Source organism: Cyanistes caeruleus, chromosome 4 (genome assembly GCF_971803275.1).
Source record: "Cyanistes caeruleus chromosome 4, bCyaCae1.hap1.1, whole genome shotgun sequence".
NCBI lineage: Eukaryota > Metazoa > Chordata > Aves > Passeriformes > Paridae > Cyanistes > Cyanistes caeruleus.
The window spans coordinates 5,306,418-5,378,506 of record NC_141704.1 but is presented as its reverse complement, the minus strand read 5'-3'; the positions used below and the strand labels follow the sequence as shown (position 1 = coordinate 5,378,506).

At 37.5% G+C, this 72,089-nt stretch overlaps 1 long non-coding RNA gene across 1 annotated transcript; it reads left to right on the top strand.

The window, feature by feature from the left end:
- Nucleotides 1–55,909: 55,909 nt before the first annotated feature.
- On the top strand, nt 55,910–59,240 carry LOC147653399 (uncharacterized). The gene is made up of 2 exons (XR_015285889.1): nt 55,910–55,974; nt 56,615–59,240. It is a non-coding gene; the product is annotated as an uncharacterized LOC147653399 (long non-coding RNA).
- The last annotated feature ends 12,849 nt before the right edge of the window (nt 59,241–72,089 follow it).

The window sequence follows — 72,089 nt, the reverse complement described above, 5'->3', positions numbered from 1 at the left end:
TGGGTGAGTTTTTGCAAACCCTCTGACTTTTGTTCTTTTTTAACTTGAGCATATCTGAATTCTTGATATTACCTTCCCCCTAAGGGTGGGATACCACAGACAGACCCAGGTCACAGTCCTGGATTGTTCTCTGTCTGCTCTGTACAGCAACCCCATCAACTTTCTTGTTTGGCATTAGAAATGCCTTCAACAAGCCTGTTCTGGGCAGGCTAACACCAGGACTAACACATTTCCAGCAAAAATCCAGGATGGGTGTGAGTTTCCTCCTTAGGCACAATGAAACAGAAGGCAAAGATTCGTCTGCCTCATGGTAAGGAGGGAGTAGATGGTTGTTATTGGAATGATCAGATTTAACACACAACCAAGCACAAATAATCACCCATCTCCTGAAGGATATGAGTCCTGAAACAGAGGGGATATAGAGCATGGAAGGAGGCACATCATGACAATATTATTTATTTTATTTTTTTTTTTAATCTCACAGGAGCAGCAGTTTCAAAGCCTGACTATGCTGGAGGAACAATTTTGCCAGGACTAAAGCATAATGGTGAGAACATAAGGACAGCCATACAGAGGCAGAAGGACCATATAGCCCCCTGAATCCTGTCTCTGACAACATCACAGAGCACATATTTAGGGAGCCAAGATATAATGACCCATCCATGGAAATTTCAGATCAGGAATTTTTGGGGGAAAGAGGGTATTTTTGTAGTCAACAGATTCCATGGATTTTATTCTATGGATTTATAGGTTAGTATCCAAACTTGTGCATATTCATTTACCATCTCCAGTGCCCAGAAACACAGATTTCACAGATTTTCTCAAAAACCTCTCATACACTGTGTAAGGGAGGACCTGTTTCTATTCTGTTATTTTTACAGGGTAGATTTCTATCATACCACTTTCAGTCTTTATTTTTTTTCAAAATTCAGTCTTTTTTAATATTTTTTTTTTCAGTGTTAAAAGTTCTAAGTGCATTTAGCTGTTCCTTATACAGAAACAATATCACATCTTTGATTCAACCTTTGTAAATTTTTTCAGGTCCCATTTTACTTCTGGTATGTCTTAGGAGACTTGTGGAGAGAGAATTGTGCTTGTCAAGGTACAGGCATATGATAGTTTAGGAAGAATAACAAAATTGTCTACATTGTCTTCTACATTTTTGTAATAATTTCCCGAAATGCCTTTTCTTTTTAACCTCTCCAAAACACTGATCAGATGTTTTCATCTAAGTATTGATTATAAGCTCAGAATCTGAATTCTGTGGGTACAAATCAGTTTATCATTGTATGTGTAAAGTTCACTGTTTTGTCTCTCTAGTGCATTTCTTTGTGTTTAACAAGACTTAATTTATTTTTCATTCTTCATTTATACCTGGTTATTCTGTAGTTTCCCATCACCCTGATTGACCTGAAGATCCTGAGTAACCAACCACCTCCACTGTCACTTGCAGATTTATCAAGAACACATCTGTTGAATAGAGTCAGTCCCAGTGTAGCCTGGGTGAGACATTTCTGATTATTTTCTTACTTATTCTGAAAGAATAAATCATGAGAAACAATGCTGTCTGTCAAGCAGCTCTTCATATTTCCTACAAACAAATTGGGATAGATTTTGTTTTGTAAACTCTGTGACACCCTTGGAAAGTTCGATTGACGTTTGAAGGTCCAAACAATTTCTTTTGCTATTAAATGATTTAGATTTCTTTTGAGGTAGCCAGACAATGGTGACTAAACTGCTTTTCCAAAATGACTTCTAAAGTACATACAGAGCAGTCACTCTAGCATGGAAGGGACAATAATCTGAGAACAATATTACCTGCTTCATGTCTGTGTCTGGCCATTTTTTGGCAAAGATAACAGAAACAACACAATTAAGAGGTAATTAGCCCAGGAGTACGGTCATTGCCATAAAGGTGTCTGGGAAGCTGGGAATCTGAGAAAGGTCAAGGTAGTCTCTAGAAATGGATATATAATTTTCCTGTTTAGATCACAAGCTCTTCTGGGCTCACAGAAGGTCAAGTACAATGACCTCTTTGAGGGCCTTGGAGAGCTAAAGTGAAAAAAATTCAAACACATTGAATGATAAATATAATGACAAAGGTGATCCCCAGAGAGGAATCTGAGCTAGGTGAGGAGGATATTTTCTTTCAGGGGCCATGAATTTAGTGTAGACATAATAGACTGAGTTTCAGGAGCCCATAATCATGTAATAATGTAAAGGAGTATTTGATTATGAATTTTAAGGTTTGGCCTTGTTTAAAAACAGCAGGAGTCCTTATCCCTTGAGCATAATTCATAGGTATATAGTTACATTTACTCCTAAACTGTTAGTTTATTAGGTTAATTTGACAGCAGAAGATAAGAAATTTCTGTTGTTTTATATTCCAAGTTTGGCATCTTGGTTCTGGGTGCTGAGCTTGGCTTTGTCCTATCCTATGACAGTGTGTAGAAGCAGCGTGAGCACCAACCTCTGGAAATATCCGTGTTCAGCTTGTGGGAAGAGGGGCAGTTAACCACAGAGAGAACATCTCAATGCACACAGACAGCTCTATCCCCCAGACCTTCCTGGAGCTCCTCAAACTGGGAATCTTCTGTTTGCTGCTCCCTGGGATCAGTGGTGTGAGAAGTGGTTTGGAAGCAGTGACCTGGCCCAGTGGTGGCATTGCCTTCCCACATCAGCCCTCGCCCTCAGTGGATTCAGTGTGGAAAAAAAGGCTGCTGGAAGCTGTGTCTCCTTCAAAACTCTACACCTGCAACGAAGACAAGCAGCTCTGCACCATGCTAATAGCAGCAACCTCAGGGAGCAGTTATGCTCTCATTTCAAACACTTGAAAGAGGAACAAAAAAGCTATGAAGTTGCTGTTGAAGTACAATTAAGATGGTGTTTTTCAAGTGCAGTGTAACCTTAAACTGGAGAAGCAAGAGAGTTAAAATGGGAGCACTTATAAAGCAGTAAAAGCTCCTCTGCATGAGGCACTCTGCATGCACAAAATTATAGGATTAGAAACCTTTCAACCAATCCAGTTCCTCTGCAGACAGAGCTTTGTAAAGGACTTTTAAAATGTTTTTCTGTGAAAAAGGAGAATGTGTGTAAGTGGCCAGAAGGGTTGTTTGGCTCAAGGAAGCAGAAATCCAGACCACTGCCTTTTGAAGCTTTACTTGAACTTGTTTAAACTTACATAAAAATCATTGAAGCTGGCTCCAGCATATACTGAATTTTTTCTTAGACCAGATAAATCTTGGGAACTGCTTACAAGCAATTTATATCTCCATTCCATTTGTTGCCACCAGAAAAAAACTGGGAAAAAAAGTCTCTTCTGGTGAAAAGGTCAATTCCAAAACAGAAACCTCATGTGTTCCCACTTTCAAACCCTGGGCTCCTATGAGGGAAACCAGTCCTCAGTGAAGCTTTTAGGATCATGTTTTAAATTCCTGTACTGTGCTGGGGGAGGAATACATTTCTATGCAGATATAAACTACAATGGAGTTTGACTTTAAGAGAGGGTTTGGGAGCATAGCATATTTGAGTCCAAACCTGAAAAGTCCAGGTTATTTTTGGTGAATTATTTAAGAAATATAAAGCTCTTCCCATAGCTTTAATTAATTACATTAAAGAGAACTGTCTATTATTTTTCATTAGCTAATAAGGAATCCTTAAATGACTATCTTTATTTGAAATAACTAAATTTTAGGCAATTTTAGTTAGGTCAGATTACAGATTATTTCCCCCTGGAAATAATACATGACATTTTATGAATATATTTCATATCTAAATTTTAAAAAAAAAAACTATTCTCATTCTATTATTTTAAGATGATGTACATTGAAAATATTGTAAATTTTTTGTTGGCTTTTGTATTCCTGCAACAAATCACAAATGCAAATACCAAGCAGAATTAAAATGCATAAGTGGTTTGGGCCAATTACTAGATGGATTTAAGAAAACTGTTAGTAACACTGTAAAGAAATCAGTATTTCTTACATATAACCATTTTCCTTTCTGAGGTGTTCTCAGACCAGTAATGTGTAAGGAACACATGAAATAATATGTATTGAATCTGAACATTTTAAAATTTACAGAATCATGCACAAGTTTTGTCTAATGTAACCTGTGATACAGCAGTGTAAGTTTTAAATAAATACTAGAGTGATATAAATATTCCAGGTGGTTTGAAAAATGTTCATTGTTTAAGTATCAAAACTATCAATTTCTAACTGAAAGTACAGCAATGTCACATTTGATAGAATTATGGTTAATTAAGAAGTAACCGTGAAAAACACTTTGCCAAAATGGTATGAATTCATGCATTTGTGACTATAGATGTGAAGCTGTAAATAATCTACATAACAAGAGATAAAATGCAGGAATCTAATAAATCTTGTGAAGTGTATTCAGTGGGGAATCATCATCGTGTTTGAGAATATGGTGCTGTGTTCTGCATGTTGACATTGAAAAATTAAACTGCTGGAGCCACTGTAGAATCCAGGAGGAAGATCTGGAAAAGGAGACTCTTTTTATCTCGTGAGCTACAGGAATGGCAAGTGATTTCATGACAGTATTTCTGTGTGATCAGAAAAGAAAAGGGTGGGCAGCATTAGACTAGGAAACTCAAAACACAACAACAAAAATTAACCAGTCAAATATATTATTGCATTTTAGAGCTCTGTGTTCAGATATTGCAACTTTCTTTGCAGATGCTATAATTTACAGCAATTCAATTTACTATCCTTAGTATGGAAGTAAACTGGTGAAATGTGATATGTGGTATAAAGATATCAGAACAAATTATCCAGTAGAATCATAGAATCAGAGAATATGCTGAGCTGGAAGGGAATCATCAGAATCACAGAGTCTGATGCCTGGACACCTAAGAATCACTCAATGTGCCTGAGAGATTGTCCAAAAGGTTCTTGAGCTCTGTCAGGCTTGGTGTTGTGACCACTTCCCTGGGGAGCCAGTTCCCACTCATTCAGACATGATAAATCCATGAATGAATTGTGTTTCTAATGGCTGATTAAAGCCATATTCAATGTGCAATCCAGACTTGAACAGCAGAGGAAACCCTGCAGAGATTCTCAGTGTGATACACATGTTTCTCTGAGACTTGAAGAGTCAAACATTTCCACCCAGGCTTCTTCATGTTTGTGGAGGAGTTTGTGAGGATGGATACTGTAGAGAAAAAAAAACAAAAACAAACAAACACAAAAAACACAAAAAAAACCCCAAACTGTAAATTAAAGTCATCAGTGATGTTGGATCTCAAAAGCTCAAAAGCTTCCAGAGAGTTTCTTAGATCACCTCTCATTTATTTTGCTGTTCTCAACATCCCCCACAAAGCTTGAATTCTGGAAGTGCTGAGATTTTTGAAGCTGGCCTCAAAAGTGAGACTTTGGTTTTGGGGCCAGAGGAAATCCACAAAAGTCTGTCAGGTCAGAAAACATGGAGGTTAGATAGGTTGACATGTTATTTGGACAGGAAACATCTTGCAGTAAGGAGCTCCTGGTTGCTTTATATTTTCGGAGTTGTCATCAGAATCAAAACAGCTTGAAGCAGCACTTATGACTCATTTTTAGTGTGGAACAAAGCCATAAGTTAAGCACCACATGCTATGAGTGTAACACAGAACAGGCCCCTGAACTACACAGAAAAGTTTTACCCAGTTTTCAAGTGTCAATCTAGTTTTCCTTGTGCCTAAGGCTCTGTGACATCTTGACATCGGTAATCAGGTTCATTTCAACCTTTACCAACCATTCCAAGCTGTCACTCTTCAGCTTCTCCACTTACTATTCCACTACTACAGATTTAATCTGCAGTTTTCCATGCACTAAATTTAAGACCCAGCAGTTTTCATGTATTATTCACTTCCACTTGCTATACTTGTTAAACAGTGTATGTTCATTTGAGTTAATAAATCACCGTTCACTGTCCTCTTTGCGTTTCCCAGAACAGAGTTATTACTCAATCTACCTCTACTGACTGTGGCTTCAGAGCTTCCACACATTTCTCTGTATTCATGAACCTATTTATCATGCACCTGTCTTAAATATTAGCAAAGTAAGCTTGCTGGAAAGGCTTAAGCTGTAATCTGTTGGAGATGTATGTGAAGGCATAAGTATATCTGACTCAAAAACCAGGTGAAATCGCTACCTATTTGTTGTGTGACACCCACCCCACTTTGGATAATCTAGAAGTTATTAATATGCTCATCAAAGAGGAACAGAAAGTAAATTGTTTTTCTTGTGTGCCTCTTACAGATAAAGAAGGGACCAAAGTCTGAAGAGCTTATTAGTGTTGAATATCTGTTTTTGCCCTCATGTCCTCAGGAACACATTGCTGGGGTTGGTGACTGGGGTTTTGCCCTCTCTGTGCCTCTGAAGGGATGTGCTTGACTCCTTCAATCCCACCTAGCATGGCATGGGGCTGGTGTGGGAAGGTCAGTCAGGTGCAACTGAGCTTCAGCCAGCAAAAAGCTGCGAGTTCTGTAACCAAAGCTGAGCTGCTGGCACCGGAGTGAACAAATCCAGTCCACCAGAGTTTTGCTGTGTGATTCCCTTCTTCAGGTCTGACCCTCATGACTATTTCCCATGCCAAGTATTTTCCTTTTGTCTCTATTAAAACATGTTAGGTCCTGCTGAAACCACTTTGTTGCATCACACAGTTTATTCAGCATAATGTGGCTTTTTAAAATTTAGTAATATAATCACCCTTGTGTCAGTAAAAATACATGTCTCACATGAATCTTTGCAGAAAGGCTTTGGACACCATTTATGAATTCATCATTCACGAATGTTTCTTCATTATTCTAATCAAACTGAGGCTTTGAAAAACCAAAGAACTAATCAGAAAGTTTCAATTCCTTCTTTAGAAAACAAATGATTTGATTTTTTTAATAATATTATTACCTTGGACTTTTATAATATTTTATCAAAGTTGAACACTGGCTTTTGACAGATTTAAAGAGTGACAATTCAGTTGATTGACAATTCAAAGAGTTGACCTTTCATTTCTAAAAATCTGTTTCATTACTATGACAAAACCCCCTGAACAGAGCCCTTTTAAGCAACAGGAAGAAAATAACTCTTCTAATTCTCAGTTTGAAAGGGAATACAGTCAACTATATGGACAGTGACACTAATATGAAAACATATTTTCTAGCACAGCTTGTTGGAATGATCAAATTATTTAGGTCCAGTTCATCAAAGTACCTTGTGTGCACACCCTGGATTAGAGACATTCAGATAACTAAATTCTCTGAGAAACAGGCAAGCATTCTCTCAGAGGGAGAAATTCATAATAATTACCTTTGTCTAAGGAAGGACATCATGTGGAAAACTTTTGGGACTATATTCCAAACCTTTTGGACCTCTGGGATTTGGTTCCTTCAGGAACTATGAAGTCAGGTAGTTTTTCTAAGGCAGCTCTCAGAGTCCACATTTTACATCTTTGAGGTGGGGATAATACAATATTGCCCTCCTTCAAAATGGCATCATGATATAAATTGTCAGACTGTGAGATCTGTGCCACTCCTGAGGTATTTGGGACCTAAGCCAGATATGCAGCCTCATTGACTTCCAAACTAATAATGATAAAAGCAGAAACACATTTTGGATTAATGTGATGCAGAGCACTGGAGGAATCCTGCCCTGTCCTGGTACTGCCCTGTCAGAGTTTGGAGCATTTGAATGTGTGCAGTCCATCAGTCTTGGGGGTGATCTGGTAACTATTAACATTAGCTAGTGATAAGAAAATGTCATATTTTTATTCTACTATATAATTCAGCAAGATTTCAGAAATTAGAAATGGAATTTTCCCACTTTAAAAAATCAATATAAGCCTTCTGCTTTGAAGAACACGACTTCAGGAATATCCAGCATTAACATGCCAGTACTTTGTGCATTAGTGAACAAGAAACGTATATTTTTTCTTTTCTTTTTTGTATTTTCACCCTTCCAAAACTTGCAAAGAGGTAAAACTATGCAGAGTAGATATTAACTTATGACTTTATATCTGCTAATGCATAAATAGGTAACTACAGGAAAAGGAGGCCTAATTACCTATTTTCACCATCTAAAATAAATCTAAAATAAAGACACAGGTTTTAGGTTTCCTGTAGCTACTGGAATAGGTGGGCACCTTCAGAGAATAGTCTATCTAATCCTAAAATATATATTCAAAGTAACTGGGACAGTCACATCATCCTTACAGAGATAAAATAGGGCAGACAAGTCCCACCTGAGGAGGTTACACAGAAATAAGTTGTGTCTACAGATATAAACCCAAAATAAAGAACTGTGACACTCTAAAGGTGTCATCAGCCAGAAATTTCTACTATTAAAAGACATTATTTCCTCTTTCTGAGGACTGATGATAAATGCTGACCAAAGACTGAAGAAAACTCCCCTTTTATCTTTTAATATTAGCTTTGTTAATCAAGAACAGGAGGAGCAAGACCCCACCACCAATATGTGTTCAATGCAAATCCTGTGTGTTCACACTCCAAGCCTAAGGAACCACACTCAGCTGCAGAACCAAACAGCTCTGTCTCAATTCTAGCACAAAACTGACAACAAGATGTTGGTGTTTATTTGCAATGGATTGACAAAGCTGTAAGAGAAATTCTGGTTTTCACATTTTTGCTACAAAACTACATATATGTATATGTATATGGATATGTAATTTATTCAACTACAGGTAGCTTGAATCTACTCTTTGATCAACCTTGGTTATTTTCAACTTTCAGTTGGAATCCTGCAAGTAAAATTTAAGCAGAACCTAAATGAATTCTTTAGGGAATAGTGAACCTGGTGTGTCCAAGCATGGGCGGGTTCTGAACTGTCCAAACCAGACTTGTCAATGGAAATAAAAGAGAAAGGGGAAAAAAAGGAACGTGCCATGTGTAAGAACTCAGCAGAACCAGTTTTTCAAGACCTACCAGCACTGTTGGCATTTGCAATGAAGCTCCCTGCTATGTTCTGGAACATTTCTAACTGAGTGGTGACAGAATTTGACATCTGTGCCTATTTATTATCTGCAGTTTGTGCTCAACTTCAGTCCTTGTAGCAAGGTGACATTTTGGAACCAGTGTTTCCATTAACTCAAATATTTCTTATTTCTGAAGTAGCCATATCTATTTTAATAGAGATATTTAATGGCACAGCACCCTCCTCAGTAAAAATGACAGTGACAGAGTAAAATCTTTTCTGCACTATATAACTGAGAAAAAGAAGACAAGAATAGGCCATAAAAGCAGGATTCATGGGAAGCTTTATCTAGTTTATCACCAAAGAAGGTGGCAGGAGTGAGCCATCATATGTTTCTAAAAAAATATTTTAAAACAGGGATAAAATAGCAGTTATTGGTAAAAACAGGTAAGCCTTTCAGCCTTGCTAAATATTAATCCATAAATATTAATATTTAACAAAACAAAGTATGATGAAGAGTTCCTTCAAAGTAAGAAAAAAGGGATCTCTTTGCTTTTTTAACCAATCATTATTCTTTATAATATAAGCAAAAAATACAGATTTTGTTGAGACCCTAGCTGACTGAATTGTAATGTTTCATTTTTTAGAGAATAAAAGAAATTATGCCTCAGTGTTAGGAAAAAAAATCCCAATCCAGCAGAACACACACAATTTTTGGCTGAATTTCTGAAAACTGCACTACAACTACAGCTTGTAGGTGAATATTCTACTAACTCATAAACTTTGTTTAAAGTTGGTTGTTTGACTGGGGCTTCCATGGTTTGTTTTACACTTCCCTATGTGAATTCTCCTGTGTCTAATTAGAAGTTATATTGCTGTTTTCTTCTCACCAGTTGGTGCTCCTTTGTCAGTCACTGACTTCCCTATGTCAGATCTTCATTACCTAGTGACCACCATCCCAGCTTTAAATTTATCTGAAATGGGCCAAAAAAATTAAAAATAGCCAGGGTGGAGTGGGGGGAAGAAAGACAGATAGAAAAAGACAGAGTTTTGCATAAATACTGAGCACAGTTCTCTTTCCCTTCAGAGTCCAAGTGAGTTATGTGTTTGTGAGAAAGATTTAGAGCATTGATGCTGAGCAGTGACCAGCTCCCTTATTTACCTGGAGATCCTAGAAGCCTGAATATCTTATAGAGATAACAGGCAGAAGTAGGATGGCACTAAACAGAAATTCAGGGAATTTACATAAATTATCCTGAATAAGCAGGAAAAATACTATCCCTTCTGTACTCATTCTTCCTCATATATGACACTCACTGTCACAAAGGTTTCAAACCTCATCCTCTGTACATCTTGCAGCTGCTTCATCAAGTAAAACAAGAGTCTTAAACTACAGTGTGTATAGTACACAGTCATAATTAATTTAGTTATTAACATCCAACATTTACAGAATTTCAAGGAGTGTTACTTCAAAACAAACCCAGTGTCTGATGCAGTAGGTAGCACAGTCACCATCCTGGAGGAGATCGATCTTTAATTGGAGGTTGAAGTGTGCATTTATTTATAAGTTAATCTAGAAACAGTAAAGCTAGCATTGCCTCATTTCCCACTGTATTTTTTACCATAAGTAAAACCAAATATAATAGGCAAGACCTCTGTGGTAACATGAACTGTAAGGTTTTAAACCCAGCACTTCTGCAAATTTACCTTTAAAAATGAAGAAGACTGATGAAAAGGTATCAGGTAGAAAAGAGAATCTGGCTGATGTAGATCAGACAAATGTGATTTGATGCATTGAATCAATATGCATTTATATCAGGAGATTTTTTTTTAAAATAATTTTTGCTTTTCTTGGCTTGTGATTTTAATCTTTTCTTAGTCTGTAATTTATTAGATTAAGCAAGGGAAGCAGTACTTCTTCCAAGGGATCAAAAAACAATTATTCAGAAATGCCCAGTGAAAACTGTCAGTTAAAAATCAGGTACTGATTATCTAAAGAAAAACTCACTATGCAGGGTACCTATACCTTGCATACAAATTGTGAATGAGCCCTCAGACTTGTGAAAAAATCTTGACAGACAATTGCTCATTAAAATCTGATAATTGTGATCAGGGTTCTTTGACTCCCTCTAACTGGTAACAACAGAACTAAAATAATCTGTGCTTTTGGCATTCTGTCTGTCTAATGCATCTCATAAGAATTAGAAAGCAGTATCTAGAAAGAAAACCCTGCTTTATTAGTTATAGGATTTAAAAGACATCAATTAACTTCTTTACTCCCCCCCTTCTTTCCTATAAAAGACAAGGCAATTTGTTTCCTTGATGTGTGAGCCATCATCAAATCTAAATTCACAGCAAGAAGACTTCTGAGATAGCCCAAACTTATCATAAGGTTAATGAACCGTTGCACCAGTCCGATCTAAGCCATTTGTCAATGAATAAAATTGCTCATCTGCTATTGTGCAACACAATTTGTAATAAAACTGCCAAAATAAGAACTTATTTATGTTTCTCTTTAGCACAGATTGCTCCTTCAGATTGTAAAATGTGTGTATAATAGGTTGATAATGTAAGGAGGGTTTATTATTTTTCAGTGGAGGCCATATATTCTGTGTGAGCCAGGTTTTGATTTTTGGAACATAGGTGTTTTGTGAGAGCAGACTCGGACCTGCCATATGAAGAATAATTTCTAATGTGAGGTCTATCAAGACAGTTTAATACAGGATTGTGTATGGATTATTCTACCCAGAACCTCTCAGGGAAAATCAGGGCTGAAAAAATAAGCGTAGCAGGTCACTAGCAGCATGTTATCATGTTAGTCTGATATTTTTTCTTTTATTTAGTTAGCTATTATACACCATAATCACAAATTAAGCTGGGTGCAATGTATCAAGGTCTGAAGGTGCTATACTTGGAACAGGAAAGGAAAACTGCTGATAAATAAGCAGAGAGAAGAGAGGAGCAGTGAAATAAAATGGGTGATGCTCTCTGTTATGCAGGGAGAAATGATACAGCAGCCCAGCCATTGATGCTGAGGGATTATGTGTGAGCAAACAGCCTGGGAAACAAGTGGTTCAGAAACTGAGCAAAGATAATTTCATCCACAGGAATTGCTGCCCCCTTCAGTCACAGGTGAACGAGTCCTGGAGGTTTGGACAGGGGATAGAAGCAAACCAAAGAATTTGTCTTAGACTTTTGGGTCAATAAAGGTGAAAAATGAGGAAATGAAGTGTAAGACACTTGCTGTGGAGTTCACTTTCAGATTAGCTCGCCTGAAGTTGGAGAAAACCTCAGGAAATTCTGCAAAATCTTTCCTGTCTCCTACAGAATATTGTTTCAAACAGAACAGCACCCAGAGGGCTGCTTAATTCTCCCCAAGTGACCAGAACTGCAACATGAGAGCCCCATTAGATGCTGAGTGTGTGGTGTGAGCAGGGCAGTCAGTGTGTCTATGGAACTCCAAGGTTAAATTATATTTCCTCACAATGTCCATACAATAACTATCCATAAAAAGGTTATTCTGTATTATTTTTGTCTATCTCTGAGGTGAAAAACCCAGTGAAGAAGGAACAGAAGATCTTTAACAGATTAGAAATAGCATTGTACTGTTCAAATAAAGACCATTATGTTTAAGACAGTGTTTCTACTTACTGTCTACACACAATTGTTTGTTTCTATGGCTCACCATGAAATGTTCAGTCATGGGTGTAATTTTTAGCACAATATGGGATGTAGAAACTTCCCAAAAAAAAGAGTTATCATTTAGGCTTACAACATTCCCTTGTACTCAAACTTCTTGCTTAAAGCTTTTGCTTAAAATATCACTTTTCAGTTCTCAAAATTATCAGTGATTTTTTTTCAATTTAAGATAAGTTAAATGCATTGGGTACTTCTGCTCCTAAAACCTACAATAACCTCATGGTTCTTGTGACAACCAAGGAAACAAAAATTGAATATTGACACAATGTTTCTTTGTTCTCCTCCAACAATTTTTACATTCTTTCATAGCATCCCAAATACAATTTTGATTTATTTATTTCCTCTGGCCTCAAAATAAGTTAGTTACAAAAATAGGATACATCACCTAAAACTTCTTCAAAGATGTTTCTGACTGTGTATTTGCCAGAGGAGACAAAAAAAAATTACAAAATTAAAGCTGCAGAGACAGTAAAATATAAAGAAATATTGTTCAGCACAAACAAAGAAATTGATCTGTAAAAAAATTAGAAAGAACTTATGTGTTAAATTCTGACTGCTTATAGCACAGATATATGAAGTTTTAAAAATCTGTTCTTTATTGAAACATAGCATAACTTCTGGAAGAACATATCTATTATTGTTAAGCATGGAGAATCTCTAGAAACTGATATCAAATTATTGTGTTAATCACCTTCACTATTAAAAAAAAATACTCATTTTCATCTTGACACTTCAACATGTGTCATTAGACTCTGTAGTATCTGATTTTAAGAAGAATCTCTCAACAAAGCATTACTTGTGCTTACTTGTCCTTAATGACTGGGATCAAATTTATCCTTTGAAAATCTTATTTATAACAGAAAGATGGTGATCAGCTGGCATCTCTCACAGAAAGACTTGCAAAGAAAATTGGATAGCATAAGGAAGTATTTTTTGTTCTGAGGAACAGAACTGTGCTTAAAATAGTTAAGGATAGGATCTTTTAAAGCAGTCTCCAGGAGTTACCCAGCCAATTCAGATGTGGGGCTCACTTTCAAACCTCTTTGAAAATCTCAGAGTTAATTATCAGTGCTTGTAAAACTCTTTGAACCTTCAAGATATTTAAAAAGAAAAAAAAGAATAAAAAAAAGGATAAGTGCCATGAAAGTTTGTATTAAACACAGCTTGTAAATTATATAAATCACACTTAAAAACTTAAAATCCTTGAATAGATTGATCATGTTCTGGGAGTTTTCCCTGTAGGACACATATAAACACATTTAGTTACAAATCTTGGCTGCATAACATTGTCTTACTGAGCAGATCACTGAGAACTACAAATTTCATAAGAGAGACCCTGACCTGACCCTGGGGTAAACATCTGAGTTTTTTCCCCTCACTTTCAGCATTGTGTTTAAAACACACTAATTATATGATGAATTTAAGTTTTTTTCTGGTAAAGCTAAAAAATGATTGTACTTAGAGGTAATTTAGGTACTAATAATTCATGATCTACCTAATACAAGAGTGAGGAGAAAAGGACTGTCCCACATTACTCCTCTTCCTGAAGGCACAGGTACCACAGGTAACTGATGATGGGCATCTCTCTTAGGATCTACAAGAGAGGGGGTTGTTCTCTTTCTCCAGGCAACAAATGATAGAAGAGGACACAGTCTCAAGCTGTGCTGGGGGAATATAGATTGGAAATTACAAAAAAAAAAATGTTACAGAAAGAGTGATAAGTACTGGAATGGTCTGCCTAGGGGAGGTGGTGGAGTCACCATCCCTCGGTGTGTTTAAAAAAAGATTGGAAGTGGCACTTGGTGCCATGGTTTAATTGAGGTGTAGGGCATGGGTTGGACTTGATGGTCTTGAAGGTCTCTTCCAACCCAGTGATTCTGTGATTCTGTGAGTCTAACAAATACCATATAGATCTAAAACTCACATAATCAGGACAAAAAAAGAAAGGAGTATACAGAAATAGATTATTTCAAAGTCTTGTTGTCCTATAGCTTAGTTTAAAAAAATTTGACTTGAAAATATAACATAAGTGAGCAATTTCCTAGTCTTTTTCTGACACCTTGCTTGCTATTGTTTTGGTATTGTTTTGAAGGTGTTGGGATGCTTAAACAGCATTAGCTTTTTGGCTTTGTCAGTGCTGCAAGGATGCTAACGTTGTCATTTGTGTGGAATGCCATAAAAATCACCACAGATAAACCAGAGTACAGATAAGTAAAAATATCTTTATAATCAATATTACAAAACCAGTAAAAGGCTTTAAAGAGTCCAGTTATATTACATAAATTCTAGCTATAGTAGGAAAGCCACCATGTTCTCAAAACTTCATTTTCAAGTAGACCATGTATACAAAGTGAGAAGGAGAGAGGCACAGGAAGATGGTTTCAAAGGAGGTATCAGGCCAAAGCAATCCCTCTTCACATCCTGTCCAAGACCTCAATCAGTATCACTCCTCTGGAACTATCTTTGCTTTGAATCAAAATACAGAACAAAATTCTAGCTGTAAAAAGTGAAAAGAAGAAAAGAATCTTTCACTTCAGAGGTGCTCTCTTTGAAGGCAAACTTACCTGATTTAAACATCTTTTCTGTTTTCTTCATAAACCAGACGGGGTTAAGAAAAACTAACCTATTTGGGACATAAAGCAGGAACAGACTTTTGATCATCACTTAAATTAAAGCATAGTATTTAGCAAATAATGTCTCTTTCCTATGCAAAGGCAACATTTAGCTAATATCTTTTAACACCATTTAAAATATTATCTTTCATAAACCTGTAGAGCTCTTGTGTTGAATTCCAACCCGAGGGCTTCTAACACAGCAATCACTCTTTATTTTACACATGCTCCCCTCAATATTCTCATGGTGCAATTTCCATACTGCCTGCAGTTATATTCTAGAAACCACACCACAGATTTTTATGTCTGGGAGCTAAAAGGCTCTTGGATGGTGGCTCATTCTTGCATGTGTATCTACACTATGCAGGTAGTGAACGAGCCATTTGAGTTTCTGTGGTTTGTCATTTGTAGCAGTTCTGGCGTCTGGATTTAAAAGACTCAGGATTACAAAGGTTTGCAGTAGGATGTTAATTGGAAAGTATCTTCACTTTAGTACTAAATATATGGAATACTAATGGTAAAGTGAGACTTTTCTCCAGGGACAGCTTGCTGCTAAAAATGTATTAAGATGCCACGGCTAAGCATTTCCTAGAAAGGTATTATTTTTGCTAATTGCATAATTGTAGTTCTTTGTGGCTCAGCTTGTGGATGTTCAAATTTTCCATGAATTCACATATGTAGTATGAGACAGCCCCTGACCTGCCTTTCCTGCAGAAATTTCAATTTAAATACATGTGGCCCAAGACCAGTGTGTCCTTGTGGCCTGTGGGAAATGGAAAAATAGAAACTTCTAGAGATGCTGAAGGGTTCAATCTGCAGCCTTGGAAGGAGCTTGGATTAATGGCAATGATAAAGGTACACAAACATTAAGTAGAAGAATAAGAAACTTATGTTCCTATAGTTGTAAGTAATAATATGTCTTAAGTAAGAAATTATATTAGGTAAAATGGTGTGAGGTTTGAGCTGTAATAATGTGACTTATAGAGTAGGTTAAGGATCTAGAAACTGTAATAGAGGTGTGTGTGGGTACATGACCTGTCAGCTTACTGGCTGAAAGACAGATGTAGTGTGGCAAAATTAAGCAAAGGTAATGGGTTATTAAGTTGAAACAAGTTTTGTGTTCACTGTCTATTGGACCAAAATGTTATATATTGCTGAGTGAAGAAGAAACCTGTGACTACTTAAGCTATGGCTGACTTGATGCTTCTCTCCAAATCTCATGCCTTCGAGACTGATATCTTATCTGGCTTACTTAAGCAATAAATCATAAAGAGCACTGTGGTCCCAGCCCTCATTTTTCCTCTCCACAGTGGCCAAGGCCATTGGGATTCTGGGGTGCATTGGAAAAGGAACTGCCAGCAGGTGAAGGGAGGTGATCCTGAGCCTGGTGGTGACACAGCCCTGGTGAGGTGTGCAGTCCTGGGCACCTCAGGACAAGAGAGACATGGAGCTCCTGGAGAGGGCTCAGTGTAAGGAAGCACAGATGGTGAAGGGAGGAAAGTCTGAGGGAGCTGAGCCTGCCCAGTAAAAGAGGACTGAGAGGGGACCTCATCAGGGTCTGTCAGTGTCTGCAAGGAGGTGTCAGAGGATGGACCAGGCTCTGCTCAGCAGGGCCAAGGATTAGGCCAGGAAGCAACAATCAGAAACTGATGCCCAGGAAGTTCCACTTGAACACAAGGAAAAAATTTACTCTGTGTGTGACTGAGTACTGGAAGAGATTGTCCAGAGAGGGTGTGGAGATATTCCAGAACTGTCTGAACACAATCCTTGTGCTTTTGGGACAAACCTACATGAGCAAGGAGGTTGGGCCAGGTTCCTTTCACATTAATCCATTCTGTGATTCTGTGATAGTGAATCCTGCAAGCTACCTACCATAAGTGTACTACCTGAATTATTTTATTCCTGAATTTTATGTACTTAATTGCAGACAATTATTAAAATGATGACAATTAGTTGAAGGATTTTACTTCTCCAATCCCTTATTGGTCCTAAAATTGGGTGGTACCATAATGAAAGATAGTTTGTCCTTCCTGTTACTTAAATTCGGAGAAATGTTTGACTTGAAGAAAAATTGTCAGTGTTCTGGTTATGAATGAAGTCCTTCTCAAGCAAACAGTGCCCATATCACCAATACATATTCTTATCTTTTTAATTTATGTTTGTTAGTGTAGTTTTCTCTGGGCATCTATCTAGCTGTACATGTAGTGTTCTTTCAGAACTTTGTGTCACTACTAGGGCACAATTAAGTGTAAATTGGATGAATTGATACATCATAATAATAATCCATGATAAATTAAACAGAGACAACAACAAAAAAAGGCAATAATGTGCTTACATTAGAATAAGATTCACTTATTGTATTTACAAATAAGCAACCAGCCCTCTCTTAAACCTTAGTTACTCCCCCCGTTACAAGAAATTCTTGGAGTTTTACCACACAGTGGCAAATCGTTTATGGGCTCTAACTCCATTCCATTCACACAACAGGGGAGAAATTCTGGCTCTGCAGCAGTGAGGGAAGAGGATGTGGGAATTTCAGCACCCTGCAGTCCAGAGTAATTTTGCTGACTTCATTGTGGCAATATTTCACACAGTAATGTTTGCAAATGAAGGCACGTTTTTTGAGTGATGCTGGAAAATGAGGCAACTAAAGTGTTTTAAATCACTCTGGTAAAAATTCTTGGTGTTGAAAATAAGTGTTTCCTTTAAAAATGCATCATCAGAACGTAGTTATCAGAGGAAGTAGCTATAAAGTTACAGAGTAGAAAATATTCCAGTAGAAACAGTAATTAGAAATTATAATACCTAGATTATTAATGGATAAATTATTATCTAAGCTAGATATCTTTGAATATACTGATGATTTAATAGTGTAAGACACAGAGGTGTTATTATTTTTTTCCCCCCAAAAAATTATTATCTATAAATAGAATCAGATCAGTTAATTGAATGGTAACTGAGGAACTTTGTGTATTTCTGGGTCAGCTTGGCCACTGTTACATTTAGCTCAGTTATATTTTGTGGATTGCTTGTCTAACTTAAGTGAAGCTTGTGAAAGAAAGGGAACAGAAATGTTCATAGATGTCTGAGTTATTTCCCCACTTTGTAAATACTTTGTGGCCAGATCATCCTGTTTTGAAAACCTTTGATAATTTCAACCTGGAAAGTATTTTGCACAAGCTGAGTTTTCATGATGTTCCACAAGACCAAATGACACTTTACTCTGTGATATGTTGCACTGGCCAAGACTTGATTTATTTATCTTTTCTTTATAACTATCAGTGCCAAGTGGCTTTGACATATATGATTGCTTCTTACAACATGGGCAAGTATTTCTTGAAGAGAGAATAAATATAACCAGATTAATACTGCAACATTTGTGCCTGTTGTGTTGAAATAGCAAAAAAACAGCCTGAGCAGAGCCTGTCTGGTTTTCTGTTGCAGTTACAGGACTACAGATGTTAATTTATTAACTTGGAAGTCAGTTCTCAACCATTTCCAGATTTCTCCTGAAGGAACTGGCAGGCAATATTGGACACTGGTGGAACAAAACCAAAAGTGGTGGTGAGAGCAGTAAAATAATGTAATTTGTGACCTGCCTAATGAATTAGATAGAAAAGGTTTGTGCAGCCCAATATCTTTGTGTCTATTCATGCATTTCCTTCACGCTTAAGAGTCTCTGCTAGCAGTCAGGTAGCCACCACTAAAATAAGGTCAGCAGATAGTGAATATCTCAACTTTCTCCATGGCCCAGGGAAGCAGATCTCCTATTTCCTTCTGAAGAGAAACCATATTTTCTCTAGTCTTCCTTTTATCACCACCACACCTAAAGAAGTTTTTCTTTTTTACCCTTGACATCCCTGGTAAGATTTAATCTTATAGAGACTTTAGCATTCCTAACCTGATCCCTCATTGCCTGGACAATTTTGAGTTTTGACAGAAAGCCATAGTAGTTTAAAATGCAAGTGGTTCATTTGTGAACATCTAACAGATATTTTGTATAGGCAAAATCTAATTCTTAGTGGCCTTTGAGTTTTATACAGCTCTCCTGATTATTTCTTATGAAACTAACTTCAGAGATGTGGAGATTTCATGCTGAGATGTAAAAAGAATAGCCACTGATTAAGGGTATACTGCAAACAATATCTTTGCCTTATTGGTATTTTATTGCTTACCTGTGTTTATAGAGATTTTTCTGCTTTTCTTTTGAAGTAGTTTGCAAAAGGTCCTACTGTATTGCTCGTTGAGTTAATGGGCTTGCTTAATCATCATGGTTTGGAGAACAACAAAGGAAACTGCATGTGTCCCAATTTATACTGCAAACGGAACAAATGTCTTCTGTAAGTATAAAAGGATCATTTCTTTAAAGAATAAAGCCCTTTGAAACCAATTAATAGTTGACCTACATAGTAATGCGCATATCTCCATGTTTTCTCTCTTTATTTTTGTGGAAGTCGTTTTTCAGGAGCAGAAAAAGAGTAAATAAGTATGTGTGATCATCCACTTCTACAACAAAGATTTTGAGGTTAAATATTCAAACATTTTTTGCACCATTTCTATAAAATTAAGTGCATTTTATCTTTTTAACCTGCTACAACAGTAGCCGCAGAAAACAGGCTGCAAGGAATCTTTCCCTACCTAACAGTTTCCTTGGTGTCTTTGTGCAGTGTACAATGGCCAGTGAGAACATGAAAACACACAGACTGATCCTTTCATTCTAAAGATCCAAATCCTCCAAACATTTGTCTAGCTGGAAGCATTTTCAGTCTGTGATTCTTCAGCACACAGGCAGGGGAGTTATATGGAGGCTCATGGGGAGCAGCACTGCGCCTGCACAACATTTTGTTTGTAGCAACATCCTTATATCATTACCATCCTTGCTTATAACTCCTGATGTGTGTCATTACTATTCTTGCTTACAATTCCTGATGTGAGAAAAGAAACTTGGAAATATGAATTATGGATTTAATAAAAGCATAGTATGTATACTGGGAGAGAAGCAGTGTGTTAAAGGGATAGCAGCTGTGCTGGCTGGTTTAGTGGCTGCAAAATCAAGGAAACCAGCAAAAGAAGGGCCTAACATTTTATTGTAAATGGACCATGAAAGAACAGTAAATGGTGAGATTTTGGCCAACAGGTGTGCTCTGTATGGCTGCTTAAAAGAAAGCTCTCTCAGTCTACTTCAAAATATTTGTGTTGATCTCACCTTGTAAACAACTGCATCTCCTGAGCAGTACTGTACTCATTCTAGAGAAGTCTAATGCTAATCTCTTCCTGAAGTTTGGTTGTTTTTTGTTATTTTTGTTGGTTTTTTTAATTATAAAAATAAATATGTGCTAAAATGTTGAAACATTTTGTTTAAAATGTTGAGGCTTTAGCACTCACACGACAAGGAAAGTAGGTTGATGAAGAAAAATATCTGTATTCTTAACACAGAGACTAAAAGTCTCAAGCATAATGAGGAAAAATAAAGACTGAACCAAATGTCACTCCTCAAAACACTACAGAGGAGAAAGGGTACAGAATGATAGTGGCACATTCCCTTGTTGGTCAGGAATAGAGACTGGAAACTGAAAGCAAAATTCTAAACATCAGAGTCATGAAGTTCTGTAGCATTTGTCCAATATGAAAAGGGGAGGACAGCACTTTAATTGTTTTCAAAGCTGAGGTTATTGCATTTACAGATGAGATTACATACTTGAAAAACTGGCAGGTAACTGAGCCCAGTGATCTAGTCCTATATACCAATGAGGAAAAAAAAAAACAAAATAAGTGCTTCTGTTTTCCAGCAACAATCCTTTGATCCAAAATTTATCCCCCTCTGCCTGTTGTACTCTGATTGGGTCTGATGGATGTTTTTGGTACTAAATCCCATCACCATTTTCACAGTATTTTTGTACTGCTTTCAAGCACCTGCTAAAAGAGTAACTCAAAAATAAACCTGTTGAGCAGACTAGAGATGTACAGATGAATGGAATTAAGAAGGAACCACCATTCAGAAGGGGAAGGAAATTTATGCATTGGCATTGTAGGCTGAACAACCAAATCATTATTTGCAGCATTGTATGTACAGATATGAAAAATGATATGGCCCTTGTACAAGAAAATCCCTAAGTATTTAAATGGAACTCTGCAAATCCATACTCTTTGTTCTGCCCACTTGTAGACAGGTGACTACCCACAACATAAACCAGTGCTTTCTTCTCAGCTTTCCTCTTGTCCTCCTGATAACATGCTTTGTTCAGTAAATGGAGCCATATTTTACAATTAGGCTGCAGACTTCCCTCTGTTTCAAAGGGATGCAGCACTGCCAGCTTTGTATTTGCATTATATCTCCTTCAAACACAATTTTTGGATCACAGCACCCTGAGCTTATTTTCACTTTGAACCATTGTCTCCCCATTTCCCCTTCCTAATATTATCTGTAAATTATTCTTTTGATATTTTGTGCTATATGAAACCATTACTCACTGTCAATGATCTCTACCTGACTCAACTGCGTTGTCAGACATTTACTGCTCCGTCTCTATATGACTGTCTTCTACACTGGATTATTATTAAAATTAAATGATAGTATTTTCTACTGATATATCAACTATAGGATGCCTACATATGACTTCATCTGTATCAGCTGCAGAGGTAAAATGTAATAATTATTTCACAAAATACAGCAATGCTTTTTAATCGTTCAGGGAATCTGTTTTCAACCTGCAGACTGTGTGATGCTTTTGAGACCCTCAGGAAAGTTTACTGAGAAAAACTAACTCATTTTCTAGGCTGATATTCCCTACACAGATATTTGTATATCGACAGTGATGTTTTCTCAAAGGTCCATAAAAGGATCCATCACCACCAGTTTAACATGAAAAGTGAAAAAAAAGACTCATCAAGCAGTAAGTGAAGGAAAGTGCTTACATAGGCAATGGAAATTAAATAAAATTTCAGTGAATACTCTGCAAGGAAGCAATAAAAGGATCTCTGAAGGCTGAACTGTTCTAAAAATTCCAGTTAAATTTCTTCCAGAAGCCTGTGCCACCAGTAGTGTACTTCATAATACCTTCCTTTGCCAGCAAGAATTCCTGTGTGCCAAGACAAAGTCATTTTGGGTTACCTCCCTAAACTTTCTTCCAAAAACAAGGATTAGCTAGAAGGTTTTTTTAAAAGACAACAAACAGAAGTTTTTACACTCTTGTCCTGTGCAATAGATGGTTTATAATTAAAGTTTGTGCCACATAAACAATTGAAACCTTTGTGTAAATCATTAACTGTTGCAAGTTAATACTGCAAACTTCTGCCTCCTTCTAAAGTAAGATGTTAACCCATGTCACATACTCTCCACTCTTCCATGCTGAGGTGGTTAAAGGAAAGTAGGGATGTGACAAGATAGACACAGAGATTCTTCATCCAAGAGAGTTCAGGACACAGAACTTGTGATACTTGTTTAAGACTCATCATTCCAGATGGAAGGATCACAACACAATGTTTACTTGATTTTTGGAAATATGACCTCCTTTATACAGCTTCTCATTTCCCTTCTCTTAGCAAACCTGGGAAGACATGAAAGTGTGTCTTTCCAGCAGCACGTGACACAAAACCTCTACAGAGCCAAGGTTCAAACTATTAGTGCTCTTGTAACTTGGCCTTCTTCAAAATCACTCAGGGGAAGAGCTGCTGCTGAGTACATCAAATCTGGTTCATTTCAATAAAAACCACCAAGGCCTTCAAGTGCAGATGGGATATTTTGATGCATGTTTCCTTAAAAATGTGAGGGACTTTAAAATCTCAGAGGGAAAAATCAGCATCATGTGTTGTGGCCGTTGCTATGGTAACTATGCTTTTTGCTTTTATTCAATAATGTGTGAACCATCTCTTAAGCCTGTGCAGCAACATGACCTACTGAAGACTAAATTACTAGGGTTCTACATACTTATACACACTTTCTTTTTCCTCGCGTTTTGTCCAAGAATAAATGGATTTTAGCATAAAAGTAAAGATTCTGACCAGTTGAATTCTTTGTACTACTTGCTGTGCCTCTCACTTTTCAGTTCATAAAAATAAGAGTGAGGCATTTATGGAAAAGTAAGGGCATCTTCACCAATCCAAATTGTTCGTTGTTTTTTTGGTTTTTTTTTTAATAAGTAGGGAAAACTTGATTTAGCAAAATTCCCTTGCATTCAGTTGTATTTTTCTTCAAGATTTAAAAAATTATTCAGGCTGAAGCACTGCAAGATGCATAATGACATTTTCTCAAATGCTGACTAGCAAACAATTTTTTTATTACTCTATTATTTGTCTCACGGTAACACCGGTAATATCCACTTGATATTGGCTCTGTTGACGACTGGGCACACACAGAGAAAAGAAGAGCTTGTAGAAAAACCATGCATTGCATAACATGGAAACTTTTTTCATCTGCTGATCTTTCAGAAGCTAGAGGAAGGGAGGAGAATGGCAGTGCAGTAACTGAGATACAGGTGCTCACATAAAAACCTAAATCTTTTTTCTGTTTTCTATGTAAAAGGATAAGCAGCTCAAGTTTTATCAGCGAGGACTTTCCAGGGATTCCAAGAACTTTGTTTCTATTTCTCCAGAGAATTTTTGAGAGGACAAATGAGTACAGATGGGTAATCAAATCTCTGTCTGGGGGAGGAATTAAGCAGGAAGCAGCTTCTGATGCTGATATGGTTAGTGAGATACGTTTGAATCTCAAATTCCTGTAATATGTATTTTCATCCTAGAGCTAGCAAAAAAAAAAAGAGCCCACTCAGAGGGGCTTTTCATTTTCTGCCTGCAAACCATTCCTAGAGCTTTACCTTCTCTCACTCTTCTGAAACATTTGATGTACATCTGTTGAGTTCCTGCAGTCAAGCCAGGACTACAGCCAATTATTCCATATAGACCACCATAACACAGAATTTTGGTTTACTGAACATTATTTATGACAATATCATCAAGAGCTCTGTTGATCAAAAGTGTTCTAAAATTCAAATCCTCCATATTTCAGAACCTGCTAACCTCAGACATCAGTGTTCCAGTTGTCTGTTATATTCCTAAATAGTTTTAAGGGTCTTGTTGAAAGTTGCTTCTAAAAGAAAACATGCAGAAATTGTGTGCTGAAGGAAGAGAAGACATTCACTTTAGAAGAAAGAACAGAATCATCTTGGTTACCTGCAGATTTCCCAACTAGAAAATCATAGCCCTTCAAAAGCAATTTTAACATGCATGTATGTACAAGGTACTGTCATAATAATTTATCTTAGTGCATTTCCTTCTCTTTAATCAGTTGCATTGTGTTCTGCATGAAAGAAAATACATTTTTCCTTACTGTTTTCCAATATTCCTTGATTTAAGGCCGTCATTGCTTCTGCTCCCTGTGATTTGAATTCAGACACAGTGTTGGAAGCAGCAGGGTCCTGTAGCTGGTTTGGGCAGGAGACACAGTCAAGAATGAAGGTGTAAAATGTAAAGTTGTGTCCCAGTGGTTTGCCTACCTCGGTGCAACAGCTTATAAGATGATTTGTTAGAGGCAAAATGTTTTACATAAACTATTTCCCCTCCTCAGAACACCATTAGAGTTTCCCTTCTCTCTATTTTCCACATGCCACTTTCACCACGGCAGAATCTGAGCACCTTCCCATAGTGCACGAGAGAATATGAGCAACATCTGTCGCAGGTGGTTTGCTCTTTATCTCATCTTCTCCCCAGAGAGAGCTCTGTGTGTAGTGGATAGGAATATAAATAATAGATTATTCCTCACTTAGGCAAACCAGGGGAGAAAAAAAAAGGTTTTATAGAGACTGAAATTTGTTTTGCTGTTTTTCCTAAGTGAATTGTTAAAAAGAAAGTCAGTGGCATACGAAACTTTCTATTCAGCTTCAGGTTAAACATTTTGAAGAACAGACAAAAGAAATGGGAAATGAAAACTTAGATCTATAAAACTTTGTGGAGAAGGTGCTGGCAAAGCAAAAAGCTGTTCATGTTAAGCAACTTAATGATTATAATAGCCCAGAACATGACATACTCAAGTCACTGCACATCTGGTTCCAGATGATGCTCACCCACTGATTCACTGTTCAGCAATCCTAATGGGAGGAAGTGAAAGGTCTTCTCCTTGGAGTTTATGGCATTTTCTTATCCCTTTTCTTGTGATTTTCCAAGGAATGGCTCTTTTGCTTTCCATCCAAAATTCTGAGTAATGCATTAAAAATTTCAAGATGACAAAAATCACAGTTACCCTGTGCATATTTTATGTTGTTCCAGATTTCATATTTAGAAGGAATTATTATGGTTTCAGATAGAATCCTGTTTATCTCCTAGCCCTAGCTTTTGACTTATTCTTCATGGGCTCTTGCATTATTGTCATTTTTTTTAAAAGTATTTGCTTACTAGTAAATAGCACTTTATACTATTTTTCAAGTTGTATTGTTACATTATAGTTATTATTATTTCCCAGGCTCTAAATCAAAGAATCTCCTCACAGGGTGAATTCTTCCTAGAAGGGATTTTAATGCCAGAGAGGATTAGAAAGATATAATTACCACACCTTGGTATTCCCGTAAGCTGCACTGATTTACACCTCTAGCCAGGTGACACTCTGAAGTGCAGGAAATCACTTCTTACTGTCAAAACAAAGGAGCTCTCTGGGCAGTGGAGGTAATGAAACCTTTTTTTCTGATGAACTGCCCTGTGCCTTTTTCTTTATTCCTTCTTTGACTCCAACCCCAACATCTCCAGCTCTTCCCTGCATCCCTTGGATATTTCCATGAGCAGCAGGCCAAAATCAATGTGAGAGGAAGGCTAAGGCTGGTTGGGAGTTCTTCATGTGCTCATTGCTGTGGCCAAACAGAATTCTTGCCAGCTGAGCCCTTTCTGTTTTTCCTTACTAATTTCATCCTAGGTCTTCTACTTGATTGCTGAGAGTCACACAAATTTAATTCTCTTTTAAATAACGGCGTCCCTGACAAATTTTGGTTGAAAGCAACCAGTGTGCTCAAAGCTTGTTGGGGGGAGGCAATCTAACAGCCAGATAAATTCAAATGAATTGTTTATTCTTGCATTGGAAAGTGGTCTATAAAGGGAAATTATTTCAGCTAAACCACTTCCAAGCTAAGCTACGCTTAAAAATAAAATCAGGTTGGCAGTTGCATGTTTGTGGCACTGGAGGTTATAATTTTTGGGGTCCCATTTTTGAAACATTAATATCACTTGAGCACTGCAAAAAAAAACTTCATTAAACTCAGCTTTCATTCTATCTAGTTTAAAATGACAGGTATGAAAGACACTGCCTTGATATAGTCAACAAAAAACCAAACATCATCACAATGTGCTTCCTTGTATTGATGTTCAGTTTTCAGTTCTTCTGTTAAAAAAATTAGAAAAGAGTGAAAAAGTAAAAAGAGAGGAGAAAAAAAAAGCAGAAGCTATATCAATATATCTATCCGTAATTGTCCTTCAAATTAAACCAAGTCAAATTCTGGCAACTAGATGAATATAGAATTTGTCTTGAATTGGAAAGCAAACCTATATCACTGTAAATATACTTTTCTTCTGAAAGAATGCCATTTTCCCCTTTCCAATGTGAATTTAATGGATCTGTGTCACTCCAGGCTGGTCCCTCAGCCATAAATCTCTCAGGTCATATTTGATTTCTCTTCTCTATTTTTCAGTTCTGTATTTTTCTGCAATTTAATAGTAAAATGTTTTCTGTTGTTGCTAAGAAGAAAGATATTTATTTACCAGGAAAAAAGTCTGTTATCACTGTGTTGCAATCATTAGTAGTGCATAGACTCTTGCTCCTCTGACTAGGATGTCTGAAAAGACAAAGGGTGATGTAAGATGCATCCTGACCATCTCAATCAAAATATATTTTGATCTCCCTTCTCTGTCCCTGTCACTCTTTTAGGGTCCACACCTGGAGTGCCTCAGAAAAATGGGGAGCTGATTTTATTACTTTTTCTAATTTATTCCCTATGATTATTACATATTTTTCATTGTAGAGAGACTGTTACTCTAAAACAATAATGTTATGGAAAAAAATTTGACAAGGCAGAATTTTCCTAAAATATTTTTAACATTTTTAGTAGCCAGTGTATTCCCCCCATAGAGACCTTGTTATTACACACTAAGCTCTAGGATGTAGAAACAGGGATTATATCTACTCTGGAGAACAGATATGTTTCTGTTGTTAATAAATCTCATTAGAAAATACAGAACTCCCTAAATCTTTGTGGATCCAGCACTGGGATATGGCCCTGGCTGCTCTCGGATCAACACCTTTGAACTGCTGTGCTAAACCAAATATAAATGACAGTTCCACGCTCACAAATACAAGGAGTCTCAAGTGTACCTTTTTTTCCCTGCCATTTACACTCTGATTACAGAAAAACATAATTTCCAGTGTTAACATCAAATATCCTCAAGCAGTATAAATCTTAATTAGGGTGTGCTAGGAGTAGTACTAACAAACACACGAGGCACTTTACAAGGACCAAGAGTGTCCCAATGTACACGTAAAGAATTTCAGCAATTCCTTTCCCGTGGTTAACAAGACTTAAATCTGCTTAATGGTGAGTAATCTCTAGGAAGCTATATAAAGTGGGTAATTATTCAGAGCTCTTCTTTTAACAGTGTTTTTCCTGAAAACATTCACACCAGATCCAGCTTCTGGTGAACTAATGATCTAAGAGTGACACTCGTCATTTAAAATTATTCATAGAACAACTTAGGCTGAAGTTGTGAGTCTGGATGATCCTGGATGCTGGGAAGTCAGGTGCAGAGATGCTTCAGAACTGCTCAGCAGAAATCCATCACTGGCTCATTTATGCGGGAGAAAGCTTTAAAGGAAAGGCACTTGAAATGTTTTAATCAGAGTTTGTGTTTCTGCAGGCAGAGAAAGCAGATAAAACAGCACTGGAAATGAGAGTTTCCCCTCCTCATCTTGACAGTAAAAGTGGCTGAAACATCACTTGGCTCAACTAAACTTCCTCGAGCCCATCAGCTAGAAATAAATGATAAAACAAGAGTTTCAAATTCCCTTCTAATTGCTTTACATTTCTTATGGTTTGGGGAGGCAATATTTGCATATTCTGGATTTGCAGTCAGTAGGACAAGAAAGTGACAGCAGAAGGCCAAACAGTCAAAACAGTATATACAAATATATATATTTTAAGTTTATAATTTATTATTATTATTACTATTTTTACTATTATTATTATAATTACTCTTATTACTATTATTACTATTGCTATTTAAGTTTTACATTTATCTAGAGAAGTAGTGAGCAGCAATATTTTTGTCTACAGTTAACTTCTTTGGGTCAATAGTGTCTGGTTGCAAAGAATGACGAATTCTGTTTTATTTTAAATAATTTCTGTGCAGACAAATGGATGTGGATTTATCATCACAAAAGATTTGTTCTGAGTGTTTTTCAGAACCTTGAAAAGAACTAAAGATCATAAGGACATTCATAAGAGTTCATAAGAATTTTTAGCCATTTTAACCTTTACTGGCAGCAGACAGAACACTCTTCTCTGCTCCAAAGCTTTTCAGCACCTCACTTAAAATAATAAATTATCCTCTTCTGCTCTGGGGTTGCCCAGCCCAATACAGGGATAAATTGCTCCCTACAACCTGGGGACATTTCTTTTGTTTCTTTGGCCTAATCCACTGCCAATCCTGTCATTATTATTCACTGAAGAAAATGTCACAGCTAATGTACTGTAAGACCATGATTTTAATTCAAAATCACTGTATGGACACTTCTTCTTTACTATAGGCTATATATCCATACACATAAAGTCTTTATCCATACATATAATAAAAATGAGTTCACTGAAGCTGCTTGGGTACTTACAGAAGAATCTCTCTCCAGGATGAAGTACTCAGAAATATGTTAAATTCTCCCAAATTCCCCTCAAGCACAGCAATGTATCCCTGCCACATGGACTGCCATGGTGGGACTCCAAGAGCAAAAACAGTTTTGCAGAGGCAAAGATTTGGTATCAAGATGTCTAGACTGTGTTCATCTAATGCAAACTAAATTTTATAATTTTTTTAAAAAATTTCTAACTGTTTTAATGAATCAGCATCACTACATCATTATCAGCAGACAGTCAAAATCAACAGTGGCTTATACTTCAGGAAATTTTGAGATTTTGGCAATAAAATTTATGAAAACAAATGGGAGAAAGCTTCCAAAATGTTTCTTTCAGATTTTATCCATCCCTATTTGTAATTTGGAACTCGATAAGCCAAAATTAGGTTTCTATATTAAAAATCTCAACTAAGCAGAGAGATTTAAGGAAGATCCTTAATTTTTTTCCCCTTGTTCTCAGCTCCCACCAGCCTGAGGAGTGAGTTGCCTACTTAGCAATTTTCAGGGTCAAGTGCTAAGATGAGAAGGTTTCCATGTTGTGAGCAAGTTTAATGCACTTAATCGTGTGCTTTGGGTGCAGCTATCCCGTCCTGCCCACGAGAGAAACGAGAGCCTGCAGAAATCTCTGTCTTTAGCGCTTCCTGCAGCGGCTCCCAGGCTAATCCTTAATGGTTTGTAATTTAATACCTGCTCTGCCAGGGGATTTGCTGGCCATTACAGCAGCTCTTTGCTTGGTTACCTTGTGGCTCAGCCCGAGCTTTGCGCAGCTTGGCAGCTCCGTCCCTGCCCGGGAGAGAACCAAGCTCTGCCTGGTCAGGCCTGAGGTAACTCAATAAGGGAGTGAAACAGTCTGGTGCACCAGGCTGGATAACCATATGGCTGGGTTTGTATCTCAGCGAGGGCAATCACAATTTCCTCTGTATCCTTTCCACCAGAAGATATAATAAATTGGCTTGGGATTGCTCACCTTGAGAGAGCGATCCAAGCTCTCACTTTGTGAGGGAGTGCAAAACTAAGCAAAACTGCAGCTCTGTTTCATTACCAGCATTTTGCTCAGCTCTAATATTAAAACATTTCCTTCCTGCTTTTATCTTTCAGTTGTCACCTTCCCTAGCAAGGCACCATCACCATTTTCTTTCATCAGGGCTTTAGAAACAGTGCCAATTTGTTTCCACCTCCTCTCTGTACAGCTGTGATCTTTAATCCCTGGTATCAATCTCTTTTTTTCTGTGGTTCCTGCCTCACTCTGTAACCCTTGAAACCTTGGAGCAAATGAGTCTATTTTTGTCTCTGGAGATTTGATGGCAGATAACACAGTTATTAGAGACATCTTTTTCTTGCTCTGATAATGATGATCTGCCTTCAGTAATTTTTCCATGCCTAAACTGCCAGTGTGGCTGGAGGGACACTGACATGTTTTTCCTGGGTGTGTAAATTGCTGCTTTCTCCTTCTCCCCCCCAACCCCTTTTTTCTTTTTTTTTTTTTCTCCTTCTTCTTTCTGATATATTTATTTATTTCAATTTTTGTTTCATCCAATCTCCTGGTATGACTTACCCATTCATGTGTAATTTATAGCTGTCAACATTTACACTAGGCTGCTCAAATTTATTGCTGACCACTGATACGGCTATAATTTCATTTTGGTCAAATACCTTAAGCTCTCCCACGTTCCCACAGTCTATTTCTTATGCCAGTGCCCCAGGAAAGAAATCCCCACTGCAGTATTTGTGCAGCTTTCCTGGATTGTGGCACAGAGACAGAGAATGCATTTGGACACACTGGGAATGACCTATTATCCTTTTCTCTCTTGCAGGATCACAGCTGAGTATGAGCTGAGGAAAGAGAAGGTGTCTCAGGTAATGACAATCCCAAAATTTATAATGCCAGAGGATGAAAGCCACATTTGCAAAACCTGGCAGGCAACTGGTGCAATCTGAAGGACATGAGGTATGTGATGTGATGTATGGAATGCATGTGACCCATGAGATCCAAGTGGAAAGCTTCATTTAATGTTTGAACTGCAGCACCATGAATTATCTTCAGCTTCTGAGGCTGAGCTTTGGCTTACACTCTCTTGCCCACTGATGACAAAGGGTTTTTTTATGAAAAGATACAAAAAATCCAAAAAATAATAGTTCTTCTGTGATGTAGTTTTCAATACCAGGCTACCAAAAATCTGCCATGTTTCTAATCAAATTGGCCTCTTAAATATTTTTTTCAGAACTCTGCTTGGTTTTGTTTGTTTTTAATTTTTTTTCTGTACATTTTCACAATCTTTTGTAAATCTAGATGTGCTTGGCTAAAAAGAAAAACAACTCTGCAGAAACACTTATTTTTTGAAAAACATGTTCTCAGTTTTCACCCCAAATATGGTTTAATAGAAGCTCACTTTGCTTTGAAAAAGTCACATTGATTAGGATCATATCCTTTAATACATTTTATTTGTAGTGTGTAAAATTAGCACTCACTGGAACAAGAACTTAGTCAAACAGTAAATGGTAAATGAAGGAACTGAGTTTGGTTGAAAAAGGAAACTTCCATCAGTCAAAAATTATGCTTAAGAATATATAAGACATTGGAAGAACCCAGAGAAACACATTCCTGGAGAAAAGGCTCAGTCAGTGCTAACATCTGAAAACTCTGGCCTGGAACAGTCCTTCAGTTCCAGAGACAGAAACAGGTGTCTCATACATTTCACTCTTTCTAAGAGAGCTAAAGAAGACACAGCATCCTAATATTTTCATGGTGAAGTCACTAAAAAAAAAATATCCTCTAATGATGTACCTTTTGTTTTTTAATGCCTTTTCTCAGAAGCCAAACTTCGGATCTTTTAAATTTTTCTTTCCTAACTCTCTAAGTCAGAGAATTTTTTTTTTTCTCTTTTGCTTACATCCAATAACTCTTTCAACAATGATTCTTCACTCAAAGTTTGGCTGGGAGTGGAATTTTAATTTCCTAATCAGCTGAAGTGAGCTGTGATGTTCAGACTTCATTTTAGTCATCTCAGGAATTCAGTGGGTTAAGAACATTTGTGTCTCAGTGGGATGCACAGCTCCTGACTCACATTTTGTAGCACCACAGTTGGATTACTGCCACTTTATGTTTGCAGCCTTCATTGACCACGCATTGTGTAAATCCCTGGTTTGCACAAAATTCAGCACCTAGAATGGCCACTTTTCACATGGATGTGGAGGATGCTGCACAGGCTTTCTGTCAAATGTATAATTATTTTTACAGTGCTTGTATACTCTTCACATCTTGTTTTCATCTCCACTTACCTCCCTGAACAGCTGATCAGTCACTGTCCTGGTAATTGGGACTTATACTTGCCCTTTCTTAAAGATTTGATTCTTTTTTTAAAATAGGCTGCTTCCCATAAGAGCTATGAGAAACTTAATATTTTTAGAATTTTTTGTGTGGTTTATTTTGGATGCCTTGTCTTGACTTCTCTAGCAGAATTTCTGTTTAATTGTAATGTAGTTTAAGTGTATAATGCCATGTGTTGCTTCTGCATGAAGTGTGCTATATAAATGTAAATCAGCTAATTAATTCATAACAACAAGTATTATAGCAACACATTGACTGTCATGCTCTGCAGTTTTCCAGTTGAACACTGTGTATATGCTTTGTTAGTAGAGGAATTGCAAGCAGGAGGGTTAATAATTTTAAATCTAAGTAGTTTTGGCTGTTTTTACAGCCAACACAATTGTCTGTCTGGAGCCTCTACAGATAAAGAGGCCAAAGTTTCTACTCTCACCCCTGGTTCATTGAATCATATAAAGGTTTGGGTTAAAAGGGACCTAAAAGATAATCTCTTTGCAACCTCTGTGCCAGGGCAGGGACAAAGTTGAGGGCATTCTGTGTAAATGTGGGAGAAATAGCCTGTTTGGATGCTTTCAAACATCACCTGTTTACAAAATGTGGAAAACAGTCCTTTTTCTTCTCTGAAAGGTACCCAGAGACACCTATGGATAAATTGACTTTTGTAAGTTGAAATACTGAACATGATCTAAATTCTCAATAAATCACTCTGAGTTCAGCTTTGTCATTCTTTGCAACAGAATGTTACGAAAACCGGCAAAATTACACTAAAATTACTCCTCTATGTCTCAGCTGTTTCTAAATAGAGTTGATCTGCAAGATCTACAATTCTCTGGAGTTGCAGCAGGCTTTATGTAAGCCAGGATCTGACAGATACAAAACATGCTCCCTTCCAAGACAAGGCTGTGTGTTGATAACTACCAGCGTGGATTTCCAATTTTCCCCTTGCTCAGGAATGCAAAAGTTTTATTTAAAAATATTTAATTTTAAGTTACTCACTTTAAAGGCAAAAGTTTCCTTGAGTGCTTGCAATTCCTTTCATATGCACCCAGTGCACCATGAAATCCATGGGAATGTGTGTCACTGTGTTTGCACTAAGGATCAGAGAATCAGAATGGTTTGGGTTGGAAGGGAACTTAAAGCTCATTCAGTTCCAATCCCTGCCATGGGCAGGGACACCTTCCACTGTCCCAAGGTGCTCCAAGCCCCATCCAACCTGGCCTTGGACACTTCCAGGGATGGAGCAGCCACAGCTTCTCTGGGCAATTTATGCCAGGGCCTCCACATCCTCACAGTGAAGAATTTCTTCCTCATATCCCATCTAAACCTACTCTTTTTAGTTTGAAGCCATTTCCCCTTGTCTTGTCATCACGTACTCTTGCAAAATGTCTCTCTCCATCTTTCCTGTCAGCTCCCTTCAGGCCATGGAAGGCTGCAATGAGGTCACCCCAAACCTTCTCCTTTCCAGGCTGAACAATCCCAATTCTCTCAGCCTTTCCTCACAGCAGGGGTGCTCCAGCCCTTTGATCATCTTGGTGGCCTCCTCTGGATCCTCTCTAACAGGTATCTGTCCTTCCTGTGCTGGGGACCCCCAGGACCCCAGGTGGGATCTCATCAGAGCATTATTGAGGGTATAAATCTGACTGTTCTGAGAAGTGCTTCACAGCAGGAGTTTTGTCACTGTCAGAACAGTTCCCTAAAGAGAATTTCAAGTGAGAAACAATTTCTCTTAAACTTCTCAATGGAGAGTGTTGGTTTGTTCTGGAAAAAGAAACAGAGGACAACTGGATACATTAAAACCTTGAAGATACTCAGGTTTTAGAGTGTACATGAAAAAAAAAATGCAGACACTTTACACAAGATAAAACCTCAAAAATATTGTTCTTTTAGAAAGAGTGGGTGGAAATATTAGCACTAATTTTTATACACAACATCAGGTTGTCTGATACAAATATTTTGCTCAAACATTTTGTCCAGTGTAGGGACAACTACAGCTTCACGTAGCAATTTCTCAAGGTTTCCTCTCTCTGTTTGACATCTCTGAGCAAGTAGGCAAAGGCTGAGACCAGAAACTCCCTTCCTGAGGACAATGAGTACAACCTGAGAGCAGACACATCCTTCCTCTCTGAAGCTGAATGCTGGCAGCTGAGTGATGCAGGCTGGCCCTTGCACAGCTGCCGAGTCAGATTTGTCCTGTAGCAGCTCCTCACAAACAGCTCTGAGCAGCTGCAGTGGATTAAGGCACAAGAGGGACACCGGGATCTAGATGAAAACATTTGAGAGACTAAAGCAACATTTTCAATTGGAGTTGTTTCTGTCATTTTTCCTCTCTTTCACCAATAAAATACGTCTTAAACTGAGCATTGGTGCTTGCAGTTCTTGTTAAGTAATATCAGGAATGACACATAATGCCCCTACCCCTGGTTTATTCTCCACCAGTACTCAGAAACTCATCAGAAAAAATCCCTCCACTTCCTTTATGCTATCAAAGCTTTCCTCAATTTATCAAAGTTATTAATAACCACTCTCCAGTGTAACTTCAAAATAAGTGACTTTTTAATATGATTATGCTTTCAAGGTCTAACAGTTGATTAAATATTTCTTGTATGTGCAAATGTGCTTATGTATTCACACACATAAATCCACATGCATGTTATACAGAGAACATACACAGCTATACATATTTTTGTGCCTCACTGTTTCCATGCACCTTTATGAACCAAAAGCCAATGCTTCCTTCTTAGACAGAGACACTTAATGCAGCTAGGAGGGAAGAAAAGGAAGGATCCTAAAAGGTTCAGTTATGGAGAAAATTTCTAAGAGAAAGATTAAAAAAGACTCCAGAATATAATTTTGAAGTAGCTGTGTAATTATGCAAACCATCATATTTCTTTATACTCTTTTGTTACTCAGTTAAATTAAATATATGAAGGGTGAAAAAAAAAACCCAAAAAACAAACTAAAACAAGTTTACATTGTATAAAGGCAGTTACACACTTCAGATTGCTAAAAATGTTATCTTAATTATCCACATATCATTCTCAGAAGAAAATCATTAGCGTTTTCTTTATGAGAACTGCCAATGCCAAAAATACTTAATTCCAGAAAACTGGATTTAAAGAAAAATATTCACAATAACTTGTATTTAAGTCATGAATAGCTTGCTTTGGATTTGTTGTTCTTAAGCACCTGCAAATTAAATTATCCTGAGATAGGAGGACCTTGCTCACAACATCTGTGAATCTCTGGAAAAAGATTGACCCCTTTGGCCCATTATTAGTGATGAAACCATATGCTTAGGACAGGACTTAATTTGGAGGAAGAAAACAGCAATCTATATCCTCAAATTGAGGAGTTATCCTTTCACAAAAGTTACGAGGAGATAAGAAAAAATAGCTGCACCTAATCACAGAACTTGGTATTAAATATTGAAATGAACAGACAAAGGAAAAGCTTTTTAATCAGTACACTAGATGAATGATGAGCCTGGAAAACGTGTCTTGGACAAGGGCAAATAATGCTAAAATTAGGAAATCACAATATGATGATAGACATAAAAGTTTAAATGAGCCAAATGAATCTCCTCTTTGTGAATTCTTAATCTTTAAATATAAGAAATTTCGTGTTAAAATGAGATTTGGCTACAGGACGAACATAGATATTTTTACAGCTCTATCACTTGCAATTTGGCTTAAGGTGTAATATCTGACTCTTCCTTGTGTTCAAAAGATAGTGGAAATATTCCTCTCCACTTGTCTGCTCTATTTATTTCTCCATTGAAAATCTTTCTTAACTCTTTTCTTATCCAAGGTAGATAAGAAAAATCTCCTCCTGTATGTTTCTGGCACACCAGAATCCCAGTTTCCAGAAGTAACTTCTCAGTATTTCTACAATAAACCTGGATGCAATAAGATACTTGGTCTTAAATGATTCAGAGATTAATAAACAAGAACAACAAAAATAAGCCTGAGGCTGTGATGCTTTTGGCCTCCTCTACTAAGTGAGATCAAGCTCAGAGATCACCCCATCCCTTGTATTAAAGCCAGTGTTTGTTTTTGGAACAAATACTGAGTGAAGAGTTTGGGTGTGAAATTCAAACCACTTATTTTCCAAGCTGCTCTTATGGAATGTGACCTTCTACAGGGTCAGATGAGGCAGGAGGGATGTGAAAAAATGAGAGGATCACAACAATAACCAAAAAGCTCATCAAAGTACAGGATCACAGCCCCAGAGCAGGCAAAGAGCTCAGGATTCAGTTTAACAGATGTGTTGTTATTAACAGTGGGAATGGTGTCTAGAAATTGTAATGAATGATGGAAAACATGCAAACCTATAAAAGGTCTGCGAGCTGCCTCTTGAGAAGGCAGATTTAGCTCATAAAATAATAGACTGAGGTGTGTCCTATTCATCAGCTGCCTGCAAGGAAGGCTCTGCTGGTCTCTGATTCCTTTTTACAGCCTCGTGTCACTTCAGACAGGGCTATCAAAAGTTGCCTACGATTTGGAGTAGTTCCATGGTGCTGCATAAAGTCTGAAACAACTAAGATCTTCTTTCAGCTGTGGTGGGCACTCCAAACCAAAATATGACCTTCCAAAACTTTGTTTCTGACCTGTCTTTTAGGGGCCCACCACATCTTGATTTCCACCACAGTTCTAAGGCTTAGCTGAACTTTCAAAACATTGTCCTAGTGATAAGTATGCATGATAGTAATGAGAAATATATTTTCTCCAGATTTTAATTTAAAAAAAATAAAAAGTCTATGTAAAAAATGATGATAACATAGTTTGTGGTACAAGGACATGGTGATCAGTGGCAGGTAATACTTGATTTACTCATTCATGGGGAAAAATAACAACGTAACATACACTGTATGAAATTAAGATAGGATCCTAAACAATTTTATCCTTTAATATTTCTAGCTTTCCCGTGTGTGTGTGTCATAGAAAACATGTGTTATTTACCCAATGGACCAGAGCATTTTCTCTGAAAAAGATGAGCTTGTAATGGAAATGCTGACACAACCTCAACTATAACAGCATGAACAAAGACACTTTAATAACATTTTTATTGCTGTAACATCTTTTAAAAATGAAACACCTGGGACTTGTGCTTAAAAAAAATAAAAACAAGAGCAGAATTGTAAGTTCTACTCTCTTCACATGATGGGAAATTAACACCACAATTCAAAGACAGGAATGTTAAATTACCCTACCAACATTTATCATCCAAAGAAAAAATAATTAATAGATATATTCATGTATTTCCGTGGAAATATATTGCTATATGAGGTAACATTTAGAAATTTCTAACTTTTCAAGAGTTGTTATACCTTCACAGATATAGAAGTCACTGTGACAACGGAAGAGTTTACAGTACAATTTGACTTGGAGATTACAAAACAAGAGTGATGAGGATTTTGTGACACACTAAGGATGATATCCAGAGACATGTTGCTATATAAGATACATCTTGAGAATGTTGTGCTAATATTAAAGTTATGAGAAGTTAGTAACATTTTTATAAGGACCGTGTTGTGCTGTGTGTGAAGAATGTTTCTAAGAACTGGTTCAAGCACTGCTTGGATCTCCCTCCTGGAAAATTTCCACTTTTGGGATTATTGAGGGAAAAGATGAAGAAAACAGAATCAGGTGTCAGAAGGTCAGAAGGAGATTGAAGGATTATATTTTGCAGTACTACTGTACCTAGGGAGTTGCACTTCTGAACGAATTATCACAGCATTGTTGAGAGGAGCAAAATTGAACAAGTCATGTTAAATAATACTTCACTCAGAAGTTCAACAAACATCCAAGCTCAAGTCTCCAAGCTCCAACATAAATGCTGTCAGGGCCCACCTAAGAGGTTCTGTGAGTCTTGGACTTTATTTTGAGGTTTATTATAACCTCCCTCTGATGCTGACATCATCTGAAAGATGAGGGATTGTACAAAGAGCAGCCAAACTGTTGTGGTTTTTAAAGATCTCAGATCGATAAACTCAGTGAGGGGCTCAGGAAGTTTGGGGTTGTTCAGACTGGAGAAGAGAAGGCTCTGGAACAGCCTTTGATACTAGAAGAGAGCTACAGAGGGACTTTTGACAAGGTCATTAGTGACAGGACAAGGGAGAATGGTTTTAAACTGAATGGGAGAGTAGGTTTAGATCAGATATTAAGAAGAAATTCCTGACTGTGAAGGTGCTGAGGTCCTGGAATGGGTTGGCCAGAGAAGCTCTGGATGCCCCATCCCTGGAAGTGTTCAAGGCCAGACTGTGTGTGTCTCTGAGCAACCTGGGATAGTGGAAGATGTCCCTGCCCACAGCAGGAGGGCTGGAACTGAATGGGATTCAAGGTCCCTTCCAACCAAACACATTCTATCAGCCTGTGATTCTTCTGTATCTCGAAGTTTCTTATGAACCTGACAGTGAGTGAAGACACCTGGTGAAGCTGCATTTGGAAGCCCCTGTTGCTGTCAGGAGCTGCTTTCATTCCATCCAAATTTAGTTGTGCAATAGTCAGTTTTTAGTTCAAGATTCAGTCCTGTTCTGGCCAATGGACTTTGGTGATTCACATCATCCTGCAATAACACTCAAGACAATCAGGCCATGCTCCCTAAACAACCTTCTGAGGGAATCTACACAACCATTGTAGAGAATATGTCTGTGTTTTACATGCCTCTATTTTGCCTAAAAGAAACTCCTTTTGGTCTTTACAATTGCAAAACAAACTAAATTTTCTGTTTCCTATAAATCTCCTGATTATTTAAAATTTGAATACTCAATGGTCACATTCAGTTCCTTATTAGTGGTTTGAATAACACACTGAAAAATCGATACCAAGATCCTAATATTTATATATTGTGCTTGGACTCATTCTTACCATTGATGCTGGTGAGATTTGAGTGCTGTACACATCATCTTACCTCTTTCTCACTCCTCTAGGTGTAAAATGATGAAAACCTAATTTCTCTATGACAGAAAATGTTGTGACCAATCATGGTCAAAGTTTACACAGCCCTCAGACAAGGTGCTATAAGTTTAAAAAAACTGACGGGAAATTATTTGAATTTTTAAGTTTACTTTTAGTGTGGTATAGGGAAAGAGTGACAAAAATGATAGGTATGTTATAACTATTATCATCACCAGCAAGAGGTACTACAAGAGCAGAAGTATTGAATTGAATGCAGGGATCCTCCTGAAGGCTTCTTTTCAGTGTGCTGAATTCTATTGAAATGGTGCTCTATGCATTTAAAGTCAGGATTCAAACTTTACTGAAATGCAAAATTGCTGGGACAAAACTATTTTGGATGACTGGTTTGCTTTACTCTCATTTATTTGTCCTGATTTTGGGATAATATCAGATTATTGTGAGTCTTCATTAAATTCTATCTAAGCAATTGAGCTTTTACACTATGGGAGTAGTACAAAAGTACCCTTTATTGGGCCATCTGTGCTCCCTCTGAAGCATATGACTGAAAAGATGATCCAAAAATGAATAGTTCTCTATTAAGTCATACCTGTTTATAAATGGGAGATTAAAGAAAGGAAACTTCACAAACATGGGAAACACAAACACAGTGATTTATATTTCTTGAAGAGGTTGTGCTGTTAATTGCACAGAATGGGACATGTATTTATAGACTCCACACTAAAGCATCCAAGTCAATAAATTCTAAGAATTTGCAGTGTGCCTTAAAAAAGTTCTAATTTTACTTTCCCCTCAGCAAAGCAGTCTCCTTGAACTTCTTCTTTAAATAGAATGTGAAAAGAATTAATTTTTTCAACAGCAATTTGCATTTCCACTCTTATTTGCTTACCAATCATGGATCTTTGAAAGAGGTTTTAGGAAAAAGGAAAAAAAATCATCTAAACCATCAATTTTCTGGTCTTTCTTCTTTTGAGATAACTGCTTTAGCTAACTACAAGAAAGGTGAGTGTATCATTCATTTAAAATGGAAGAGTTCCAACAGGACAAAATTAGTGAAAATTACCTGAGCTGTCCCAATTGTCTGGTGATTTCATTGGTGGTGGAGGAGTTTTAAGTTCAAGTCCCTGGTTCTACATCCAGTGGAGATAATGTTGAGGCAGTACTGGGTTGGAAAAAAACAGGGAAAAAAAGTCTCCATGAATAGTAAAATATTTCCTGTCTAATATTTCTATTCAGCCAAAATCAGTATTATCAAGGTCAATTTAGAAGTCATCTAAAAATTTATAAACTAGATTAGATTTTTTATACTTTATGCTGAACTACATATTTAATATCATTATTTTCCTGTTCGATAAGGACAAGAAGCAGAACTGAGAAACTGAGGTCTCCCCTACCAAAGCTTTTTTCCAATAGAAGTTAAAGAACATAAAGTCAGAACTTTCAGCCAGTGTCCAGAATTTTGGAAGATATATATAATCCCTAGGTCTATATAATTTTCAGTCCATATTTATGATTAAATAAAACAGTAATGATGGAAAAGTGGAGTTCTGTGAAACAAAGAGGAAAAAAAGTACTCTGAGTAAATTGGAGAGACAATGGTCAGGATGAGGTGTAGACTTATCTTGCAAGTTTCCTGCTTGTGTCCAAAGGTTAAATGAAGGACCATTAGTATCTTATTTCCCTTTATTTAGCAAAGAACATGGAAAAGCTGCCAAAAAAGCAGTCTCCAACGCCATCTACCAGCTACCAATATCCTCAATCCTTATCCATCGGTCTTCAGTTACCGTGATGTATCTCCCAGCCACAGGTAATAAAATTCCACACAGTCTCGTTCTCCTGTGATGTCTGTCATTAATCATCACCTGCTCCTGTCCCAGCCCAGGAGGGAGCAGATTGATAGAAATGCTTTGAAACACTTCAGATCCTCAGTCTCAAGTTCATCTCTTGGTCAGTGAGGTTGTGGCTGCCCCATCCCTGGATGTGTCCAGTGTCAAGCTGGATGGGGCTTGGAGCAGCCTGATGCAGTGAGGGTGTCTGCTCACAACAGATGTGTCAGAACTGGGTGATCTTTAAGATCTCTTCCAACACAAACCATTTTTTGTTTCTATGATTCACTTGATGGACAGCTAAAGAATTGTAAGGGCTGCCTGTGTAGTTTGACTTTTTCCACAATAAGTACATATACATTTTTGTGATTCGTTGCTATGGAGAAGACAGTTCAGTGAAAAATAAATGCACTGTGACTATATAAATCTTCTGGCAGAAGGTAAGATCTTCTGAGATACTTAGAAACAATTTAGTGTATATTTCTCACAATACAGAACTTCTTTGCCTCAACACTACAATTACAGCAGCTGTTAGTGTCATGAACTGAAACGAAAGCACTTTAGTTAAGATTAGCTTTTAGTTTTCTTCCAAACATGAAATAGCTCAATTATAAAAATTTCCATTTTTTATTTTTTGATATTTCTACACTAAACCAAATAGCCCCTTCTCCTCCTTCATAAATTGCTCTAGGGGAACCATGGTTTCAAATATTGTATTAGCAATGAAAATACAAAACAAACGCAACATCCATTTGGATGATTTAAAAGCACTTGGTCTAAAAAGCAAGTTGCTGAATAAATAAATGGGTTCTTCAGACATTGTGTGCTTGTTAAAGCCGAAATCTTGGCAACAGCTTCGATTGCTGTTCAAAAAGTGTGAAGTTGTCTTTAAATATACAGATAGTTTTATTTAAATCCCTGGGAATACACATGCATTGAAGTTAAATTCTGCTTAAGTATCATGAACTGAGGCCACAAGTAAAAATTACAATTTTTAATTTAAAGTATCAGATATAAAATTTGAGGTAGACACAAATCATTCAGTAGTCCTTGTTATTCCAGCCATTAAGGTAGAATGGCAAACAAAATTGCATTTACATGAGCTGAAACGAAGGGCTCCTTCTTGCTTGTATCAAAGGCAGTCAAACCTCTCACTGATTGAAATGAAGAGGAGATTGGGAACAGAATAGGCATTGTAAATAACTTCCTTTTTGTTCAGTGCTAAAAGGAATCCATTTACAAGTCAAATGAAAAATGGATAAGTGACCATGTACGTCCAATGTTACAGCTGTGTGCTTGCTGGGAAATTAAGTGACCCTGCTGTAATTGTTCAGCCTTTTCAGTGCATGACATGTCAATCACATTAAGGGCTTAAGATGCTTCTAAACTCTAAGATTATCTAACAAAATGTATAAATGTTATTTCTTTGTGATGTCCAGCTCTGATATAAACCTTAAAACACTCAGCCCTAATCTGGGTAAAAATGCCAAGGTTGCCTTGCATTTTGAAGCTGTGAGTTTTGCCAAACATCTCATGGGAAGTAAATTTCTATCATATCAAGAGCTTCCTGTTTGGGGTTTTCTGAAGTAGGACTGCAGAGGGAATAGTTATGATTTCAGGATTTCAGCACTGCAAATGGCACAAGGAATTTGGAAACCTATAGAATTTCAGCAATGAAATGTGATGGACAAAAAAATTAACAAAGCATTTTGTAAGTTTTGAAAAAAATGTGGTTTCCTTTTTATATTTCACTATTAAAAAGCACTCTTTCTCAACTCTTGCAACTGTCCCATTCATATAATGTACATTTGTTAATCTGTTTTTGCAAATTTTAAATGTTTATACTTATCCTGAGGGCAAACTAGTGAGAATTTTAGATGTTAATGTGAGGAGAAAAAAAATTGTAGAGTAAGATTCCTGTTGCATTTACATGAGTAATTAACAGCATCTAAACTATTCATGGAGCAAGAGCTTTCCCTTTAAATATTTTCCTACCCCTTGTTTTAGTGAGATTCCTAAAAAGAGAGAGTAAGAGACAGGGATAGCAGTCTCCCTGCACTTTATTGAGGACAAAGATTCCATCTTTCAGACTGTTCTGCAGTATTAGAAATAATAGAAGAAAGTCTCATACATGTACATTGGAATATGTACAGATTTCTCATTTACATGTTTTCATATACTTTAGAAATTGTAAAGCTAATATTCCCTAGTTTTCTATTTATAGATAGCAAGAAACTTTTTTTTTGTTTTGTTTTTATTTGAGTTCATATACTAATGAATCCAAGGTCCAGCAAAAAGAAGAATATTGTATTACAGTTTGTATGTTCTTTATGGGCCTAAAACTCGTGAGATTCTTTTTGTTCATATATTGATGATGACAGTATGATTTTTTCAGTTAAAGTAATAATGAAATCTTATAAAGGGTTTGGTAATAATGGAAAATTTTCACAGTGACTGGTCTAATAAACCTATGCCAACAGCTCCCTCTATGTACCATATAAAGGATGCTAGCAAATGCATTGCATGGAATATGTATTTCTTTTACAGAGAAAGATATTATTAAGGAAAAAGAATAATTTCTGTGTCATTTAATTTTGTCTACAGTGAAGATTAAAAAAAAGTTTCAATACAAAACATTAATTGGTATTACCTGCATAGTTATAGTGATGCATTTTCCTGTTAAAAAATTCCTCAATTATTTACTGTGTAACTCTGGCTAATTCATTCCATTTCCTTCCTAATCCCATTTGACATACATAGATTATTGTAATGCAGACAGTTCTTTGAGTACACAAAATGAAACAATGCAATAAAAGGACAGTAACTAATGTTATCTGTCTAAAGCTGGGAAAGGAAATATGAGGAGCATGGAAGATTATCTCTAATGAGAGCTGTACATCTGCTTGAAAAAGAGTGATATTCTATTAAAAGAAGAGCAGCACTGTTAACAGAGGACAGCACTAGAGAAGAAATCAAGAGGGTTTTATTCTCTTTTAACTTGTTGTTTCCTTTCTGTGTGACAGCAGACTGGTGCCTTTCTCTCCCTGTCTTGCCTCCCCTTCCTCCCTTTCCTGTTTAACTCCTGAAATGTCAGAGTGGGGTTGATCTTTCATCGTGGGCTGAAATCTGCCTGTCACCATGGGCTGTGCTTGTTAAATATAATTTATTTGATTACTGTGTGCCAGGTCAACTGAGATAATCTGTGCACAGGCCCATAAAAATAATGACAAATGGGATTTTGTTTTTTTTTCATTCATTTCATAGCAGGTTTTATCAGGTGGCATTAACCTGAATTTTTCCATAGGCTGAAGGATGCTTAGGGTCCCTGGTGCTCAGATGACACACAGACAAGTTGTTTAACTGCAGACATTTGGCTGTGACTCTTGCCGTGGGTGGTGCCTGCACAAATTTGTCTTGATAGATGCTTTTTGCCACCAGCTTCCTAAAACTAACAGGAGAATTAGCAAGTGCTCTTAGACCTGAATTCAGATCGATTCTACTAAGTACTTTTTACTTAATTAACGGAAAGTGATCTGCTTGTGAAGCAGGGAGAAAAATAAATGAAACTGCACACATGGAAGAAAAGCAACAACATTTTTTCTTCTCTCTCTCTCTTTTTTTTAATCTGTAGGTTCACAGTAGGTTGTTGGTCACTGGGCATGTCTGCCTGCCAAAGAATTTATCAAGTATATTAAGGAGTGAGAACAGAACATAATCACCATGTGGAAGTTTATCTGGCAGAGTGGTTCAGAAGTGCACACCACTGTTGTGCTGTTGAAGTTTAAAATTAAACCTTATTTTATGTGGAGTTGAGGCAACAGGAGGGAAAATAAGGCAAAGCAAGGCAAAGCCTTGAGAGACCAGGTTCATTCTGGATACTCTGTAGAAATGATGTTTCAGAAATTTCACACGGGTTTCCACTGCCAAACTGTGAATGTGACTGTGCTCACATACGAGTCCAGGAAGATTTTCAGTGCACATGTACTTGCACAGGTGGAAAAGGGAATGAGCTCAGGGATCCCTTCTGGAGTGCTGTTCCCACCATTCCACTTTTCTTCTCAGTGTGTAGGTTCTTCCTGTGTGGTTTTACTGTACTTGGTTCATAAACTAAGCAGCTTCAGGGATGTCCCTGTAGGCAATTTGCTCTCCTCCCCAAAGTTTGCAGGATACAAGCCTGCTACTCTTGTCTATAATTATTTATTTTCATTTACTGACTCCTAGACACTACTGTGGAAAATATCCTTCTTTCTTTTTCCCTCCTAATACTGTATTAAGGTATCTGTGTGCCTTAGAAAATTTTCAGTGCAACTGGAAGAATCAAACAGGAAACAAAGCATTCAGGTCCCAGTAACTGAGGGACTCATGGTCCAGACCACCCCAGCACCCTGCTGTCAGCTGCCCCTTCTGTGAGAGACAAGACCACGGCAGTTTTCACTGCAGCCGAACTTCTCCATCCCAGCCATCCTGCCAACACATCTCATTTGGCTCTTTTTTCATCCCTTGCTGTCTCCTGTTCTCTTCAAACCAGTGCCCCTGTGTCACACACACACCCAAATGCCATCTGTGTGGTTTCTTTCAGACCACTAATGCAAAGCCCTCGGATAGCCCCCTATTTACTTGCTTCAGAGCTGCACTTAGAGGTCCCTCTGCCTGAAACACTGCAATCAAGCTGACAACACAACCAATCATGGTCTGACCTGCAGCCGTTTCCAAGGAAACTCAAGCCACTGCCACAGAAACAGATTGTACACAGTGGAAGGAAACATGTATTTTGGGTGAAGGGGAAAAAAATAAAAAGGGATATTTCATTTTTTTTTTTTTTGAGCACTTCTGAGTTATTACAAAACACTTCTAAAATAATAGTAATGAAAAATGCTCTTGTTAAGAAAGATTGAGTGATGATGGTCATGAAAGTACTTAAAGCCAGGCAAAGAGCCTCCAAGAAAGACCATGAGCTGGAGCTGCCTGAGTGGTTGTTCCTGCTTTGCTTCTGAGTCACTTCATAACCCTTGCAAAGTCTTTGCAGATTTCCAAGTCATGAGATCCATAGTTCCAATGAGCAACAGACCAAAATAGGGTGAGTACCTGAAGAAGAAAACTTTGAAGAAAGCAACAACTTTATCATGGCCATATTGGAAGACCAGAGGAAAAAACCTAACAGGCAAGGCTACCTCTCCTTGAGGAAACACCACCACCACATTTTACACTGATGAGTGTGCATAGTGGGTGTATTTATCAATTGGGAGAGCTATTATTTTTCCTTAGTGGAACAGTTTATTAACTACTGTGATTTAAAATTTACTTACAAATCAAGTAAATTCAAATTTGTTTCTGGATCAATGTCCAGCTGTTTGAACATGGGATGCATGAAGGAATAATCATATTCTTTGTAAGGATGGTTGATGGGTGTATCAAAAGTTGTGTGCTGTAAACTGGGAGCTCTCATTTTTAATACAATTATCAATGCAATGAGGAAAATATCACAGGATGTTTTTTGCCAGAAGTGAACCTTACACTATGCCAGGCTTGTCCAACTTGGCCTTGAACACTTCCAGAGATGGAACAGCCACAGCTTCTCTGAGCAACCTGTGCCAGGACCTCACCATCCTCACAGTAAAGAATTTCTCCCTAGTATCCAATCTAAACCTACTCTCACTCAGTTTAAAGCCATTCTTCCTTGTTCTGTCACCACACACCCTTGTGAAAAATCCCTCTCCTGATTTCCTGTAGGCTCCCTTCAAGTACTGAAAGTTTTCACTATGGTTACCCCAGAGTCTTCTCTTGTCCATGAAGAACAATATCAATTTTCTAAGCCTGTTTCTGGGTAGAGACTCTTATTTCCAGGATGTGGTTAGTTGCATCTGAGAGAAGACCAAAAGAACCAAATGGACCATGTTCTAAAGACAGATCTTCGTTACCTCTGATCCTGGACAGAGCCCAGAGTGCCTCACTCAGGACTGGATGTCTAACTCCAGTTCTCTACATTTAGTTAAATAATTCCCCCATCACTGACTGGGAGAGTGGAGCTTGGAAGAGGGCTGCCAACACATCAGGGACGCAGTAAATAATACCTCAAGGACTAAGTAAATAAAAAGTTCTGTGAGATCCATGTTGGGAAATTTGAAAGAAAGACTTTGGGAAAAAGGTGAGCTGGTTTTGCTGGGGGAATGAAATTCTCCTTTTGTACTGTTGTTCTACTCTATAAAGAACTACCATGGAGGACATAGAAAACTGAGGTTTTTTTCTGACTTTTGGTGATGACTATGAGGACAGAAAATGGAGCTAAGGATTGAGCTTAGCAATTGGAGCTATTGTGGTTTTACACTGACTAATACAGCTTCACTCTGGATGTGCATGGAACTTGTAGAACAGGACCCAAACATCTGTGCAAGAAGTATATCAGAATTAAATAAACATTAATTAAAGCTCAGCCTTAGCAAATAATAATAGTTTGTGACCCTGGGCAACTGCCTATGATCTGTGCCAGAAACAAACCCCAAATACCAGCAGAAACTAGTATGAAGAGAAATAGTTGTATATTGGAGGGAAAACTGATTACAACAAGCAATATTCAGACCAGTCAGTATTTGAACATCACTCTTCTGAAACATTTTTTTTTCCAAGGAAGGAGTACTTTTCTTCCTACCATGAGTGCCCATTGCTCATCAAATTCAGTTGTCTGCCAGGCACTTTCTGCTTTCACAGTTCTGTCCTACCCTGTATTGTGGCTGTAGTGCAATATGTGACAATTAATAGGAACTGTGAATCAAAGCTTCCAGCTATGATGAGACAGCAGATAGATTAATTAACAGAAAAAGAGATTGTAGGGAGGGAGAGTTAAAGGAATCTCAGTCAGACTGTTCACATTCTAATGGCAATAAGAAGCTAGTTTTAACAAGAATAGTCCTGAGTTTCTCATAGGGCTCTTCCTAAAACTCTGAATGTGACAGTTACCTTTTCCAGTGGCCAAAAGATACATCAAATGGATCTAGGAAAATAAGATAAATCTTTAGGTTTTAGCCATCCAGTTTTATTTTTCTTCCTGGTGTCAATGGTACCCCATCATACATGGCTTTCTCTCAAATGGAAGACTTCATGCTGTGGATCTCTTACAATGAAAACTCATTATTCTGCTTATGAAGAGTATGAAATTACTTAGAATGCAATCTCTCTATGTCCATAATTTGAAGTCAAGCATGTTGTTCAGTCAAAATTGAAGGCAATGTGTTTGTGATCCCCAGTGGCTGAGAAATAAGGGAGGAATTAAACTGCATTGCAATTAGTGTAATCAAAAAATTATGGATTTGTTTTTAAATCAAGAGGCAGACAGAAGTTGCTTTTTATGGACTGAAAACATTTAGTTCAAATTTGAATTATGAGAAATTTTCTAGAAGCCATTTAAGCATGGCTTTATATGTGCTTCTCAGCAGAGTTTTCTCACTTTGCACAAATAACTTTTAGCAAATTATTTAAAATGCCTATTGCCTTTTCGCCATTGTACAACTCTAGCAATGTCTCACTGCTCTGAATTTCTAGTGGTTCTTGTCAAGACCTCTTAAGGAGAGGTTTCTTTTAGACACTTCTATTAGTATGTGTCTGAAAGGCAAGAGAGACCTAGAGCTCCTTTTTGTGCCTAGGAAGCTGAAAGATGTGCTTTGATTTCCTCTTTCTCTCAAGATTTCTCACAGTAACATTTATAAATTTTTATGGACAATGATGTTGCTGTGTACAATACAATTTAGGTGTATGCATTTATCACCAAACTTTGTAGAGTTCAAAACTAACCAGATACCTTAGACCTGGTTGTTTTCAAGGCTTCTGGGGTATAGAGTTGTCACTGCATCTGAATTTGACTTTGGACACTGGACCATGCAATTCATCAGATCCTTGACAGCTTTACAACAGACAGGAAAATAGCAAATATAGGCTAATAGGGCTGGGGGACTGACCATTAGTGATTGTAAGTGCTTCATTTTTTAAATGCAGATATAAAAAACAGATATCTGGCTTCCATTCCTGTGTCTGTGTGTGTGCGTACGTGTGTGTGTGTTCTTAATGTGAAAACACTGAGTGCCTCTGCTCGGAAAATGATGCAAAAACTGAAGAGCCAAAGAAGACATGAAACCCAGCAGGTCTGATTAAGAAATTTTCCTACAAGGAAACCCCTGAATTTTTGTCATGCCTTTGATAATCAATCTGTAGAGCCATTGGATGAAAATGGAAATAGCACAGAAAAAGGCAGTTCAAACCAGGAGTCTCCACTTCTACATGAGCACAGCTCAAAGTTCTGCTTTTCCATTCCCTGCCAGATCTTTTTTTCCTTTCCTTAATGACTGTAAAATTAGGATGAGTAAGGAGTCTCAGCTGAGGGGGAATATGATCTCAGCTCATTCATTCTTCTGGTGCTCCATCAAATGCAGGAGTGGTTGGGGATTATGAGCTCCTGCCCCTTCTGGGGACAGTGAATTACCCAGGACATACATTAATGCATAAAAGAAAGACAGAACTGTGTCTTCATTCTCCAGCTGTGCTGTAAGAAGTGTATATTCCATACTAGACTCCTGGTTCATGGAGAGTCTCCTCCCATGATCTGACTGAGATTCTCTGCTTCACACAGAGCTGAAGTTCAGATGCAACATGCAGGAGTGATAATAACCTGTTCTACATAGCTGCTTATTTAATATCTTCTGTCTAAGGTATGTGGCTCTTACCCAGCACTAAACGAGGCACTCAGGTGTGTAATTTTGATCTTGGATTCTGTTTTTCAATCTGTATCCCTTAAAGTTAGTCAATACAGAGTGCATGCTTTGTTGGACCTTCCCCTGCATTTGTCAGGCTTTGTGAACTTTAAGGCAGTGGTAATTAACGTTTCCCAAACCTCCAGAGAATTATTAAGATAGTTACATTAAAAAGCCAAAACTGCTCAAAGTCTGAGGTGACAAATAGACCAGCATGGAAAATAACTTTTTTCTGCCCTGTTAAAATTCTATAGGATAAAATAATGTATCTGCTCTGTGATGAAATAAAAAACATGAAAGTGATCTGTCCCACACTGATCAGGTCAGGGCACTCTCCAGGCTTTAGTTCTAATGTTACCTCTATCATTTGAGCCAGTCAGAGACAGATTTATTCTTACCTGAAAGTGCCTTGGTTGTGCTTGGTGGCTACTCCAGAATGAATCTCTTTCCAGTTTACCATAGGCCTGTGATATATTTTCTATCTAAAATGTTTGTTTGAGCAGCTCTGGACAAAGTTGGGTTGTGTACAGCAGATCTTCAGTGAACAGTCACTTAACATCTTACCAATGAGCTCTAGGAATTGGAGCCTGTCTGAAGATTTTTGCATTCGTAAAGATATTTCTTCTTTGAGAAATACTTATTTTTCACAGATAGAGAGTATTTTCTAAAATTTATTTCATTGTGAAAACCAGAACAGACTTTCTAAAGGCTACTAGCAGATCTAGCAAGATAGGCATTTACCAAAGCGGATGACAAAACCTGTCTTTAATTTCAGCTTTCTTCTTAGCTGGGTCTTGGAGAAATACATTAACTGGATGTACAAAAGCATAGTTTAGAATTATTGATCTTTGCTGAAATCCAGCATCCAAGTATGTTTAGGAAGATAAACAGGAACAGATTGCATCAAATTTACAGAAAAGAGAAGTAACAACACTCATTATGCCACCAACTCACTTTAGTCTGACACCAAGGGTCTACCCACTGGACACATTATATTTTCTTAAAACACATTGATTGAATACATTGTGAGGTTTTGTTTGCTGGAATTCATTGCTTAGAATTGCTCCCAGGCTATTTGCTATTATTATGCCCTTACAATTTCTTTGGCTGTTTTGCAGTTTCTCTAGCTGATAACCCTGTTATTCCCCCATGCTTAATCCTCCCCTGGACTCTGCTGCTTGATTGTACGGGGGTGTTATCATGGTGATTGACTGGCCCTGTCTTTTAGTCCCTTTCTTTTTGTGTGGGTGGGGGGTTAAGGCACTGAAAAGAAGGATTAGAAGCAGGTTTCCAGCCCATAACTCTGCACTTAGGTGACTGACGTCATGGTAATTAGACTTTTCAAGTTCCCTGTAATGCCATTGCATGCTTATCATTACAATTTAAAATCTAAATGGGTTCTCTGCATCCTGTAGTTATTTCCAACATATTTTTATTTTGATTCTCTCCTCACTGAGTTAAAAATCTCCTTTACTTTTCCAAAGAGTTTGTGCTGGTCTCTGCCTACCCTTGATTGTGTCTCAGTTGTTACAAAACTCCTCTCCTGGTTTGCATAATCATAGGTTTATTCCTTTTTTACTTCTTTTTCATCATAAATTCTTACTTGTGGTGTCTGACCTGCCTGAAAGAAAATCACCACATTACCTGCAAATGGGCTCTGCTGCCTTTGACACCAGCACCTCTCAGATTGATTTTCAGCAGTAGTTATTCACACACAAACCTTGACAGCCTGGCACCTGCGTGCCTATCGACCCTTTTTGGTAGCCCTTGTTTCTGGCCATACCCCTGGGTCAAAGAACAAACGTCTGCTGTCGATTCTATCCCTGTGCCAGCATCTCTGGGGAATAAAGGGGGAGCACAGCTACAGAACCAAAGGTTAGGAAAATTCATTAAACAAAAATAATGAATCCTTCTGTTCCTAGGAACCAGTTCAGCAAAGATATTTAATTACTTGCTGGTCTTTACTCATATCCTCTTAGTGAGGTATGTGTTTATGAACTTGTGGTAGATTGGAATCAAATAGAGTTTGAACTCAACATTTGAGATTAAAAAGAAAAAAGGAAAAAGAAAAGGTAAAGGAAAGAAAAAGAATGCTTTCCAGTATAAACATCTGAAATTATTGTGACAATTTTTATGTAAAAAGATTTAAACTATTTTTGTCATAGATATATGATAATTTTGGTTTTCTTCTACAAAGGGACAGTTCCAATTGATATTTAGCAGTGAGTTATAAATGCTTCTTTATCAGCTGGAATAGGATATCTGTGCACATAAATCTGCCCAAGTTCACAGCTACTGAGTCCATCCTCCTGTCTAGTCTTAATCATTTTAAAGACAATTGCATTTTTATTTTGAGATAGCCTAGGAGGAATTTCCAAGGTATGCAGCTTTTTTTATTTTTTTATCTCTACTAAATAATTCCTGTGTGAAGATGTGAAAAGATGAGCAAAATGCAGCAACACTTAAAATATTTCCTTGAAAGACTTCTGCTCCCCTGTCACCTTCTCTTATGTATCTAGGACTTTCCTAAGTGTGAATTTGGATCTCTCTCAATCTGCAGTTACCTGCAATCTTGGTCACAGAATCCTGGAATCACAAAATCACAGAATGATTTGAGGTTGGAAGAGAACTTAAATATCATTCAGTTCCAACCCCCCTGCCATGGGCAGGGACTCCTTCCACTAGACCAGGTTACCCAAGCCCAACCCAGCCTGGCCTTGAACACTTTCAGGGATGGGATATATGACATTTACAGAGAAAAAGAACAAACAAAAAGAGGAGAAGCTGAAAGTGTTTAGGCCAATACCACCATTTAGTCAAACCTGGCTTACTGGTGAGTGTGGTGTGCAGCTGTTTCATGAAATGTCTCAGCATTTTTAATCAAGGTTAAAACATCTAATCTTTTTTTGCTGATTGTCCTCAGCTGAATGTCCCACACACTGTTAGCTGACTGCTTCAAGAAAGGGCAGTTGGAAATGGACATGAGTCATGATTGAAATGTCTTAACATTTATTTAAAAGTATTAAGATCTAAGAGATACTTGTGATCAGCTAGACTGGGGTTAAGTATTTGGATTTTTTTTTCCCTCTAGAATGAAATCTTCCTTATTAGTTTTTTCATAGACAGAGAGTGAGTTATGACACAACTTATCCACCAATATCTTTTCAATAGCACTGTGGGGGTTCAGTGGTTTATTGGACTGTAGGTCCATTGGGATCCAGGAAATGGAAGGTTTATTTCTGTCACTTGCTAATTGCAAATTATCTTTATTTCTGCTTCTGTTGCTTTTTATTGTCTTTCTGTAAAATGGAAAAAAAAGATGCTGCTTGATTTGTAAGAGGTCTTCAAGATATTTTTCTTTCAAGAGGCATCCTGATATTTTTGAGCATCTAAGTTTTTAAAAACCCTAGCTACTTTGTTGAAATAAAATCCTTCAAAATTAATCATACTTAAGAAATCTGAGTTCATTCTCTACTTGGCTGATTATTTCTGTGTTTTGGACAGTCCTGTGCTACTTCTGTCAGCATGAGAAAGCTCCCATGAAGCAACTTTATTAATGCATCTAAGAAGTAAAGCGCCTCTGTTCTCACATTTGATAACATAAATCTCTTCAACTTCTCCAAAAACATTTGTGTCTTCTCCAGTAGATGATTCTGATGTTATTGTGCATCCTGTGGTTGTTATTATGGGATGTTTCCAGCTGGTCCCTGTTTGGAATATAATATAAATACAGATATTAGAGTTAGCACAATTCCCTCCAATTTTTCCAGATTCTTGGAGGATAACTCCTTCATAACTAGCTTTTGACCCAAGGATTATGTTTGATATTGAAATAAAAAGGTTGATCCTCCTGCTAATACCATGAATTTCCTGGGGAAAAAAAAAAAAAGAGAAAAGAAAAAAAAAAGAAAAAGTAAAGTACTTTTTTGTTCTTTTTCTCTATTTCCTTCCAGTTAGGTCTGGAAAGAGATTGTCTGACACCCATTACCTGACACAGGAAAGATTTACAGGTTGTTAATGCCCTTTACATTACTTTTCAGCTTGTCAGAGCTTAAATTCTGAGCCAAGTTCTCTTAAAAGGAGACCAAACAGAAACAAAAGTAATGATGAAAATAAATATTATGGAAAGCCTCTTGAGATAATCTGTTCTTCTTTTATTTTTTCTATATTTCAGCTTTTCACCAATAAAACACAAAGGATAAGAAATATATCTGAGAGTCATGGAGCTTAGGGGACTCCAGTGAGTAATATCTGCAAAATGAAGATGTTTCAGAGGTGCATCCTTTCCACAAAAGCAAAGGGTTGTCTCTGCCTACCTCAGTGCCTGCTATTGCAATAGTTGCTGGTTGGAATCATCCTTTGAAGGTTGTTTTGTGACCTGTATGAAATGAATTTAGTGCCCATCAGCAATTACTGTGCTGTCTGCTCTCTCCTTTATATAAAGCCATATTGGCAGTGTTTTGGATCACCTCTGATGCCTCAGAGACAATATGTGCATGATGAACTCTTTTACAGCTCCACTGCCAGTTTCCTTCCTGCCATACCACAGCAGAGTGATGAGAAACCAGAAGTAAACTTGCATTGCTCTTCCTTACTGCCTGTTTGCTCTTGGAATGTCAAAACATTGGATACATAGGGGTTTTATTTATTCTATTAAATTTTAATGTTGTCTGGCACCAAGACCACCCTCTATGCTATGACTCACATTCACATTCTTAAACCCTTTTCTTTCAAAGGCGACACAGTCACTTTCCAGTTGTCTATTGGAAATAATCCCTGGTCTGTGCTAGACCTCAGGCTGTGTTTGGTAAATTCTTGGAGGATATTTGTTTCTTCTCACGGAAACATTGCCAGGGATTGCTTTAACAGTCTAGTAGCTTGAGGAACATTTTCTGGTATAATCTAATTTAGCAGCGTTGATGGAGCCAGCCTGTCCTTGAGGCACTGCGAGTGAAATCCTTTTCTGAGCACATCACTGGATAATAATGCACAAAGGTGTCTCAAGATGGTCCATAAAATGATTATAATACTTATACAGTCCTGTTTGTGTAACACATGAAATTTTAGGGACTGCTGTTGAAAATTTTGGCCTCAATTTTGAACTAAAGCTTAAAAGGAGCGTTAGAGGAGAAAATGACTTTGGTTGGGGTAGTGTTTGTTTTCTTCACAGTAGCTGTTTCAGGGCTGTGTTCTGAATTTCTGCTGCATTGATAAAATATGGATGTTTTTCTTATTTCTGGGAAGTTTTTACACACAGTCCAGGCCATTTCTGCTCCTCACCCCACCCCACCAGTGAGGAGCTAGGGCTGCACAAGGAGTTGGGAGAGGACAGCCAGGACAGCTGACCCCAAGTGCCCCTGGGGATATTCGATAATTTGTGGCAGCACGCTCAGCAATAACAGCTAGGGGAAGAGGAAGGAAGTGAGGGACATTCAGAGTGATGGTATTTGTCCCCAGGGCACTGTCATCCACGATGAAACCCTGCTTTCCTGGCTTTCCTGCCTGCCAATGGAAAACACTGAATTATTTTTTTGTTTTGTTTATGTTTGCAGCTTTTGCTTTTCTTATTAAATGGTTTTTCTCTCACCCCACAGGTTTTCTCACTCCAAGCCTGCCAAGTCTCCCCCATCCAGCTGGGTGAGCCCCAGGTGTTTGGGGCTGAGCTCCTGCTGTGGCTAATCCACTGATGGACAAGTGTTAGGGTCTGGGATTTGTGAGATGCCCTACCAAGGCTTCTTGACCATGTAAAGATGTGAAGAAGACAGAATTACACTGGATAGAACATCATGAAAGAGCAAGAAATGTTCTGATAGGGATTAAAGTCCCCTTTATTTTGTAAGACATTAGCCAATTTTGCTGAATGGTGATAGGGAAGAATCTCCTGCAATGGGGAAGTTGTGCCACAAACACTTATTTGTTAGAATAAAATTTCTTTATATTTGCACTTGGCTATGTCACACCTATTTTCAACAGCAACAGACAGGAGACTCTTTTTTCTATTTTCTCTATAGGATAGATGACTTTTTTGGGTGACATCTGAGGAGTGACAAAAGCCTACTTCAGGTAAGAACTGAGGGCTTTTTAAAACCTGACTCTATTTTCCTAAATATCCCCAGTCCTAATGTGAAAAAAACCATGTCCTGGAGTGACTCTACTAACAGCAAACTCTTTCCAGACTGGCAGCAAAAATCCACCTAATCAGAGAAAAGCACCAGATCAAACAATTAAAATAAAAAAAGTGAGCCATTTTCCTGTCTTAGAGATCCAAATTACCTAATGAGATGGCTGTGATCAGTAGTTAAAAGAGAAACAAAACAAGAAATGGCCAAATTAAATGGGGGGGGAAAAAAAAGGTTAAAAAAAAAATCATTTATGAAGCAGACAGATAATTTCAAACAGCTTTCATACCAGGAATAGGGCACCATTACAATGAGAAAACCTTTAATTATGTTGTAAAGGTCTGATATTCTACTGAAATGTCATTTCAAAATAAACTTCTAACAGTTAATTATCAGTGATATTTAACTTGTGGGAAAATTAAATATCACCACATACTCCTGTGATCATTTTATTGCTTTTGTAGACATTTTAATATTTTAATGGTTTCCAAGTAACAATGAAAAAGGCATGCCACCAAGTATGTTTTCTTGGCTTTCTGTAGATAATCGTATAACCTTTTCTTTGTCTTCTTCATACAAAACAGACCTCTGAGTCAGCGAGGGACAGGACTGAAAGGAAAAGCTTTGGGAATAAATATGGGAATAAACATTGTTCTGATTCCCTTAGCCAGCACGATTCCTGGGAAAGTTTTATTAACTGCGGCTACTGGAAATACAATGCTGAATGAACAAATATTGAAGCCCTATTAGCATTCAGCTAGAAAATCAGATGAATGTGCAGTGTTCCAGCTAGTGACCTGTGTATTATCCAAAGCTCATAAAACGCGCCGAGCGATTGGACCCGAGGATGCAGCGACCCTGATCAGGCACAGACTGGAAGGCTGGAGCAGGAAACCTCCTGTGCTCCTGTATAAATCAATACTCTACAAGCTAAAGGAGTGGGATTGTCAGGAAAAGGTATGAATTTTAAGGCCAGACGTGACTATTATGTGAATGACTATTCAATCAGAGTTTTTGATTGAATTGGCTCTAGAAGTGGATGGGTCCAACTCGCCTCAACTGGCTGGGTGTTATTAATCCTTCTCCAGGGTGAGCCAATGCAGCATGAATCATTAAAGGGGCTTGGCTCAAGAAGGTTGGTTTGTCCCTCATTGCAACATTTGTTTTCCAGCTTTTAGCCATTGTTTCCAGTTTCAAATATTGTGCCACCAGGAGCTCCAAAACAAATACTATTATCTTAAAATATTCCAATCACCCTGGGATGAACATTACAAACAAGAGTAGGAAAAGGATAGAAAAGCAATTGTGAGATCCACATAGGTCTTACAATTGTGTTGAGCATTAGCTGAGATGCTTATCCAAATTCTGATCTCCAGGGGCTTTACATAAAGCTAACAATGGCAAAATATGACAAAATGGAATCCTGGAAATGGAAGGTAATTCAATTTCTGACAAAGTCAAAAATCTCAAAAATTTCTTGCATGGAATCACAAAATGAATAATTTTGCTCATTCTTATCAACGTATCTTCAGAGCTACTGTGAAACTGAATCTTTCCGTGGTAGTGGGAAATCCATCTGCTATTTTTTCAGCGTGTGAAGAAAACAAAAAATGCCTCTAAGCTAGAACTTGCAGGACTGTTGTTGACTCTTTTAACGTGAATAGACTTCTGCATTTTTCATCAAGTTGTGTGGTCTCCTAAGGTCGTACTGTTTAAATGCTCAAATGTCCCCCAGGTTCTGTCCTTAGTTCCTGCTTTGTAAAATGACAAACGCCCCTCAGCAGCACTTTTAAATAAAGGTAGCAAAACAGACAGTGATGCTGTTAGACACTAGGTTGGCTGATAGGCAGGAAGAGTAGCCAGTCCCTTGGAAATTGTGCTGTGAGTAGAATAACAGAATCATAGCATGTTTGTAAGGGACCTTAAAGATCATCCAGGTTCAACCCTCCTGCCATGGTGGATTGGTACATTTGCACCCATAAAATGAAGTTTTTCAGAATACAAGAAAGACTGCTTTAGGAAGAGTTTCACTTGCCTTGGAGCTTCCTAATAGTAAGCCTTTTATGTTTTGCATGTTCAGAGGTCTGTTTAAAATCTGCTCCCATCAAAGCAGTTGGAGTTCTGTCAGGTAATTCCATTTGTACACAGGTGGCATCACAGATAGCATCACTGGCATTTTAAAGGGCTATTTGAGAATCTGGCTATTAAAATGAGGAGCTAACTCTAAAGAGAGAGGCAAAAGCACTTTCTGTTTCTCTGGTAAAGAGCTTGTGGTGGTGTCCAGAGGTCTGTTAGAATAATCATAGAATTATCTCCTTCTTTTTCTGAAATGCAGGTCTGCTTCCAGTGAGAGATAATGACTCTGGCAGCCTTAGGAATTTGCTGGTTTGGACAGTTTCCAGCCCCCATGCCATCTCCCTTCCCTCCCCTCCCCAGAGGCAGCCATAACATCTCTTTTCCTCCAGAAATCCTTTTTGTCCTTAGTTCTAAATGCCAGGTCTTAGCACTAAGTCAGATATTGAGGGGGGTGTGAACTGGAGCCAATTGATCTGTGTGGATTTATCTCTGCTAAAGATTTTTTTTTTTTTTGCCATTATTTGTCAAACAGTCTCAGCACTTTGCCTCTCCACTGTTCTCAGAGGAGAAGAACAAACAACCCAGAGTAGAGGTGAAGATGGGATTACTACCTAAACCATCTCCTCTTTGACACTGGAATATGCTATTACTTCATCAGAAAACTTCATTTTACATCCACCTTTGCAAAGATATGGTTAACTATGCAAACTAATGGCTGTAGAGAATTATACATTTATTTTTATAATCTTTTTATTCACCTCTTTTACCTCTGCAAAAGGTTGTAGTCTCCTATCACTCCAAATTATTACAAATTCACATCTCATGTTTTTAATTCTTCTGTCCTCAGATAAAATTCTGTTGCAAATATAATGAATAGTAGAATTATATATGAAAGGCAAAGGAGAAGCAGGCACTTACTAATGCATGGAGCTGGTTCAGAGTGTTTTGAACTACCTTGTTCCATCAAGGTCAACCAGTTTAAATTTCCAGAGAATGCAGATTTCCAAATGAAATCAACAATTATTTTCAACCCATTTTGAAACATTTTCATCCTAAGCCTTAAAACCCACTGAGATATGTGTCTTGTTAACTGTATTTTTGAAAGGCATTAAACAAAGCTTGAATTAAGATAAACAATTGTCTGTTTTCTAAAGTAAACAATAAATTGTTGCATGGGGAACATTTTTTGTGCATTTGTACTATTTTTTAAATTGGAAATATATTATTTGTGAGCTTATAAACATATAAAAATGGTTACACAAACAATAAGAAAATCCAAAATATTGAGTATGATATGTTGGCTAAAACTCATATTCTAGAGGTAGTGAAAAAATAACGATAAAAATAAACTCAGTTTAACTTAACGTAATTTTCCCTGACCTTCAAGGAGTTTGAGAGAGTGACAGTGAATGAATCAAAGCTTAATATCTGGTAATAGATGAGAAATTTTTTGGGGAGTGATTTTCAGCTGGTTGAAAAGACTCTGAAAGTCCCATTGTTTCACTGAGAATACTTTAATTCAGAGCAACAAGAAGCTTTATGTGCAGCATTACTGGCTGTTCCACAATTGTTGCCATCTCTAGAGTGAAGTTTGCAGGAAGCAGTGGAAAGAAACCATACACGATGGCTCAGAACAGAAACTATTAGGTGAAAAACTTTGGCATGAATTGAGCACAAGAGAAAACACAATCAAAATGATCCATCCCAAAATCTCCTGTCTAAATCAAGGTTTTACTTCAGTTCCTGTATGTTCTCTGCATTAGTGGTCTTCAACCTTATAATTTTTTTCATTTTCCCTCTTTAACAGTGGTATTAAGGAGCACAGTAGAAGTTATTCTGAATTAAATAATGATCAGATGTTTTTTCCCACATTAGTAGAAGACAGAATATTCAGAAGTTTGGTATAATAAATTTAGTCCCTCTTTCCCCCAGTTTCTCCTCTCTTGCCTTAGATTACCCAGTTATTTGGGAAACCTCTGTAAAGGATGCAGCCAGAACAGTTACTCTTAGAGTAATGATTTAGAAAATTAAAACCAGGAAGAGAAATGGGTGTTACCACTGAAAATTCCTGAGTAGTCCTTTTCTTGCTAAAGTTTCCATATCACTAAAGACAGTGAAGACACATATTGGAGAAGAGGTAGTTTCAGAAAGACTTTACAAAAGACTTCCAGTACCTAAAGGGGCCACAAGAAAGATGGAGAGGGACTTTTGACAAGGGTATATAGTGACAGGACAAGAGGAAGTGGTGTTAGGCTGAGGGAGGGTAGATTTAAACTGGATCTTGGGAATGAATTCATTAATGTGAAGGTGGTGAGGGTCCTGGCACAGGTTGCCCAAAGAGGCTGTGGCTGGCCCACCCCTGGAAGTGTTCAGGGCCAGGTTGGACAAGGCTTGGAGCAATCTGGTCTAATAGAGAGTGTTCCTGCCCATGGCAGGGGGCAGAACTGAGGTCTTTTCCTACCCAAACTAGTCTAGAATTCCATGATTCTATACACAGGCAAGTTTGTGCCTATACACACACACACACACACACACAAAGAATCAATAGACCTCCATCCATTTATGCCACTTGTGGATCCTCTTTGTTATATCAGAATGGAATGATGTTGTCTTACATCAGCCTCATTAATTCTGTCAGAAGCATAGAGCATGATTTTAACTTGAGAAACAACTCCCATTGATACTGAAAAAATACTGAAGAAACCACAGTGGGTTGATTGGATGTGCTTTTTGTTCTAATCCTGTCAAATGAAAGGCTGAACTAAAAAAAAAAAAACAGCTGGGTGCTCAAGAAACTTGGGCAGCACTTTGGCCAGGCAAGAATTGTATTGAAAAAACCCCATAGTTAACAGTGGAAAGAGAGAACACAAATAGTATTGGGAAAGGGGTAGGAGGTGCTCAGAAGTAGAAACATTGTGAGGTATAACTGCAAGACTCAAAGGACATGAAAGAACTGGTTTCACTTTCTGTCCTCCATCTGCCAGGATGAACTCCTATGTACAATATAGGTTGCCATTTCCAGCACAGGTTTTGTGGTTCTAACCTTCTGGCAAACATAAAAATTCCATTACAGTGCGAGCCAAACTCCTGTCAACAGCCCAAGGAGAAGGATATAGTTCTGGCTTCTCTAATTTCGCATACAACCCAGATGGAAGTACAAGCACTTCTATGTTGAGGTGCCAAATAACTCTCACAAGGCTTAGATTATCCTTTCTTCATCTTGCCTCATTCAAACTTCCCTGCTTCTGGGGACTCCACAGCTGTGTGAACTCCAGCAAAAGGCTGTGCCTGGCAAGCCAAGTCCTGGGGATTTGCTTTCCAGCTTCTGTAATGAGGCTTTCCTTCCCTCCCAGCCCCATCAAGGATTGTTCAACCAGGAGAAGCAGCTGCAGAATCCTCACAGATTCTTTAAAGCAATATTTAAAGGCAAGGTGCTTCATTTTCTTGAAGCAAGATGCATTGCAAACAAGAGTACACCAAAACTATAAGGCAATTACTGCCTAGGAGAAAAGTGAGGAAAATAATATGGGCAGTTTGTAAGAGGGGAATTGGAATTTAGCAAAGCTGATAGCTTTTAAATATGAATCTGTGTTTTAATTCCTTTGCTTTAACCTTGCCTTTGGCATTCTTTGTTCTGAAGAACGTACAGTTTGAGCTTCAAGTTCCTGCAAATCAGAGGATTAAGACACAAAAGTGGAGTATATAATGATTTTTACACTAAAATCATTAACATCAAATACAGTCATGCCTATAAATAGTGTTTCATCAAATATACTTTGAGCAATATTGGCTAATATTATCCCTTACTTTCCTCATAAAGCCAAATGTTGATTTAAGAAAAGAAGGGGCCTCCAAGAAAGGGCTGTATAAACTAAATCCACCTTAGTTTAGTGCTGGATACACTTTTTTCCCCTTCTGAATAAGAATAAAAGTATTCTTTATAATTTGACAGCATGATGACCAAGCTAGTATTATTCAAGGGGTAGAGAAATAAGAAGGAAGTAATATAGATTTGTACTTTGACCAGACAGGTGTAAGAAGAAGAGTCTTGTTTGTAACTCACTCAATAATAGGAAGACATTTCTAATATACCAATCAATTCTATGTGTTAGGCTGTGAAAGCATTTTGCTTCCTGTATTCAAAATTGAATTCTGGGAATCTTGGCCTCCTTCCAATGGCTAACTTCTGAATTAAAATTCCTTTGGTCTCAAATATCATGGATTTGGACATGGGAGAGAATAGGATGATCAACAGCCTTTGTGAACACTGTTATTGTACAGAATGAGCCTTTTCTCCTGGTGACTTCAGGACAAAAAGAGCCACCTTTCTGTTCTGGGACACCTCTACAGCTTTTCCTAAAGACTTAACTACAGGAAACTCTTCACACAGCAGTCCAAATGGGCCTGGGACCTTTAGACATCTCTCCTTGCTCTCATGTCAGAGAAAAGATAACTTGCATTCTCCCTTGCAGAGAGGACAGTAGTTCTTCCTAAAAGAACACCAATATAATTTGTGGCATTGGAATTCGCAGTCAGCCCTCAGCTCAGTCTGCACAAAAGTTTTTGGTAAAAAGATGTCCAGGATTATAGCTGAGGCCATGGAGACTGCTGGAATTCAAGGAAGAGCTAAGATCATTTTTCAGTGTTACACTGTAGTTCCAACAGTAGCAACCTTAAACATAAAATCAATAACCTGTCCTACCATAAATTTCATCCATTCTCCTAAACAAGTTCCATAGAGTGTCTATATCTAGTGGTACATCTTAAACCAGGAATAAAAGAACACATCCTTTTTTTGTTTATTTTTTCTCAGAGAGGCAGTAACAATAAATTCATGAAAACTAAAGATGTTAAAACAGGCAATCATATGGAAGATATCTGTGCTTGTGTGGGCAAAAGGGCAACCTGTTTGGATAATTTATGATTGCACTGAGTTGCACTGATGCCCTCTCAAGGCATATGAGTGATATAATTTTATGTCATTGAAGTCAGGTTGAGATACCTTGAAAAGTAGCTGATTTGAAATATGATACATAAATCTAAATAACACTTCCTTGATGACACATACTTTTTTCCAATTAATTTAGTTAACAGAGAAAGAAACTTAAAGAAAGGCAGGGAAATTTTTGCTTCATTCCACCCTGGCTGCAATATTTAAGACTGATATTAGTACCTGTCTCTAGAATCATTGTAGCATCATTTTCAAAGCCACTGGGTGCATATAACTGGGATGTTAAAAAAGAAGCAATTGGTCTGGGAAATTCTTATGCATCTTCTGCCAAAAGTAAACTTTTGAAAAAAGAATTTAGTATTAAATTGTTAATTTAAAATTCAGAGTGGCAAATGCCTGAATTTCTGTAGAAAGCTCTTTTTCTCGCAAATAGATTTTTAATATTTCAATCTTTATTTATATTTGGATATTTGCTGTTTGATTCCTACATCTGGTGATTGTTTTGAAAGGGGTCCCTTTGGCACAGCCCATCATTTCTGAAGAGCCTTCCTGAGAAATCTCATTTTCCCCATTCTGTGCAAGCTGGCTGGCTACTGTGACTTATTGCTAACTGAGGACAGGGTTCATGAGCAGCTGCTGGGGTGACCTGAAGGAATAAACCTCAAACCTCCAAAAGAAATAAAGTCTTTTATTGTCTGACTGATGGGTGATAATAATCACACACACTCATGCAGCACTATTATTCCAGCTGTTATTATTTCAGCATGTAAGATAGGGCTGAAATTTCAGACAGGAATAAAAAAAAAGATTTTTTTTAATAACATCTAGGAATAAGCACAACCCAAAAGATAACAAACATCATAGAATAGGAGTAACCAACGTGCACAGTGCTTCAGATCCCAACAACCATTAACACATTGGATTCAATTGATAATTTTCAAAGAAAAGCTATTGAATGGTCAGAAGGCTGAAGTCCCACAGAAGAGAAGTAAAGACTGATTTAAAAGGGTGTAGGAGAAGAGCAGGAGCTGGGTACTTGATAAAAGTAGTAAGATGGGAAGATTCTGCAAAGATCAAGTGAAAAATGTGTTTTTATTGGACATAGCAGTCAGGACATGCGTGTTTAAATGTTAAAAAAAGACTAAAATAAAGAAAATTTAATAACAACAAAATGTTTTTGTAATAAGGTTAGTGAAGCACAAATTATGTTTTCTCAATTGCTTCCAGAGTCTTCACCTCCCTCTATAAAAGATTTTAAAAATCTCAAGAAAATGAATTTTCTAGAAAGGATTCTGCAATCCTTTCAAGACCAAAGAACCTATGTCTGAGAAATAAAAATTAAACTGAGAAAACTGGATTTCTCTCAGCATTTAGTGTCATTTCCAGTAGCTGACATTTACCACCCTCAGCACAACCTCTGTCAAAAACCACGTAAAAATTCAAAGAACATGCTCAGTCTTTCACCTCCTGTGCTTTTTATAGGATAGCACTGAGGTACCTCAGCAGCCAAAAAATGATGATCTGTTGGAGGGGAAAGCAGTCACTGAGTGAGAGGGAGAAGGAACTGATGGAGAACTCACAGTTCACTGAGCTGTTAGACACATTACCTGTGACTGCAGGTTCCCAGAGCAGGTAATCAGTCAGCACAGACAGTAATCTGGAACAAACCCTTTGTTTCACATTAGTCCTAACACAAACTCATATTACAAATAAGAGCTGCCCTGTCAAGGACCATACATAATCACAATTTTCCCACTTTCTGCCCCAGTTTGTTTTGTGCAAAGTGATCTTTGCTTTAATTTCTGTTCACCAAAGCTCGGTGCAAGAAATGTCACAGGCTACCTTGCAGCATGTGAGTGAGAAGCTCAGGCATGTTCCAGATATGTGATTCTGTCTGCTGGCCTGTGTCACTTGCTTTTTGCCAGGACAGACAAGCACTGAGCTCACTGCAATCTGATTTCTGAGTGATAATGATTCAGTGATCCTAAACATTCCAAATATCTCCTGGTTCTCACTCCCATGCTGGTCACAAACTTCCAGTGTTATTTTCCATTTTTCACAATCTTCCATCAACCACGAATCAAGATGGTGCTGGGTTTATGTTTTAAAGCAAAAAACCCCATTAGGCTTTGTAATCTCTGCCTAACTAAGAGAACAGAGCGGAAAAACTGCTATTCTTATTCGTACATATCTAACTTTTTCTCAGATCTTACTAAAAGGCTCCTCAACCACTTCCTGCAGCCCCAGGCTCCTTCCTGGAGACCTAATCATGCATAGTGTAATCAATGCAGCCATTTAATCTTTGTTGCCTTAATTTCATCTGTGATGGAGGTGGAGTGAGCTGTGTCTCCTAATACACCTCATAAGTCATGAAGGTTTACCTAAAAAAAAAAGAACTGAAACTTTTTTTTTTTTTTTTTTAAATAATTTTCACTGTCATAACTACAGAGAGAACTTGTAATTGAAGCCTGTTGTGATATCTCCTTCTGCAGGCAGGCAGACTCCATTTACAGCAAGGAAAAGGTTGCATTTGACGTTTTCTCTTTTCAGGATGTCTCTGTACCAAAGCTGGTACAATTATCTGAGTTCAAAACTAAGGGCAGCAAAACCTGACATATCGTACATTCATTTTTGGAGGTGGGAGCATGACTGGCAGGAAAATAGCTGATGTTGCTGACCTCTGGGTTTTCATCATTAACCTCGAGAACGTATGAGCTGTTAAAAAGGAATAAAGGGTTGGTGTCACCCTTGAACAGTTTGCATGTCTATGTGCTCTAAAAAAAGTCCTGCTCTTGACACTAAAATCCACTTTCTCATCCTACACCCACAAGAGATTCTCTTACTGAGATGTAGCACTAGTCTACCACCCACTGACCAACTGACTTCTCACTTTTGGACATTCCTGAGACCAAGTTAATTTGGCTGATGGAGTTTTCACTTACAGAGGGTACAATCCCAAATTCATTAAGTCAATGGAAGTCCTTCTAAAGCAGGTATCTATGAAACAAAAAACTGGGATATAGATTTTTCTGGTCCTCCTGTCACCAGAGCATGGGAAGGGCAGAAACAGCAACATTTCCTGGTAGAAGTTCAACCCACTCACCACAAAATCAATTACTACCCTGTGTGTTCTGAATGTCCTCCTCCAGTACCATCAGTCACAGCATTTAACCTGATTTTCCTACACTCTTGCAAGGAAAGAGAAGAGTTCAGGAAGATTTGCTGCTACCTCAGCAACTCTGTTGCTTATCCCTAGAGCTGCCCATGGTACCTGCTATATAAAATTACAGCAGTTTCAGGGATGTACGATAGCAACTGCTTCTGATTTCCTCAAGAAAACTGTTTCAGTGCTGTGTAACACACAGAGGTCACAGACAGATGTCTCTAAAAATGTATGTAAACTCTGGGGAATGCCACCTGAAACAAGAGAGGATTTTGAATTAACCTATTGAGATAATAAATCCCACAGTTTTCTAAAAAAAAAAAAAAAGAAAAAATGCTCCTCATTGTATATTAAGAACCTGTCTTAGTTTTCAAAATGGATTAAGGGAAAGATTTTTCATTTATTTGAATGAAATTTGTTAAGGAAAGATGTAGCTCATGTGTCAAAATGAATGACTTTTACAGATCTTCATGATTTTTCTTTTAATATTCAAATGAGTGTGTCTAAAAAAATCATGGTAGAAATTTGTATTCCTAAATACAGCTCTGATCTCTCTCTGCCTACACCACCTGCCATTTCAGATTTCTGGAATGGAGCAAGAAAATGCATAGAGAAGTTTCAGGTTAATCTCACTATTATTATATTTTTTATATTATTGACTTCCTTACTGTTGCTTTTCTATTCAAGTTAACCAAATGTGTTCTGTGTTTTTTCTTTCATAGAAATATTCCTTCCCACTACCTGTGCTTCTTACCTTTTTTTTGTTGTCCTTTTTAGTTTTTTTTTAATTTCTTTCCATTAGTTATTAAAATAGTGATGAAGCTCAGATGCAGTACTCATGGTGAGTGAATGCAAGTTATTCCTATAATTGCTCTAATACTTGGTAAGGGATCCTTCATGCAATTTTAATTTATGTTTCACTCTCACTTTTTTAAAATTACTGCTAAATTTTGAGCCTCTGTCCTTCACTAAGTGTCCTTGCAGCCTTTCCTGTCTCACACTGTGTTTTCTCATGTTCCAGCAACAAGTGTTTCTGTCAGAACTCCCTGATCCATTAATAATAATATTTAGGGAAAACATGTCATGTTTGACAAGAACTAACCACAAAACAATAAAAAAAGTGACTTCCCTCCCAAATCCAGAATGACCAAAAGTTTTATTGAGAAGCCTACTTAGGCCCTGGTAAATTGAGGTAAAGTCCTAATTCTGCCTAAAATAAAATATGATTATTTTTTCACTGATACAAATTGGTTATTATCTCCTCAGTCACCTATTGCACCTTGCCTCTATGTTTTGATAAAAAAATCATCTTAAATTTTCAACTGAATCCAATGCAGGTCCTAAAAGCAGTAGAATTCCCAATTTTCATGGTGCAAGGAAACTATCTTATACTTAAATTAAATAAATGTAATAAAACTTTGCCACACATTCTGTGGGATTGTGCCTCCATGAAATCCTTCTGAAAAAATGGAAGGAGAAATTATAACAAAGAATAACAAACATATATATATAAATATATAAAATATATATAATATATTACAAAGAAATTATAACAAAGCTATATGATGATTCCTTTTCGTTGTTCTATGTGTGCAGGCTGAGCAGATGCCACCAATTTTATCTGGTTTCATGTTAATCTCTCCTCCAGTGAACTGTATTTTCACATGTAGTTGCAGGTGATTGAAACATTCTCCCTTTACAAGGAAAACAAATGAAACAATGTAAGAAATACTTTTTCAATTCTTTCAGAGATGCTGGAACCCTCCAGAATGTTTTCTATTTAAAATCCACACACATCACCCTCTAAGAGCATTGTACTTGACAAACAGGGCTACTTCTTGAAAAAAAAATATAAAGTGTTTGTGAATAGTTTTGAGCCTGATAAGCCCATGTGAGAACGCTGTGCCTGGCACACTTGACCTGCTATGAATCACAAAATTTAGGAGACAGCTTCTTCCTTTAACAGAAAAAGTGGCTTTGTTGACTATGTAAGGGTATTTATTCAAAATCTTGCATTGTCTTTTATTTCAGCAATGAGATGTGCACTGATTATATGATATGTCAATGGAAGTCCATAATGCTCTTCATTTGGGTTTTATTTTTTTTTGTTCTATTTTTTTATTTGTTTGTTTATTTGAACTGATTTTGGAGAGGAAATTATAGTGAACAAAGATTTAGAATGAAAACTCTCACTTAGAGATCACCAGGATTTATGCTTTTAGACAAAAGAGTTTCTTACTTCCACCTATACCATGGGGTTCCCCTTGGCACAGGGATACTCTCACTTTGAGTGCCTTCATTTTTTTCTGTTGACTGACAGGAGGTAGAAGCCTGAGGATGAGCCATCCTCATCCTATGATAATGGATAGAAAGACCATCCATATCTTGTGGCTTTCCATGAATATTTTTCTGGATCATATAAAACATTGAGTAGTGTCCAGCAGTACTTCCAGATTGTTGTTAACCATTCAGAATAGCAGTCTCCTCGAAGGCATGGCTAAGCTCTTTATCCAATTATCCAGTTGCTTTTGTAAACTCCTATATTACATAATCAAATCTAATTAAAATTAATGAACCTACAAACAAATGAGATATAGAGAGTCAGATTTCTGCTTTGCTTTATCAAATTAGTCTGTTTATCCACTGGTAGCTAAGATGAAAAGTTGTTGGACAGGTTATTGTGTGTCTGTTGTGGGTCAGTGTGGTTTCATTGACTTTCATGTGCTGAGAACTGACTACACAAACTCCTACAATAAAAATCTTTGCATTACTTGTATATTCACATAGTTCTCTCTTCCTGTAGTCAGGCAAAGGAATATTGGCATGTGAAGTTCAGCACATTAGCAAACAATGATGAAATATTGTCATTCACTTGGTTAAGCACAGGAGGGAACAAAGTCAAGGGCTTTATGAAGTTTTTGGAGTTCAGATGCTCAGCTGGAATAAATCAATATTGCTGTAATTAGCTCTGTTGAGTTTCATAATCTGCAAATCATGTTCACTGCTAGGCTTTTTACTCCCACCTATATAAAAACAAATTGCTCTTTACACTGATTTAATCCTGAGTGATTTATTGATAAGGATGAAATTTTAAGTCCTGATAAAGAAAGTAAATTTAAAGATGGCATTTAGGTCCTTCATATTTTTGAGTAAAGAAGGGTGGTGATTGTATAGCTCCTGATTTCATCTCTGTTTCATGCTCATTCCCCTTAGATGGATAAGTTACTCTGTAACTTATTTGTGTGTATATATAAATGTCCTTTAAGGCTCTCTGTATTTCAATCTCTAGCCATATAGAAAATAATGAGGTCCCCAATGAAAGCTTTAAGGGTCCCCTAAACAATCAGGGAGGAGTAAATGGCTTACTTATGAACCCTTGTGAAAATAGGAATTTGTTCATTAATCATGGAAACCTCATCACTGGAGAATTAAGTCAGCCTTACTCCATGGATATCAACAAAAACACCTTCAACATGAGTGAAACATTCATCATGCTAAGCCTGTCAATTCCATGTAATAGCACTGCATTAACCCTTTCCCTTTCTATTTCATGGAGATCTTTCTTGGTACACTAATTATGACTATCTAATACCATCTTTCCACCCCATAAAAAAGAGACAAACAAATGTAATCACCCTGGAAAGCGTGTTTAATCCTTTTCTACTAACTTAGGGTTTTGAGCATTAAAGTTTCCTCCCATTATTAGCAACATCTGAAATTACTTTACAACACTGCAAGTTGTGTAAAATATAATGACTTGTGAGATGGAACCAAACACTGGTACTTATTTAGGAACATACATAGCTGGAAACTCAGCTCACAGGCAGGAAAAGAGGCATTAATGGCCTCAGTAATCATTTGTCCTCACCAGTTCCCAGTGGAACATCCATCTTTTGCAGGATATGATTTTCAGTAGGTCTGATCCTTTAACAAGCTCACCAGCTGGTTACAGGGCCCACGCAGGAAGGAGGGTGGGCAGCAGAGATTCAGTTTGCTCGGATTCAGGCCGGTGTAGAGTCATGTCCTTAAAGTAAATCATACAAGTCTGTGTAATATATAGCATAGTCTTATATCACTCAGTTGAAAATTGGCATTTAGAGTTTATATTCTTGCGCTTAAATATTGCCTTCAATATCTCATTATGATACCTTGTATCTTATCATATTCATTATGAAGAATAAATGTGTAACATGGGACTAGATCTTGGGATTTCCATTGGAAGATACTTAGCAGTCTTTATTTCATTGGAAAAAATGCAGAAGTTCACATGAGAAAATTCATAATAATTTGAATTTTCTGTCTCCACATGCATGCATTATTTAAATGAAATTTAAAAAACACGACCTCATTGTGAAAAAAGATATATAAAAGCTAACAGTATGGAATATGTTAAGTGGACATAAAAGGAGAATACACAGGGGTTGGAATCAGGCTTTTCATGGATGTGCACCACAAAAAACACCAAAGGAGGCAATTAGAAGCAGTCAGAATGGAAATTCTCATTATGTAAAGGCAGAAGATTTTGCAAGGACAAACTGCAATTCACTCCTGAGGAGCTGTGGGATGACTGAACAATTTCTAAACTGCAGTTGGACACATCTGGGCAAGGTGCTAAGAAACATGATTTAATTTTGAAGTAAGTTTGTGTTCTCTCTTTTTTTCTCCTTTTTCATAGCACCAATTTTTCAAAATTTGTTTTCCTCAAATATTTAAAATTGTTGCATTATTAACCTTCAGAAGGTTTTGTTCAATAGAGCCTGTCCCTCCTTGAGATGCAAATAAGTGAAAACTGTTGTAAACACCTCCTACCAGAAACACCAAAATATCTCTTTTCCCCAAATCTTAGTCTTATTCTGCTGCCGTGTTCAGTCAAGAGAAGAACAGGACTAAACAGATGGGAAACACAGGAAAAGCTCCAGTGGAACCTGGAGAAACCAAACCTGAATTGCCAAAAATTCTCTTCTACTTGCAATGTTATGGATAGACTTGAAGGGACACACGGGGTTGTCGCTCTATTAGGAACGGCGAGACAAACGACACAGACTCTCTAGGAGTCAATCAGGAGAATTTCTCTCAGTTTATTACTTCAGGTCTTTTTTATAGACCGATACATGAAAAGTACAGAAAAGAAACTCTTATTGGTTAGCAAACTAATACATTACCATCATTGGTCAGTGGGGTACACCACCCCTCGACCTTCTTTGCCAGAGAACAAGGAACAGACAAACAGCACCTGCAAGGCTGTTTTCTGTCTCTGAGGATTGTTTTAAATCCTCCCTGACTTCCCAGGCCACTTTCTCAGGCAAGACTGAGAAAGCTATGTGGTCTGCAATTTCCACAGGCACCTTGCTCCCTGCTTCACAGTTAGCATCCATACAGGGTGGCTGACTGCATTCTCCTCTTCCCCTGCTATGAATTATGTGAGTGCAATGATAATTTGGAGGAAAGGCAGATGTCAGAGTGCTGTGAAGACTCTGCCTTCTTCTGTCTGCTCAGACTCTCTCATTCCCTTCAGGTTCTTTTTATCTTTTTTCCCCCTTGGATGAGATGCTGAGAAATGAGGTTTTGTGTTGGAAAGGTGATATATTAATATCATATATTAATGAAATTTTCTTGAATTTTCGTCACAAGAATACAACTCTGAATATTTTTTTTTTAAATTTCCAATCTCAATTTCTATTTTTTAGAGGTGTTCCTGAATCCACCTAGGAACAGCAAATTCGACTCACAGTCAAGTGTTCCCTTCATTGTGTGCTTGGGGAAAAAAAAATCACATACACAAAAATTTTTATTTCATATAAGGCTGTTTTATGCCACTGCATGTTATACACATTCTTCTGAACAAGAGCAGAAACAAGACACTGAGTTA